This window comes from Mustela putorius, unplaced genomic scaffold (genome assembly GCF_011764305.1).
Source record: "Mustela putorius furo isolate JIRA1106 unplaced genomic scaffold, ASM1176430v1.1 tig00004033_pilon_pilon_pilon, whole genome shotgun sequence".
NCBI classification, from domain to species: domain Eukaryota; kingdom Metazoa; phylum Chordata; class Mammalia; order Carnivora; family Mustelidae; genus Mustela; species Mustela putorius.
The window spans coordinates 6,157,350-6,218,297 of NW_025422169.1; the positions used below are offsets into that span (position 1 = coordinate 6,157,350).

The window sequence follows — 60,948 nt, forward strand, 5'->3', positions numbered from 1 at the left end:
AAAAAAAAGAAAGAAAGGAAATCTGCCATCACAGCTGTGCTCTGTCTGCGCGTGGAATAGAATTCAGTTTAGAAACAGGGGAGTGAACAAATTCATAGTCACATGGATTGCGGCAGAAGAGGTGATCTTGTCCTAAGGGTTTTGACTTTCATTTTTGAATTTGGAGGAATGCAGCTGAGGGAAGACGAGTCAGTAGTCAGGACGGGTTAACAAAAATTAGAAATGCTGTTAGAGACTCCATTTTCTATTGTAACAGAGATAAAACGTGAAGATGGAGATTGTCAGTCTTTTCGTGAATAGGGAGTCCTTGAGTACCAAAATGTTAACTCTATTGAGTCGTAATCACCTAATATTCAATTCTTGTTACAATCCTCCAAATCAGTCTCCCAGGAGAGACTTTTGCAAGTTTGATTTTGCAAAACAGTTCGCCGTTCACCAAAATAAATATATTCAGCACAAAATCCAACCGTATTAACACAAATGCCTGAAAAGAGCGACCAGCAACAAAGGGCGAAATGAGCCGAGAAATGAATCCCATCCCCTGAGCCAGGAACACGGGCACCGGGGCCACCTCCTGCCGGCCCGCGGGGGAGCCGCCGCCACCCGGTGAAGGCGTGCGGGCCTCACTTTTGCCTGCAGCCACGGCTCAACTCCTGGCCAATGTTCCATCCTTGTGTGAGTTCCTGGCGGAATATTTTCTTCCAGAAGTGACTGCAGAAATGGCTAAAAGGAAATATGTCATATGATGTTAGAAAAGCCAGGATCTTTGTACAGGAATTTAGGGCTATTTTTTTAGTATTCGGAGTCATAATGTGAATCTCCCATGAAGATGTTCGAAGAGATAAACGGATACTCAGCCTTTTTGACCACAGAACGGCAGGAGGGAGAGCAGGACAGGAAGAGACGCTCCTTGTGGAAGGAGCAGAGCGGAGCGAGCGGAGTGAGGGCAGGGGAGGGGCGCCCAGCCACGGAGAATCACGACGCAGAAGAGTGTTCGGGGGCAGAGAAGTGTCAGCAGGAAGGAGCCTGTCTCGGATCACAGCACCAAGTATGGCCGTATCTTTATAAACCAGTACACGGGGGAGAAACAGAAGTAAACCCACCAAATGTTGGTAGGGGAGGAGCAGGGGGTTCGAGGCTGAGGGAGTCCATCAGGGATGGCATCGCAGGTGAGCCGAGTCCCGTAAGAAGTGGGGCAGGAAGCATGGTCGTCTGGGACAAGGTCACCCTGCGCGAGGAGAACAGCATCGGGCGATGGGCGCCGTGCGCACCTGGCATGGCTACTGACCCGCCCGTGCGGTTCTCTGGAAGGCCCCGCCGCGAGAGGATGTCCTCGGGTCCGGAAGACCCCGCTGTGAGAAGACGTCGGGACAGACGGTGCCTTTCAGTTTGTCAAACGTTGGACAGAAACCACGAGCTCATTCAAAAAAGAGATGGGGCCCCAGAAAACGAGCTCCCCACAGGGGGAAGGGGCGCCGTCCGCTTCTCCTCCCGTTTCCCGGATTTCCCCCCACGTCCAGGGTGTCAGGCTGTTAGGCTGACGTGGGGGCAGGTGCACGGATAAGCCCCAGACACGGCTCACCTCCGGCCGGGAAGATGGGCGCGCTCGGAGCCACGCCCGAAGTCCGCTGCGGAATTCTCGGGCCACCGGTGGTTACCCGACGGGTTGCCCACGGCACACGGGGGACCTCAAAGAGGCGAGGCGATCCCAGCAGAGGACGGCCGCATTTCCAGGAACAAGGCCGGTGGTCCAAGACTACGGCGAAAAAGCCGCCAGGTCAGAAACCCGACACATGGATTTCGACCTTGTATCCCCAGGAGTCTGGGCTGTCAAGCTTACAGGGACAAAGACCCGGGAGCAGAGGGGGCCTCCGACACACGGAGCATGGGGTTCAGGAGTCCTGCTCTGCTCTCGACCGGCATCACCTGGAGGCCGAAGCCGAGAATGGAGGAGATTTCCTTAGAGTCCCCCAAAACGTTCTAGAAAAATGTTTTCAGGGACGTAGCTCATGGGGTCGTGTATTGTTTACCCCCGTCCGTGCAGCTGCGGGGACAGAACGCGGGGTGCAGGCCTGCAGCAGGTGACCACGAAGTCCACGGACACCAGCAGCGCGGCCTGCGGTGGAGGTGGGGGGTGGGGGGTGGGGGGTGGCCGGGGCGGCGGGGCTCACACCCAGAGCACGCGGGAGCGGGGAAGGGAGGCACGCGAGGAGCAGGTTCGGGCCCGGGTGCAGGGGTGCAGGGCTTCTCCGTCAGGAGACGGGCTCTGGGCGTGTGTGTGTATAGACTGTCCAGAACCAAAGCTCCTAGTGTTCGGGAAACTCCTGCTTGTGGCTCATGGTCTCAGAGCAACAATTGCTTTGTTTCACGTTCCCTTTGGACGCGGCCGCCCAGGCAGCTCGAAGCGGTTGTGCATTGGAATAACAGTCATGAAAGCAACTTCTGTAAAAATAAATAATCTCACAAAACAAACTGAGGGTTGCCGGGGGGAGGGGGTTTGGGAGAAGGGGTGGGATTATGGACATTGGGGAGGGTATGTGATTTGGTGAGTGCTGTGAAGTGTGTAAACCTGGTGATTCACAGACCTGTACCCCTGGGGATAAAAATATATGTTTATAAAAAATAAAAATTAAAAATAAATAAATAAATAAATAAATAAATAAATAAATAAACAAACCGGGGAAGGAGGCCGTCGTCAGAGGCCGACTCCGGGCCAGGAAGGGCGGACGTTGGAGCAAGAGCCCCATCTAGTGGTTGCAGGTGCTCATGGTCGCCCCAGGTCTGACCCGGGGACCGGGGACGCAGCCGTCTATGGGATGATCACTGCTTTGTCAGCCAGGGGAAGGGGGAGTGGGTGTTGTTCTGTACCTTCGAATGTAAGCCGAGACCTAACGGCAAACAATGGGGGAATTCATCAACGGGTCAGCTGCCCAGAAACGACTTTCCTTCGTGCCATCATGCCTGGGAGGCCTGGAGCCCTGCTCCCGGCCGGCTGTGGACGCTGGAACCTCCCGCTCCCGCCTGCTGACGCAGGCACAACTGTGGTTCAGCGTTTCTGACAGGTGCGTCTCCGGTCAGGGTCACCGGACCCCTCACTGCCACCACGGGTTGGACTCCCCCAGCCAACCATGAAAGTCCTGGCAACCTAAGAGTAGGTAGAAAAGGGCAAGTCCCCCAAATGTATTGTTTTATGATGTGCTATGACAGATCATATCATGCAGGTTAAAATCCACTACCAAGGGGCGCCTGGGGGGCTCAGTCGGTGAAGCCTCTGCCTTCGGCTCAGGGTCCTGGGATCGCGCCCCACGTCAGGCTCTCTGCTCAGCGGGGAGTCTCCTTCTCCCTCTCCCTCTGCCCTCCCCTTCTTGTGCTGCTCTCACACTATATCAAATAAATAAATAAAATAATTTTTAAAAATCCACTACCCTAAGAAAGACGTATATTCCAGAATGACATGCAGATATAAAAAGGGTGAGAAGTAAAGTAAGGGAATGCTTTCTTGGGTTGGAGGGGAGGGACTACTGTCTAGGTACAGACTTGCTCTTGTCACATTTTAAAATATTACAAAACACACGAGTACACATTATGATGGGTGGGTGTTTGTACAAGAGAGGTCTGCTCATCCAGTCCAGTCCTCAGCAGAATTTTTGTTCTGTCTGATGTGAAACCAGGTCTGAGCTGCTTCAGGAGACAAGGGGACAGAGGTCTGTTTTGTCTGATGTTCACACGGCTGAAGAAAAGGGTGATACTTGTTTAAAAGTTGGAGTTCTCCCCTCATATCATTGCTGGCCAACTAATTCCTCAGATAATAAAAGGTTAGAAGAGAAAGAGACCTTGGAGCTCTGCTGGAACCTCTTTATTTGGTAGAAAATGAATCTGAAGCCCAAAGAGGTTATGTGCGTTTCCCAAAGCCACAGAGCTAAGCAGGAAACAGCCTTCAACTCCTGGCTCAGTGCCCGCTGAAGCACACTTAGCTGCCACCTTCCAAATACGAATAAAGATCGGTACCATGTCCATGACCTTGTTCTGCGTGACTTTATCGGCCTTCCGTCCACGCTTGCAAAACACCTTTCCAAAAGCCTAAGAAAGAACAGTTTACCCTTGAAATCAGAGACAGGACAGACGCTGTTCATGGAGCAGCTTCATTTTGTCCAGGAACCAAACGGAGCTGACGGTGCACAGAAAAGACTTCTTTTCCTGATGAAATGTCCCATTAAATTATTTCCACCCACAGATCCGGTGAAGTCCGATCGCTGCTATTAGAGTTTGATGTAAAGCGTCTTCAATTACAATCGCAAGAAGTCCTTCAATATTCATTATTGAACCGTGATGAAAATCCCACTTCAGGAAACAGGAAATACAGTCTATCCTACTCAGTATTCATGGAAAATAAAATAAAATGATACTGAATGTGAAGAACCAGGTAATATGTGGTCCATCTAGACCCGCCATTTACATTTTTAAAAACATCGGGCTTAACATTTTCTTGTTAAAGGCATGCAAAGGTTTCCTCAAGGAGAAAGAATGAGTGATTCGCATTGCCCGTTTTTTCAAAAACCTTCAACTTTCATTCAAAGGGAGGATGATCTAAGCTCCTTGTGTCCTTGACTGACTCAGCACTGACCTTTGATAATCGCTTCAACGTGCCTCTGTCGCTCTTAAGGACTAGATGCACTCAGCCTTGATTAGGAGTATGTGTGAGAGGCAATAAAGAGATTGAAACTCAGAGGAATTTTTTTTTTAATTTAAAGATGTTATTTATTTATCTGACAGAGAACGAGCGCACGAGCAGGGGGAGGAGCAGGCTCCCCGCTGAGCAGGGAGCCCACCTCGGGGCTGGATTATGACCTGAGCCGAAGGCAGACACTTAACTGAACCATCTGAGTCACCCAGGCGCCTCTTTCAGAGGAACTGTTAAAAATCGTAAGAGGGAATCAACTGCATTATCATCCAGGATCCCACAAGGGGGGACCCTGGGACCTCACTCCCCATCAATGTGATTCAACTACTCTGTGTTCTACACACTCCTCTCATTTCCTACTGGCCTAACTGTTCTTCGATGTCCAGTATAACTTTAGGTGAGGGCTTCCGGTAGGCTCTGCTGATAATGTCAGTAAATCACATCTGAACGGAGACTTTGGCATTGAATCATGCCGCAGCCCCGAGACCAGCTGGTGAACGGACCGTCATTGCCTGCGGGGCCCATTTCTAAGTCAGGCTGGGCCAAAGGATCTGGTCCTAGGACTCATACTGTCTCTGACAAACACTGGCCACCCCAGGAATGGCGGCCGTTTTCTTGAGGGGCTGTGGCTACGTCAGGCACTGTGACTGATTTGTCTCCTATGTGTGCTAATTTAAGGAAATACATTGCACATTCTTTCTGCAAACGCAAGGATAAGAGTCACTGAACAGCATTGTGTAAAGGGTGTGGCTTCCCTGGTCTGTCCGCGGAACACCAGCTGGGGACCTGTGTCTCTTAAGTTCAAAAGTATTTTTATAGTAATATGTTCAAGGGTGTGTAGTCAACAACTAACCAAACCTGGAGAGCACCAGCCTTTGCCCCTGCCCCCTGGACGGTCATCTCTAAGCCTCTGGAGCATCCTGCTTGATGAGAGTATCTGTTTACCTGTAGACTGATCGTCTATAATGGAATTTCTGGAAGGGTCTGTGGGACACATGCTATTAGCTCAAGGTCAAGAGGGTCTGGAGGCTAAAGGTCAGGCAGACGGGTAGTCAATTATGACAGAATCCTAATAAAAACTCCAAACACCAAGGCTCTGGAAGCTTCCCTGGTTGACGAAACTCCAAGTGTATTGCCACACGTAATTACCAGAAGAAGCCAGCGCTGCCCCCCCCCCGTTGCCCGGCACAGGACAACTGAAGGCTCTGTGCCTGGGTGTGTCCTGGTCACTGCTTCCCCACCGGCTCCTCTTCCCTTGGCTGACTTTTGTCCCTATCCCTCTGCTGTAACAAACAACAACTGTGAGTAGAACAGCTTTCTGTGATCCTGTGAGTCCTTCTGGTGCATTATCAAATCCAAGAGTGCCTTGGGAACTTCCGAACTCTGCAAAGCATGATTATCCTTTGTTGAACTTCAATTATTTAAACAGGTAACTAAAAAATCATCAAGTAATATGCATGTGTGATTTAGAAGGACAGACATACACAAATAAGCCACGGCTGGTGCATCTCGGGAGTTAACATTCAGCCTCGCTGGGGGAAGCGCCTTCATCAGATGTTGGCCAAGGGCTAAGAGAAACATCTTTGGCCTTGTCAGTTTTTCTCAGGGTCCTAGTCCCAGGTCATGGCGAGACCTCTTCTCCAATCCGTGTTGTTCTGTATGGACAGTGTTACTTCCTTATGTGCAGCTGCCCTGACGTCGTCAGGGTAGGTAGTGGGGCTCCCAGGGCTGTGCTGGAGCTGGCTTGGGCCATCATTAGCATCTCTGCCCGCAGACCCCCATGCTGGTCCCTTGGGGTCACCCGCAACAGGTGTATTTCCTACCAGGGTATCTGCAGAGGCTATAGATTCCGGCTTCCCTCCCCTGCCCTCCAAGGCCATTGTTCAACGCTGATCTGCCTGCAAAACATGAGTCTTTAATAACCCATTTCCACCTCGATTTGCTGCATTTCACCACCCACTCTAAACCACCAGGCAGGACCCTCATCTAGACTAGAATCCCAACCTCAGCCCAGCACACCCCAACCTGGGTGTTTGTATGTTTCTGTTCCAAGCTGCATCTCATAGAGCACACTGTTGGGAAGGGGGTCTGTAGGTCCTTCGAGGTGGTGGAGAGACCCCAGGCTAAGTGTCTACCATTGCAGAGAAAGTGTTCCTCCTTGTGAGAACTTGCCAAGCCACACTTGGCACAGGACCGGTTTTGTGTTTCTTTAATTTCCAATTCTGATGGATTGATTCTTCTATTAAAAAAAAAAAAAGAGTGCTTAGAAAGATTAAAAGAAAAATATAGGAACCCTACATTTTTAATAGGAGATTTAAAGAAGTAACAGCTCCGTTGGAATGTTACAAAAGTTTCTAAACTTTCTAAACTCAATTTCTACACTTAAGTTTTTCTGTTTCTAACCTCCTAATTTCATACTCTGCCCTCTAAATGCTCTGGTTTGGGACTTAACTTGCTGTAGGCCAGAGACAGAGTATCCGTGCGTGGACCGGCCCGAGCCGCAGAGAATACCCTCTCCACAGCGACCTGATGGCTGCCCCAGCAGGCCAGCATTCATTCGTTCACGCTGCCACGCGCCTTCCTGAAGGTCATACGTCATTTGCATTTTCCACTGTTAGAGACCAGGCCTCGTGAGTAAAAATAAATCACGAGTTTGAAACTCAGTTTCATTTCACATAATAATTGATCATGGACAAGCAATTGAATCCTAACTAAGTTGTTCCAATTAAGTAAATTTTCTATAAACCCAGTGAGTACTGATCTGGAGGCTCCGTCTTTAGGAAGCCATGAATTAATTCTATTGGAATTCATTGAGGTAATCATAAGGCAATTGATCAGATCACCAATTAGTTGGTTCAAATCATTTATAATGACAACAAAGACAGCTCACCAGACCCACCGAACACATACGTATTTTCTCTGAATTGTAGCTTTATGTTCCTCTTACAGCATCCCAAGAATATGAAGATTCAGAAGGTCTCCTAAAAGCCAGAATCTGTGTTGAAATTGTTCATGCCTAACTTGTGTTGAGAAGAGAAAGCCCTACATGAGACATGTTAATTTGGGGTTAGATTACCTGATACAAATGCTGAAGTGAAAGCATGAGGACCCATTTAATGGGAATCAGTAGAAGGTGTGGCAATGGGCTCCATCTTCATTCCTACTGGGGGAATATTCATTAAATCGGGATGATTTAACTCAGAAGCCTTGAAATGCACTTGCAAAGTGGCCGCCCTCCAGAGCCACTGAAGCTCTGGAAGATGGGTGAGAACAGCAGACTGTTCTCAGACACATTCCGCTTGTTAGGAAGCAAATATACTATGGGATATAGGAAGCATATATACTCTGACTACAAGAGCAATTTGTGGGACAATGTGACTGACACTTTGGGTCTGTTATTTCCTTAACTTTCAGCAAAATCCTATGAGTTCTATTACGACTAGACCCTTTTATCTTACAGAGGAGGGTAGAGGTTTTTTGTTGTTTTCTTTGGTGGATTTTGTTTTGTTTTGCTTTGCTTTGTTTTCAGAGGAGGGTAGTTTTACACAACGAATCACATGTCTGGAAAAGTTTACCGTGATCTGTTCCTTGGTTAATTGCACCTATCTCTAAAATAACAATTTCAAATTTAAATATTTTCAAGAGAGGAAAAATTTTTTAGCACTTACCAAGACTGTGAAGGAGCAAAAAATTATAAGCAGTTGTGTTCTGTGTATATGTACTTTAAAGTGACGTTTCTTAACCAGAAGTAGACCCTGTAAAAATCATGTTTGGGATAATTTAGGTTACTAGAAAGCCAGTTATCATTATAGCAGTAGTAATTGGTGATAGCAGCTCTAAAGCTTTTATTTTTTTTTAAAGATTTTATTTATCTGTCAGACAGAGAGAGAGAGAGCAAGCGAGCACACAAGCACGGGGAACAGCAGGCAGAGGGAGAAGCAGGCTCCCCTCCGAGCAACAAGCCTGATGCAGGACTCGATCCCAGGGTGTGGGATCATGACCGTAACCGACGGAGCCACCCAGGCATCCCACTCCAAAGCTTTTAAAATACCGTCTATCCTTCTACGTAAAAGAGACAATGCCAAATACTTTATATTTTCTATGAGATAGGTACCATTGTCTCTTTTGCATGGGAAACTGAAATTTTAAGAACTTAGGTGATGTGCTGAAGCTCAAATTGTTCATCACTGGAGGAACTTTTCCAACTGGAAAACTGTATCCCGTACAACAGTGTCCTCTCAATGTAAAGGGTAATCCTAAGACATTGGGTGGAATTAAATTTTATGCATTCTCATCAAAAACAGCAGAGCTGAATGAAGAAATGTTACAGGAATGAAGGCAGTGTTGAAATTGCGCATGAAAACACCTAGTATCTCAAAGCCTCTACTCTTTCCCAAAGGAAACAAGAGATGCTATATGGGGAGGAAGAAGAGAAAAGAGAGAGACTGAAAAGTCATCATCTCTTCTGAAAAGCAAAGGGCATGGAGGTGAGAAATTGCTCTCAGTTTACTTTTGTATTTTCAGGGATGAGCAAAACTAGTCAACAACAGAAACCCCTGAGTACTCTCTACATGCTAGAGAGTAAAAATTATATTTTTGTAATATAAAACTATTTTATAATATAAAACAAATATTTTATATTTCTATAAAACAAATATTTTATATTTATATAAATACTCCAAATATTAATATTTTGTTAAATGTTTCATAAAGAGATTATTTTATAAATTATTTTATAGATTATATAAATAAATTGTATCCACATTTTCTAAATAAAATTATAAAAATTATACCCGGTCCCTGCTTTCAAGGGCGACTCAGAAGAACGGAGGAATATACTTTCTTCCCAGGAAAACTCATGCGGAAAAGCAAAAGTTGTGAGCAGCACACTTTACATTCACACAGGAAAGGAGCAGCATAGAAGCCCAAGGCTTTTCTAAGTAATGGTTTCTATGTATCTGTTGGAGAGGTATCCATAGACATGGTACACATTCCTACTGGAGGTAACTATCGAAGTCCTTACTTGTGAGTTGGACAGCCTTTCTTCCTTTTTCTTTCCTTCTTTTTTAATTGGTCATCTGTAATTCTAGTTCGGAAACAACTTGTTTGTAAAAATTGTTTGTGTGCTAAGGCCTTTTCCTGCCATGTGATTTGCAGGTTTTTTGGAGTTTTGTTTTTGTTTTTGTTTTTTTTTGGTTTGTTGGTCTTTTACTTTTAATGATACTTTTGCTGTGCCCATATTTTTAAATTTTATAATGACAAATAAACCAGGTTTTTTAAAAAAAATACTTATTTATTTATTTATGTGTGAGAGAGAGAGTGCAGGGGGTGGGGGGTGGCAGGAGAGAGACAACCCAACTCTACCCTCAGCAAAAGCCCAATACAATAGGGCCTCCATCCCATGACCCTGAAATCATCACCTGAGCTAAAATCAAGAGTGGGATGCCCAAACAACTGAGCCACCCCAAACCGGTTTTGGTGCCCCAAACCGGTATGTTTTGTTTTTTTTTAAAGGATTCTAGATTTTTATGTCATACATATAAGTAATTCCTAAATTGTGTGTTAAATTTATCCACCATTCTTTTATGTTTTTATGCACTCATTTTATATTAAACTCATTGATCTGTCTGGAATCTCTTTTGGTCTAAAGAATAGGTCTGTACTGAACTTATTTACTGCAACATCATTTCTTAAGTAATGGCCATTTACCCGGTGATTTAAAATGCTTCCTTTATCATGGATGAAAATTCCGTATGTTCTGTCGTCTGTTTCTGACACAGTGTCTGGGGTCCTTGTGACCAGTTCCCTCCTCATAGCCATCCCTGCTGGTTTCCTGGGGCCACCAGACCAAGCACCACAGACCAGGGCTCAAACAACAGAACTTTGTTGTTGCCCAGACCTGGACGCCCAGAGTCTAAGATCCAGGCGTGAGCAGGGCTAGTGTCTCCTGAAGCCTCTGTCTTGGGCGTCCGGACGCCGTCTTGTTCCCCCATGGCCCGTGTCCTCACATGCTCTCCCTTCTGTGTGAGTCTGTGTTCTCATTTCCCTCCTTAAAAGCATACCAGTAAGATTGGATTCAGACCTGTCCTAGTGACCTCATTTTACCTTAATCACCTCCATAAAAAACCCATCTCCGAAAGTAGTCCTATTCTGAAGAACTGAGGGCCACTGGGGGTTAGGGCTTCAGCATAGGAGTTTGGTTGAGAAACGACTCAGTCATAACACCATCTTATAACCAGAGACAAAAGATGGTTTCAGGGGAAAGATAAAATCAGGAAGAAAATAAATCCTGTCTGTTTAAACCATAATGACTCAGATTATCCACCGTCTGCCTCCAAAGCTTTGCTAATGATCATGAATGAACATCCTAACACTTAATTTCTCTGGAAATATATCAGAAAGGTCCACAAATTTAGAAAGGAGTCTGTGAGGCAGAAGATGCAAAACCCAGACATCTGCTTCTGGCTTGTCCATTAAGCCCAGGTCTCTAAGTACCTTCCGCACACGTGTCAGGGTGGGGGGTGGGGGGAGCAGGATAGAAATGAGTCCTAACCAAGTACTAACATGGGATGTGTGAGGTCCCTTAGGAACCCATGCCTTTCTCTCATCCAATTCCTGATTCTTAGTTCTGTCTCCCCTTGGATTCAGACTTAATATTCAAGTTGAGACCTTCCCATCCTTGTTTTTTCAAACTCAGTTCCCCCTAAAAACACTTCCATGAGAAAACACTGCCCTGGAACAGGACCAGTCCTGCGCTCCCCACCACACACTAGCTGTGGGGGTAGAAGAGCCACTTCTTACCCAGTTTTATTTTTCAGTTTTGTCTGGCTCCTGACCCAACAGATCCTCTTTGTTTCCCTAAGAAGTGTATTTCAACAAGGAGAGGACTCCTTTATTATCAGTATTATCAATAAAGGAGTAATTTTCATGATTGATATGTTGAAAAATGTGTTGAAAGGAACCTACTTTAAAGATATGTTCTCTGAATTTAGAAAAGAACCAATTCAGAAGTAACAAAAACAGCTTTTCTCCCATTGAGCTTTAGGCTGTATAAATATGCTGTCGCCTCTGGCTTGTTTCCACTAAAAAGACATTTCACTAATGAATATTTATTTCCCTGCCACTGATAATAATGCATAAAAATGCTAAATAAATGCTATCCTGGGCTTTCTTTCCCTGCCTCCCTCCTCTGATAGTACCCATTTGTTCTTTCTCTAACTGACAGTTATTTGTTTCAAAGCTCCAAAAAGTGATGTTTGGAAATTCAATTATAATATATAATACCTTCTATTTCTGGCATGTCAAAATTCCTCCTTCAAACAAATAAGCTAGAATATGGCAGCATGTTTTGCTGAAAAGACCAACAATTTGCCATAAAACTTCACATTTGTTCTGTGAAATAGTGATTTTGATCAGTCAGCGGAACTCAAGGAAGACGCTTAGAGGGGAAGCCCAAGGGGTGTGTGGGGGAAGGGAATGGCTTTCCATAGACTTCCCCTTTTTAGGATATAAACCTGACAATTGTGTTCTAAAGAATCGATATCAGATTAGTAAGATACTAATTTTAACAGTGTAGCGCAAACACTAACATTTTATTTTGAAAGATCTTTCTAGCCTTTCATCATACAGGAAGCTGACTTATTGTAACATGGAGGTAGGGTAACATAATGGTTCCCAAGTATGTCCCCGTCCTAAACCCTGGAACCTGAGAGTGTGTTAGGGTACATGGCAGAGAGGATGTAAGGTAACAAATGCAGTTAAGGTTGCCAATCAGATGATTTTTTTTTTTAAGATTTATTTATTTGACACAGAGAGAGTGAGAGAGGGAACACAAGCAGGGGGAGTGGGAGCAGGAGAAGCAGGCTCTCCACCGAGCAGGGAGCCTGATGCGCGCTCGATCCCAGAACCCTGGGATCATGACCTGAGCCAAAGGCAGAGGCTTAATGAGTGAGCCACCCAGGCACCACCACCCCCAATCAATCAGATGATCTTAAAGAGATTATCTTGGATGATCTGGGTGGGACCAACATAATTACAAGGGTCCTTAACTAGGGCAGCGGAAGACAGAAGCATCAGAGACCGAGAAATGGCATTGGGAGAAAGACTGGGCCAGCCATTGCTGGCTTTGAAGATAGAAGACACGATCATGAGTCAAGGAATGTGGGTGGCCTCCCCAAGCTCAAAAAGGCAACAGACATTCTTCCTGGAGTCTGCCCGGGAAGGGCAGCCCCTTCACGTTTCTTTTAGCCCAGGGAGACCGGTACTTCTGACCTCCGGAACTGTGAGATAATTAACTTGTGCTGTTGTAAGTCAAAAAATGGGTGGTAATTTTTTGTAGCATCAATGGGAAATAAATACAAACACATCACATTGTTTATTAATTCCCTGTTTGGGGGAAGTCTGATGTGTCCCCTTCCCCAGAAAGCCTTCTCTGAGCCAACATTTGCCAGTAGAATTTTCGCCTTTGCCCGCTCAGTCATTTCCCACTTATTTGTTTGCAACCGGTGCAAGACCAGAAGTTCCACAAAGTGGGAACTATGTCTTTAGTCTCTGCCTGAAGAACTAGTTTCTAAACTTTTTTTTTTTAAGATTTTATTTATTTATTTGACAGACATCACAAGTAGGTGGAGACATCACAGGCAGAGAGAGAGAGAGGGGAGGAGGAGGAGGAGGAAGCAGGCTCCCCGCAGAGCAGAGAGCCCGATGGGGGGCTCGATCCCAGGACCCTGCGATCATGACCTGAGCCGAAGACAGAGGCTTTAACCCACTGAGCCACCCAGGCACCCGAGTTTCTAAACTTTTACCCAAGTTTAGTAAAAGCTTAGTCGCTTTTGGCTGCAGCTTAGTCGCTTATCCTAGGAGTCCAGTAAATATTTATCCAACCAGAGTGATTATGGACCCATTGCATTCCTCCCTGGAAACCATTTAGAAACATATCATAAAGTGTTTTCAGTTTTATAAAATGACTTGTCCTATGAAAAGAGGTAACCCATGACCACAGAACAGATAACAGGTCAAACACAGAGCCCGGACCTGAATATTGCAACCAGCCAGCCGAGCTGTGGGTGAGTCACAATAGTCATTCACAAGGAAAGAGTAGCATTTGGGTAGCAGATAAGACATCAGAAACAGACAAAATGATTAGAACATGCGCAATGACTAGCCTTGACAAAGAAACATTTGAGGAAAATAAACTTGGACTTTGGAAGTCCCCAGAGTTTTGTTTTCCCTCTTCATTTTATCCTTTCTACCTGGTGATGACACCCTGTCCGCATGGCCTTCCCCCAACTACTCAGTATAAGCCATTCCGTCCTGGTGTGAGTTTCAGTGAATGAGCATTTGCATTTTAAGCATTTTGCTCAATTTGGAATACAAGTCTGGTCTCCTTCTAAAGTATTTCAGGCAACAGTAAAGATGTGCTAAGGGCACGATGCAGGTGGAGGTCCTTTCTCTGCCTGGGTTCCAACCCTAATTTGCATCTTGGGGGATGGGGGTCCAGATTTATTCCGCAATCATTTTAATCTCGAGGATTTCTCTGCTATGGAAGCAGAAACAAAATTCAAGATCATGTGTATTAAAAGCTTAAGTGAGAAAAGTCAAACTTCTAACTCCTTTGAAGAAACATGATATCACTATGGCCTTGGGGTAGGTGCAGACTGATTTGAACGAGCAATTGACTTTTTCCCATATAAATTATAAGATTCATTGAGTCTGTTCTCCGTGACCTACTTCTAGGTGCCTATTCCTGGCTCTCTTTATATTCCTTTAGACTCTTTGACTCTCTCAGTGCTAATATTAACACACTGTCTTATTTCTTATAGTTTTTTATAGACTTATAAAAGTCCTTAATAATAGGACTTGTCTTAATATCTGCTAAAATAAGTTTCCCACATTGTCCTTCAAAACTCCTTTGCCTGTTCTTGAATCTTTTCTTCTTCATCTGTATTTTAGGATCATTTTGTGCTCCTAATCTATTGGGATTTTTATTGAAATTGCATTGCAATCTTTTTAACAAAGAAATGACATCTTTATCACACTGTGTTTCCTATCTATGAATATAGACTGTCTTGCCCTCTATTTAGTCTTCAAAAATTTCCTTTCATTAAAATGTTATGTTAGATCCATAATTAAAATCTCCTTTCAATTTGTTCAACTCAAATGGGAGTATATGTTTCCCACTCTATGAGAATTTCAGTCTACATCTAGCTTTCTTTCCCTTACTAATCTGTGCTATACACAGATGAAAGATAATGCATGTCCCTATTTTTATCATCTGTGTAGTATTCAGTTATATACTGTGTGTGTGCGTATATATATATATATATATATATAATATATACTGTGGTACTTAGTTATATAATGTGTTATATTTTATTTAAGAAAACTCTTCTTGGTAGACTTTAATGTTATTCAATATTTGCCATAGTTGAAAATCCTGCAGAGAACCTTATTACTTATAGATCATTGTGCCTTCATGAGAATAGAGCTGTGGGGTAATTCTCACAAAGTGTGATTTCTGCTAAAAGAGTACACTCACTTAAATTTTGCATAAATTGTACCAAAGTGCTTTCCAAAAGGTAAATAGAGAGGCAGAGTAGCACTTAGTCCTAGAACATAAAAGTACCTGATCTCCATAACTTCACTAGTCTCACTGGTCTTAGATTTTATTCAACCATTACGTCTGATAGATAAAATAATATTTCATTGTTATTTTGATGTTCTTTTCTTCAATTATGATTAATCCTGGATTTCTTTCACATACAAATATATAAATTCATAAGGTCTTTGAAAAATTATTATTATTAATATTAGAGGCATTAGGCAAGTGAGATCACAACATCCTAGATTTTCTGAACCAACTGTTCAAAACATCTGAAGTCAAAGTACATTCAAGCGGAGAGCTTCTCTCTGTCAACGGTAGCTATCAGATAGCATACCCAGAAGCAGAAATGGACCCCAAATCTGTCAAATTAATGTGAATTTCTTAATGGGTCATTGTAGAAAAAAATAAAGCTGAAGTCTGGAGTTGATGCTATACCAACGTCACAATTAAGACCCGAGATAACACAACTATGGGATCTTAGCATTGAAAGTTAATGTGCAGAAAATCACAGGCTTGTTTTGATGAGTTCAGCAGAAAAGATGAAAGGCTTGTATGTAACTCAAGGTGGCAGAGTTCAGGTTGGTAAGTAGGTGACGCACAATTTATTTCTGTTGAATGAAAAACAGTGAAAATGAAATGAAAATGAAATGAAAAACAGGGCTAGGTTTCAGTATGGGGACTTCTCCTTTCTCCATGTCATTAGCGGTTTTCGTTGACATTTTATACATTTCTATAATTTCATAATTTTAAGGTTGAAGGCGCTGAGGTAATCCCTTATCTTTACCAACAGTCATCACTTGGGGATTATGATAGACTCAGGAGAAAGGATTTCCAGAAAGTATGCATTGTGTCAGTGACATGCAACCCTGAACAGCACATTTTGTATTTTCCTTCGGGAGGTGGAAGAACCTTAGCTTCTCTGCATTAGTTGGCTGGGGCGGCCATCACGAAGTACCACACACCGCATGGTTTAGAACACCAAGTTCATTGTTCATCAGTAGACAAATTCCTTGTCTCTTTGGTCTGGAAGCCAGAAGTCTGAGATTGAGCTGTGGGCAGATCAGTTCGGGGAATCTTCTCCATGCTTCTGGTGTATAAGCAATCCTCGATGCTCTTTGGTGTATAAAAGTATCATCCTGATCCTTGCCTTCATCGTCACATGGCCTCCTGTACATGCCAGAGTGTCCAAATATCCCCTTTCGAGAAGGACACCGCTCATATTCTAATGGCTTCATTCTCATTTCATCACCTCTATAAAGACCCTACTTTTTAATGAGGTCACAGCTTTCTGGGGAGACGTAATCTAATCCGTAACCCTCAAATATTCACTCGATTGCTTTTCTACATCCCAGAGAGCAGCCATTCTGATTGGTGCTCATCTTACTAAAACAGTGTTTCATTATGACACTGGATGTGTTTTTGAACATGGGATATTGCACAGAGAATTTTTTATTTTTAACTTCATCATTTGAAATGATTTTTAATATATGTCAAGATTACATACAAGTGTTAAAATTATACTGGGTGCTGTTCAAACAATTATTTATAAACTCTTAGTATGTGTGTGTAGGTGGCCATCAATGAGGTTGTACGCTGTGGGAACATGGCAGTAAGTGGCAATTACCAGATTTACACAGCATCTATCCCTTCAGAGAGATCAAAATACTCTAACTTCCGGTGCTTATTTCCCTAAACACTCAGTTGGGCTAATCACACCCAGCTGTGTCTGCAGGATCACAGGCCTGCGATGGTGACTCTGTAACACTGATCACTCAGATTCCCCCAGGAAGGAAGAAGGTTCATGCAGGGAGTGTGTTTGTATTAGTGGCTTCTTATCATCACCTCTCTTTGTGCTGGTTCAGCTGGCTTCTCCTCTGGATGAAGAGGTACTCAGTTACCTGCAGAATCCATGGTGCCGTGGAGAGTTTTTTGGAGACTTTTGGAGGCTTTTCAATGCGACATCACCCTCTGCATCGCTGCCCCAGCACTTATATATTCAGACAGAAGGCACCTGTCTACTTAGAAGCCTTTCTTTAGAGCCCAGAAGTTGGGGCAGGCAGGGGTTTGAGTCTGTCTGCACTAGAGGGCCTGGGGGATGAAAGAGGGAGAAAGAAAAGAGAGGCCCTGAGACTCTGCAGACAGACGTGGGACCAGGCTTCTCCCCACTGCTGCAGTGCCCAGGGGTGGTTAATCCCAGATGCCCTTCGACCCCACAGTCTCAGTGCGGGCCCACCCGCATGACCTGCCCTCCTGGAGCCTGTCTTTGCGGTTCAAGAAGGGCATGTGGGTACTGTGGACAGCTTAGAAGTGTGCAGTCTTCCCAGACACGAGAAGCAGGCGGGGAAAGCGGTGAGTCAAAACACCCCTGCAGGTGCTTGGAGACGTCCTGCGTTTCCCTGGGGATATTCTGAGCGGGACCATTCGTAAGGAGGGTGATATCAGGGTATCCTGCCGACCCTGGAAACCACACCAAGCCCCAGAGCCAGGGGCTGAGGAACCTGGCGTGCCCGCACCCCCGACCGACGTCCTTCGCTGTCACTCAAGCATCCGAGACCTGCAGGCATTGCCGCGAGCACGCACAGGTGCAGGCTCAGGATCTCCTCCAGGAGAGCGACAGGCAGCTCACCTGGCCAGCCTGAGTCCGCCCCATCGCCAGGGAAACCCACTTCACCTGAGTTGGCCCGCCCCTCGCCCGCGCAGGCCCCGCCCCTCGCCCGCGCAGCCCCGCCCCTGCACAGTCTCCGCCCCTCGCCTTCACAGTCCTCGCCCCTTCCCTGCGCAGGCCCGCCCCCTACAGCGCACGCCCCACCCCATGCACGCCCCGGACTCCGCCCTCAGCGGCGCCCCGCCTCGGGCTCCGCCCCTCTCCGTGTCTGCCGGGGCTCCGCACGCAAGCCCCGCCCCTACCCTGCTCCTACGCTCCGAGGCGCGGACGCTCCGCCCCCATCGCCCCGCCCACCCCGTGCCCAGCGGCCTTCGAGTTCCGCCCGGCCGCCTCAGGAGCCCACCCTTTTTCCCGCCAGCCTATTAGAGAGAGCGTCGCCGTCCGCGCTGACCAATGAGAGTCGCGGCCGGTGCGTCACGCCCCCCCGCGCCCCCGCGCGTGTGTCTGGGTACGTAAAGCGGCGACCTCCGGCTGCGGTGGTCACACGCCATGTGGCGCTGCGGCGGCTGGCTCCCTGGCTTCGTGAGGCGGCTGAGCGGCGGGTGAGACGCGCGGGAGCGGGACGGGCGCAGAGGAGGGAGCGCGGCGAAAGGCGTTACGGGCGGCCTCGGCGGCGGGGGGAGCCCGGAGGCTTCGGGGTCGTGTCCCGGCCCGGCGGTGCCGCGCCGCGGCCCCCTGCTCTGGACGCCCTCGCCCGGGGACCCCCGACGCCCCCGCCCGGGAACCCCGACGCCCCCGCCCGGGGACCCCGACGCCCCCGCCCGGGAACCCCGACGCCCTCGCCCGGGGACCCCCGACGCCCTCGCCCGGGGAGCCCCGACGTCCCCGCCCGGGGACCCCGACGCCCCCGCCCGGGGACCCCCGACGCCCCCGCCCGGGGACCCCCGACGACCTCGCCCGGGGACCCCGACGCCCCCGCCCGGGGAGCCCGACGCCCCCGCCAGGGGAGCCCCGACGTCCCCGCCCGGGGAGCCCGGGCTCGCGGCCGCCCCTCCCGCAGCCCAGCCCGGGAGCCTTGCGGACGGGTCCCGTGCCACCGCGTCCCCGCCCCAGGAAAGGAGCCCCTGTCCGGGGCTCCGGGCTGGCGACTGCGGCCCGGAAAGCCCGTGGGCGGGCGGGTCCCGGCCCAGGGAGCCCCGCGGCGCCGCGGCCTCAGCGATCCCGGAGTGGGTGGCCCCGTGTGCGGTCGTCGGAGGTGGACTCCGGTCCGTGTCGTTGAAGGAGTCGCCGCGGTCGCGGTCCGCGCAGCCCGTGCGGTGGCCGCGGGCCTCGGACGCCCGAGGCGCTGTCGGGCCGCGGCGTTGGTCACGGCCCCGGGAGGCGTCGCGGCGGCGGCTGCCGCGGCCCCGACCGAATCCGGGCGGCCAGGAGCGCGCGAGCTTCTGCGTGACGAGGTTCCCGGAAACAGACCCGGCCCAGCCGGGAAGGGTCGCACGCGGGGGCTGCGGGGAAGCTCGTTCCCGGCCGATGCACGGAGCCGAGCCCGGGTCACGGGGCGTGGGGTCGCAGCCCGCGGAGGAGCCGCGGTGCCCTGGCGGGGCCGGAGCTCCGCAGCGGGGCCCCCGGGGTGCGGCCGGCGCCCGAGGCGCTGTGGGGACCGTCTTCCCGCGCGGCCGGCCCGAGCCCTGCCGGGGGGTGAGCTCGGAGCGCGCGGTCCCGGCGGCCCGCAGGTGCCGGGTCGGCGCGCATCTTCCTCCGAAGCCGTGTGTGTGACGCGCAGCCGCCTAGACACTCGTTCAGGCGCGTCCCACAGCTGGGGGAGTGTGTCACCACGTGTCGCCGGCTCCCCTCGGTGGCCGGACCGTCCCTGAGTGCACGTCCTCCTGCGCGTCTCCCGCGTTCTCCGGAGACCCGTGCGCGTGGGCGATCGGCTCCAGCGCGGAGCCCGCGGCGTCCCCGCACCGCGCCGCAGGGCCCGCATCAGCCCCTTCTCTGCACCGAGTCTGGTCCCGACTCTCTCTCCCTCCTTTGCGCGTTTGTTTCTTATTCCGCGCGCGCCACGTCCCGTGGCCGCGGTCTCGCTCGTGTCACTCGGCCCCGGCCGTGCCGTCGGGTTTCTTTCTGTTCTGCCGTCTACGTGCGGTCCGACAGCCCCGTTCCCGATCTGGGACCGGACCGGGCCTGTCGTGCGTCTTGTTCCGGTTTCTGTGCGGCGTTACGGGACCCACCTGCTTGCCTCGCGCGCTCCTCGTCCGGCCAGGTTTCCGGAGTCCCGCGTTATCGGTCTGAGGTCGGTCGCCCTGGTTGCTGGAGGTCGGGACTCCCCGGACGCCAGCATAAAGGCTGTGTGCTGGCTAAGGCTGCGTGCACGTTCCCCAGGGCGCACACGTGTGCAGGTGAATCGTTGCTGATGTAAAGGACGCCACGTGTTATTCCACAGTTACTGTTTGCACCAAGTGCAGTTTAGGCTTTCCTGGCAATGACAGATTTCTTACTTTTTACCGGTTTGGTAGAAGTGTAATGGGAGTTCACTGTGACACTGTACGGAGACAAAAAATCATTTTAACATGAGAGTTTGTATATGGGTAAGGAAAATCGGTATCGTAATTAGAGTTCTTTATGAGCATTTACACATAACAGGCTTCGAATATGCAATTATTAGATGATATGAAGCTTTAGCTGAGTAGAGATAAAGATCATAAAATTGAAAGAACTTAACTAAAGAGTCCAGAAATCAGTTTTCTGGAATCTGTAAATGTAAGTTTTAATTTTTATTGGAAATGTCTTGATCATGTGAAAATGTTTTTGTGATGTTGCTCAATCACGTTAGCCCTGCAGAGGTCCTGCGGCAGCATCTAACCTCCGTTCCTTTCCTCCCGTGCAGCAGTGCCAGCCCGCGAGCGCGGAAGACCAGGGACGCCACCGCCTGTGAGAGGGCACAGCAGTATGAGGTGGGCGAGCGGATCCATGGGTTCACCGTGAGCCAGGTGAGCGTGGCCCACCTGGTTGCCCAGCCCAGAGCCCAGGGGAGTTGGCATCTCTGTCCCAGGGCTTGGCCCGCCCATAGTTCACAGCGTGGGCTCTACTGAGCGGAGTTTGCAAGTGAAAGAATTTCCTGATTCTTAAATAAGGGATTCCAAGAACTGAACCCCTTAAAGCCTATTGTCTCTAGATTTTAGAAAGTAAGTCACACACATTGAGGTTTGTGCGTCCACACACGTGGCTGTTCACTGCGCTAAGACGGCCCCCATCTGTGCGGGTCACGTTTTGCCTAGCACCTGAGTTTGCACCACACACAGAAACTTGGTTTGTGAGCTGAGTAAGGAGCTTGTGAGCCTGTACATTCACAATGTTGTTTCTTTTTCTTTTAATGCAGTAATTGAAATATATGTATTTCACATCACTGACTAGCTGTTAGCTTCAATGCTGTAGATAACACTCTTTTGCTATAGATAACACTCTTTTTTTTTTAATATTTTATTTATTTATTTGACAGAGATCACAAGTAGTCAGAGCCGCAGGCAGAGAGAAAGGGGCAAGCAGGCTCCCCGCAGAGCAAAGAGCCCGATGCGGGGCTCGATCCCAGGACTCTGGGATCATGACCTGGACCGAAGGCAGAGGCTTTAACCCATTGAGCCACCCAGGTGCCCCTGTAGATAACACTCTTAGCAGATTCAGAAGACAGGCGGCTCACAGTCCAGAAGATACAAGTGCACCTCCAGTACGAGGGGGGACATGAGGAACGTCTCTGTCTCTGGGGAAGCTCCGAGACCAAGAGAAAGACAGGAGGAGAGGGTGCTCTGCTGGGTGGGGAGGTCTAGGGTCAGGTTCGTGGAGAACGGAGGGGTGTGTAAGTGGAAGACGGAGGCCTGGATGTGCCCGTGGCAGCAGTCTGTGCTGGGCTTCCGGAGGGCCGGTTAGCTTGAGATGGGGGACTCAGGACACTGGGTGAAAGCACGTGAGCACGTGTGAAGTCCCTAAAGGCCAAGCAGGGGAGCTTGGCTGTAGAACAGTGACTGTCAGGGAGGACCTCAGAGCTGTGTTTCTGTGTTTTCGCAGCGTTACAGAAACTTCCGATAAAGCATGGTCCTTGTTTGACCAGTAGTTCCCGTGCAAGAGGTTAGGAGGTGGACGTTCACTGTGTGAACTGATTTTAAATACAATTGATCATCTCTTGCAAAGTCAACTCTTAGCTATAGATAATTTAACACTTGTAAACTAAGCAGGCATTGCAGCCCTCTTTAAGCAATGTCATTTGCATAGAAGGCCCCCACAAGACGGTCGGACACCGAGTTCTAATGTTGCCCCGCTGGTAGCTTGCTGTGTAAGCACAGACGAGATACCTTCGCAGCCTCTGAAGAGTGGGGTTTGATAAACAGTGTGGCTGTCGCAGTGACGCACTTTTGTGATTGAAGGGGAGAGGACCCTGGCGTAGTGGGACGATACGGCACTTTCTAAGGGCCAACAACCCCACAAGGTCTCGGGAGGCTTGCATAGCTAGGAGACCACTGTCCAGGGGTCAGGATGCTTTGTTTGTACTGGAGGTGATTTGGACCCTCCCAGTAGGAGCAGGTAAGGTGATACCCCGGCACACCCCGGGGCATTCCTCGGAACTGCAGCAGCCAGGTGAGGCACAGTCTGTCCCAGGCCGTGGGCCCGCTCCAGCGCCTGCCGGCATCCCGAGCTTCCGTGCCGTGACGTGCGGAAAAGGAGGCCGGCTGCAGGCCTGGCAGCTGAGAGCAGGGCTCCTCTGGCGCAGCCTGATGTGAGAGCTGGGGTCTGTGCCCTGTCTCACCGTTCCTCCGAGCCTCAGCCTTTCCGTCTGCAGATGGGAGTGAGGCTCCCCTGCCCCCGGGTTCCCCAGGAACCACTCACAGACTGTGTAGCCGATAACAGGTGTGCAGAAGACTAAGGCACCCAGGATGGTCATGTACATGGGTCTTACTTGGCCCGTTTGTGAGATTCAAGGTTTAAACAAGGTAGTTTCTGCTGACCTGTCGGCTCCCTGCTGTCACCAGATGCACAGGCCAGGGCCTGCGGTGTGACCATACCTGTGTCGAAGGCCTTCCCATCTGAGTTCAGCTGCTTGCGTGTTTCTTGTTCATGCAGGTAACGGCCATCCCTGAGCTGTCCCTGACCGCAGTGAAGCTCCACCATGATGGCACAGGAGCGAAGTACTTGCACTTGGCCAGAGAAGACACCAACAACTTGTTCAGGTGTGTGGGCATCGCGAGACGCGTCCCGGACTGGCTCCACCTAGAATGTCTGCCAGACGTTAGGCAGCTTAAGATCCCTGTTTGCACGCATTTTAGTTTTACTGACCACATCCCGGAAAACAAAGGAAAAGGCGAAATGAGTTTATGTCCTCAGCTGCCTAGAGTAAGAGCTGAGTCTGAATTAGTGATTTTCTGCGTTGTGGGGGGAGGCTGTGGCCGTGAGCGGCAGGGCGGGCGGGGCCGGACTCGGGCGTCCGCCTGAGCCTTCACCTGCTTCTCCCGTGTGGCCGCAGCGTGCAGTTCCGCACCACCCCCACGGACAGCACTGGCGTCCCGCACGTGCTGGAGCACACTGTCCTGTGTGGCTCTCAGAAGTACCCGTGCAGAGACCCCTTCTTCAAGATGCTCAATCGGTCGCTGTCCACCTTCATGAACGCCTTCACAGGTAAGCGGGTGTGCGCGGCGCCCGGCCTCCTAGAGGCCAGAGCAGGCGCCCTGTCCTCGGGTCTGCTGCAGAGCTGCTGGAAGTGGAATCCTGCTCGCGTTGTAAAAACCAGTTTTAGGGAAGAGGTCTCTGATCTTTTTCTGGGCAAGATCAAATTAATAATCCTTTGGAAATCTTGGTATGAAATTTGAGTTGGGCACCACATGTGAACATGGTGGCCGTGGTGTTTGAGTTGATTTCCAGGAGCTCGGGCAGTGTGGGGGCTGCTGCTGGATGTAGAGAAGTGCCCAGGCCTCTAGGTAACTGGTGCACTCTGGCCGCACCCGCGGGTCAGGCCCGCTGTGTAGGTGTGTGAGGTCATGGCTGGCTGGGGCCCTTCCACGTACGCCGAGCCAGGCCTGCCCAGGACAGTAAGGGTTCAGGGTGGGGGCCTGGCATGGGACTGGATGTGGCTCATTCCTTTGGGAATCTGTTGAATTTTTAAAATCTTTTCATTTATACCCAGCTAGCGATTATACTCTGTACCCATTTTCCACACAAAATCCCAAGGACTTCCAGAATCTCCTGTCTGTGTATTTGGATGCAACCTTTTTCCCATGCTTACGGGAACTGGATTTCTGGTGCGTAATGATTAATTGATTTGGACATTAGTATTAGAGTTATTATCATTCTGTAATTACTTATCATTATTTAGGCAGGAAGGATGGCGACTAGAACATGAGAATCCGAAAGACCCCCAGACACCCTTGACCTTTAAAGGAGTCGTCTTTAATGAAATGAAGGGAGTGTTTGTGAGTTTGTTTGTTTTTCTTCCTTTTTAAAACTGTTACAAAGATCTTCGTAAAATATCGGGATGTAAATTGGTCTGGGAGACAGCGGATATTGTTTTATGTCATTTGATAAGCTTCTCATGTCGGAATTGTTGAGCTAGCCCGAGACAGTGCAGTGAGCACCAGCTATTGGACAGTAAGAGGGCCACAGTCTCATGGCAGGTGGCAGCTCTGGAGCTGTGGGGAGGGATGCTGGGCATGTGGTCCGTGGAGGTCTGTGAGATGAAACTGTTAACATGACAGTGATAAGACCTTGTCTTTTTTTCTCATTCAGGGCTTTCCCCAAGCCTGTGTTACATGTTTTGTAATACTTTATAGGATACAGTAGCAGATAGTGTACCGCGCTCGTTCCTTAAGCCAGACATTAAGGAGATTTGCAAAATGTGCAAAGCAGTGCTGTTCTGCTCAGTAATATTTCTGATTTGTTCTGAGAAAGTTTCCAAAAAAATATTTGTTAACATTGATGGGTTAAGATAATGAGTGCATAAGTAATGTTTTATAAGGTCTCAGCTTTAACTTCTAATGTGGAAAAATTACGTGTACGCACACACCTGTGTAATCAGGAAACCCACGTCATCCAAAGCTCTTTGGGGGCCTCGCTGACATTTCAGAGTCGGAAGGATCTTGAGACCCGGCAGTTTGAGAACCTGTCCGCTGGGCCCATCCGCCCGGCTCCTCTGACTTTGGAGTCCTGCCCTGACATACGGGGCCTCGGTTGGGGTCTCCTTTCTTCCGGCACCTTCTGGAAACTCAAGCTGGAGTGACCGCTCTTGCTGCGGGAGACCGTGGGACCCTCCCTGCGCTCACGGACGGGGACCCTTGTGCCTGTTTCCTTGGTCTGCGCGTTCCCTCCCCCGCCCTCAGCTGCGTTTTGGCTGGTGGCCCACGCTCACCGCACAGAGTTTTTCCTTCTCCTGCGAGCCCCCGGGTCTCTGGGCCCCGCGGAGACAGTGAAGGAGCGGCGCGCTCTGTTCGGCAGGATCCACAAGGACCTTGCTTTCCACCGCGCAGTTGGAACACAGGGTGTCACGGGTGTGCGTCCACAATGTGAGTAACTTGTTGCACCGTAACGTAGCAGGGGGCCTTGTTTTTCATACGCGTGTATATTTGTTTATCTTTGAAGACGGACAACGAGAGGATATTCTCGCAGCACCTTCAGAACCGCCTCCTGCCCGACCACACGTACTCCGTGGTCTCCGGGGGTCACCCGCTGTGCATCCCAGACCTCACGTGGGAGCAGCTCAAGCAGTTCCATGCTACCCATTACCACCCCAGTAACGCCAGGTAACACTTCCTCAGGGTGGGTTGATTGAGAGCAGGCTCGTTTGCACACACCGAAGGGCACGGCTTCCCTCATGTGCGGCAAAGAATTGTTTGCAAAGATCTGTGTGAATTTAGAGCATTCTCGGCCTGGCGGATTGCCTCTCTCCTGTGGGTGCTCTTTCTGAGCATCTGCAGCGGGAACTTCTGTCCCTGATGGGGACGCCGCCTCCCGAAGGAGGAGCCGTGCGCTCCCTCCCTGCGCCTCCACTTTCTCGTGTCTAACACGGAGCGCGGGCTGCTGTCCCCTCCTGAGGCTGCCCCGGGACCCGGAGAGCTCCGGAAAGGGCGGTTGCCCTTCACTGAACCTGGGATACTTGCCTGGTGACCGGTTCCTTGTTGCAGGTATTACTAGTAGTAAAACAGCAGTGTGTGTATTTATAGGTCAAACACTGATGGAAAATCAGCTTTTCAGGATTATTTTAAATGTAAAAGAACTCAACTATTGGTTATGAAAACTTTGAAGCATACAGAAAAATACAGGGCCTAGAATAATGAGCTTCATACCCACACCACATAGTATCCGTCGTCAACATATTTTAAAGGAAATTACCGTCATCATGGTGGTTTACCTCTAATATTTAAATTCGTGGCCCTGAGGCATATTTTGTGACAGGATACCATATTCACATTAAACAGACACGTGCGTGAAAGCACCTACTCCTTATTGCAAATACAGATTTTCCGTAGTCCCCAAAGTATGTTTGATCCGTGTGAGGCCCATATATTCTATAAACTCTGTTTTTCTCCCTGTAGACACAGGCCATCACTGGGTTGGTATTCTGGCAACTTTGGTTGATTTTTTTTTTTTTTTTCTTTCTTTAATGCTCAGATTATTTTAGCTGTGTCCCAAGGGAATTCCTTTAAGCTCCTCTTATCTTCTGTTGTCTTAGTTTTCAGTGACTGGTTTCTGTGCCTCCAGCCCCAAATCCAGGCTCCTCCTGCTCTAGGTCGGTAGCTGCTTCCTTCTCCAAGGAGTCCTGTGACCACGTACAGAGGCATTTAGAGACCAGTGTCTGCCCGGATGCCAGGGCTGCTACTTGTTATGGGAGCGCCACTCTCTAAACCATCGAGTGGACATTTTTAAAGGATCCTTAAGATAATAGCTCCCGAGGTCAGGTGTGTTTATTTTATTGGGATATCACTGATATACAGCATTGCTAGTTTAGGGGTACAATAAAATGATTTGGGTCGTGTATACACTGTGAAGTGCTCACCACAATAAATCCAGGTAACCCTGTCACTGCACATAGTTAGAAATGGTTTTTTCCTTACGATGAGAACTGTTAAGATCTGTTCTCTTCGTAACTTTTAAATATATGATCGCTGTTGTTAACTACAGTCACCGTGCTGTCCGTGCTGTCCCCGTGACTTACTCAGCTTGCAGCTGGGGGCTTGCAGCCTTTCTACCCATTTCGCCCACCCCTGCCGTGGCAGCCACCAGTCTGTTTCCTTATCTTGTGTCTCAGCTCCAACAACAGCGTATTAAAAGGAAAAAAAAAAATCAACTGTGTTGTATCCTCTTTCCCCTGGGTGGATAACTGTGTTGTCTCAAAAATGTGTGATTTGAAATTTGTAGCCTAAGATTGCACCCCTGTCAAGAGTTTTATAGTTTTCAGAGTACAGGTCTTTCACCTCTTTGGTTGTGTTTGTTCCTAGGTTGGATGTTTTTGGGTTTTTTTGGTGCAGTTATGATTAGAATTGTTTTCTTTCCTTTCCTTTTTTTTTTTTTTTTTTTAAAGATTTTATTTACTGGGGCACCTGGGTGGCTCAGTGGTTTAAAGCCGCTGCCTTCTGCTCAGGTCCTGATCCCAGGGTCTTGGGATCGAGCCCCACGTCGGGCTCTCTGCTTGGCAGGGAGCCTGCTTCCCCCTTTCTCTGCCTGCCTCTCTGCCTGCTTGTCATCTCTGTCTGTCAAATAAGTAAATAAAATCTTTTTTTTGATTTATTTACTTATTTGACAGAGGGAGACATGGCGAGAAGGGGAACACAAGCAGAGGGAGTGAGTGAGAGAGAAGCAGGCTTCCCGCTGAGCAGGGAGCTGGATGTGGGGCTCGATCTCAGGACCCTGGGATCATGACCTGAGCTGAAGGAAGATGCTTAACAACTGAGCCCCCAGGGGCCCTGGGATTGTTTACTTCATTTCTCCTTCTGCTGCTTCATTATTAACACATAGAAATGCAACCGCTTTCTGCGTGTTGATTTGTATCCTGCAGTCTTACAAATTAATTCAGTTCTAGTAGTTTTTTGGTGGAGTCTTTAGGGTTTTTTGTACATAATATGTCATCTACAGTGAAAGTTTAAATTCTTCCTTCCCAATTTGGATGCCTGGTACTCGTTTTGCTTGTCTGCTTGCTGTGGCTGGGACTTGCCGTGCTGCAGTGAGTAACAGTGACGAGAGTGTCGTGTTCCCGACCCGTAGGAAAAGCTCTCCGGTTTTCCCAGTTGAGTATCATGTTAGCTGTGGGTTTTTCATAGATGGCTCTTACTACCTTGAGTTGTTTCCTTTAAATCTGCATTGCTGAGGGTTTTTATCATGAATGGATGTTGTACTTTGTCAGATGTTTTCTCTGCCTCTTTTGAAAGGATCATAAGGTTTTTATCCTTCCTCGTACCGATGCAGTGTGGCATGTGGGTTGACTGGTGAGTGTTGAACCCTTTGCATCCTGGGAATAAATCCCACTTTATGGCTTCGAATGACTATTTTAAATAAATTGTAAGATTCAGATTGTTAATGTTTTATTGAGGATTTTTGTATCTATGTTCATCAGAGATGATGGCTGTGGTTCTGTGTGTGTGTGTGTGTGTGTGGTGTCTTTATCTGGTTTTGGTATCATGGTAATGCTGACCTCATAGAATGAATTTGGAAGTTTTCCTTCCTCTTCTGTTTTTTGGAAAAGTTTGAGAAGAATAGGAGTTAACTCTGCTGTGAATGTTTCATAGAATTCACCTGTGAGGGGCCCCTGGGTGGCTCAGTGGGTTAAAGCATCTGCCTTTGGCTCAGGTCCTGATCCCAGGGTCCTGGGATAGAGCCCCACGTCGGGCTCTCTGCTCGGTGGGGAGCCTGCTTCCCTGTCTCTCTGCCTGCCTCTCTGCCTACCTTTGATCCCTCTCTGTCAAATAAATAAATAAAATCTTTAAAAAAGAAAAAAGAATTCACTTGTGAGGTTGATTGGTCCTGGACTTTTATTTATGGGGGTTGATTACTGATTCAATTTTGTTTCTACTTATAGGTCAGTTCAAATTTTCTATTTCTTGCTGATTCAGTTTTGTTGGTTAATATTTTTCTTGGAATTTATTCATCTTTTCTAGGTTGTCCAATTTGTTGGCATATAGTTTTTCATGATATCCTTTTATAGATGTTTGTATTTCTGTGATGTTGGTTGTTAGTTCTCCTGTTTCACTAGTGTTTTTGTTTATTTGGATCCTCTTTTTGCCAGCCCCAACCCTTTTTTTTTCCCCCCATGAGCCTGGCTAGAAGTTTTATCAATTTTATTGATGTTTTGAAAGAACCAGCTCCTGGTTTCATCTGTCCTACTATTTTTTTTCTAGTTTCTCTATTATTCATCTGTGCTCTCGTCTTTAATATTTCCATCCTGCTGCTGGTTTGGGGTTTTCCTTGTTCTTTTTCTAGCTCCTGTTAGGTGTAAGATTAGGTTGTTTGAGATTTTTCTTGCTTGTTGAAGTAGGCCTGTATTTTAGTAAAATTCCCTCTTAAAAACAATTTTGCTGAGGGCGCCTAGGTGGCTCAGTTGGTTGAGTGACTGCCTTCAGCTCAGATCACGATCCCAGACTCCCAGGATCGAGTCCTGCATCAGGCTCTCAGCTCCAAGGGGAGTCTGCTTCTCCCTCTGACCTTCTCCCCTCTCGTGTTCTCTCTCTTCCAAATAAAGAAATAAGATCTTTAAAAAACAAACAAACAAAAACAAAACCCAAAAAAAACAACACTTTTGCTGCATCCCAGAGATTTTGGACTGTTGTGTTTTCATTTCCATTTGTTTCCATGTATTTTTTAATTTCCTCTTTGATTTCTTGGTTGACCCATTGATTGTGTAGTAGCATGTTACTTAACCTCCATTTATTTGTGGTCTTTCCAGATTTTTTTCTTATAGTTGATTTCCGGTTTCATAGTTGTGATCAGAAAAGATGCCTGGTATGACCTTTTTGAATTTGTAGAGACTCGTTTTGTGGCCTAATATGTAATCTCTTCTGGAGAATATCTATGTGCACTTAATGAGAATGTGTATTCTGTTTTAGGGTGGAATGTTCTGGATCTCTGTGTTAAGTCCATTTGATCCAGTGTGTCATTCAACACCATTGTTTCTTTATTGATCTCCTGTTTAGGTGATCTGTCCAGTGATGTCAATGGGGTGTTAAAATCCCTTATTATTGTTGTATTTTTGGTTAGTTCCCTTGTATTATGAACTGTGTTGTGTATTTGGGCGCTCCTGTGTTGGGTGCCTAAGTATTTGTGATCACATCTTCCTGTTGGCTCCTTCCCTTCGTGATTATGTATGTCCTTTGTTTCTTGTTGCGGTCTTCGCTTTCAGGTTTATTTCATCCGGTGTAAATATTGCTACCCCAGCTTTCTTTTCGCTTCTGTTTGCATGAGAACTGTTTTCCGTCCCTTTCAGTCTGCAGCCCTCTTTAGGTCTGAGGATGGATCGGTCTTGTGTTTTTAGTCCGTCACCCTGTATCTTTTTTTTTTTTTTTTTAAAGATTTTATTTATTTATTTGACAGAGAGAGATCACAAGTAGGCAGAGAGGCAGGCAGAGAGAGAGAGAGAGGAGGAAGCAGGCTCCCCGCTGAGCAGAGAGCCCGATGCGGGACTCGATCCCAGGACCCTGAGATCATGACCTGAGCCGAAGGCAGCGGCTCAACCCACTGAGCCACCGAGGCGCCCCACCCTGTATCTTTTTGATTGGACCATTTAGTCCATTTATATTCAAAGTAGTTATTGACAGGTATGGACTTAGTGCTATTTTGTTCCTTGCTTTATGGTTATTTTTCTGGTTTTTCTCTCTTTTCCCTACTCTCTCCTCACACCGTAAGTTGTTGTTTTAGTGCCACACTTAAATTCTTTTCTGTCTTTGTTTTTTATATCTGTTACTGGGTTTTGGTGTGTGGTTACCATCCGGTCCGCACGGGCTGTCTTCTGCGCGTGGCGGTGTCTGGTTAGCTGACAGTTGCTGGTTTGCCCCCATTCCCCGCCGCCAGGGTTCAGGTTACGGTGTCACACTTTACATCCTTTTATGTTGAGAGACCCGTGAGTAATTTTTACAGACACTTACTGCTTTGTGTTTCCTGCCTTTTTCCTCTTACTAATGGTCTTCTCTTAACATTCAGAGTCCCCATGCACATTTCTTGTAGGGCTTATTGAGTGGTTATGAACTTCTCAAACTCTTGTTTGTCTGGGAAGCTCTTCGTCTCCTATTCTGAGTGGCGGCCTTGCTGGATACAGTGTTCTTGGCTGTAAATTTTTTCCATTCAGCTCTTTGCTCTGTCATGTCACCCCCTTCGGGGCCTACAGTGTTTCCGTTGAAAAACCCACTAATAGCCTCATTGGGTTTCTCTTTTACCTAACTTTCTTTTGCTGCTTTTATAATTCTCTTTATCACTGTTTTTTTGCCATTTTAGTTACTCTATCTTGATATGGACCTCACTGGATTGGCTGCTTGTGGGGGGTCAGACTCTTTGCCTCCTGAATCTGGATGTCTGTCAGCTTGCTTGCATTAGGGAAGTTTTCAGCTATCAATTCTTCACACAAATTTTCTGCCTTCTTTTCTCTCTTTGCTTCTGGAATCCCTATAAGGCAAGTGTTCCTGCGCAAGTGTTGGCATTTTGCGTGGGTCTTCTGCTCTTTTCCCGAGTCCAGCGAGTATCTTTATGGCCATCACTTTAAATTCTCTGTCAGGCATGTGACTTAGCTCTGTCGTGCTTAAGTCTCTTGCGATTTTGTCCTGTTCTTTCATTTGGACCTTATTTCTCTGTCCCCTCATTGTGGCTCGCTCTCAGCGTCTGTTTCCGTGCATCAGGAAAGTCTGCTGTGTCCCCTGTTCTTGACTGTAGGGGTCAGTGTTTACAAGGTGGCGCTGGTTCTCTGCCAGAGGAGAAGCAAGGCCACTGGGGAGACCGAGTTGGGTGGGGCGGCCTGCAAAGCGCCCGTGCACAGGGTTTCAACAAGGTGTGTGCACGTCCCCCTGCTGGAGGTGACCAGCCGCCACCCACCGGGACCGAGCCCCTACAGGATGTGTTTTGGGAGACGCGGTGTTGGCCAGGAGGGCCCTGGTCCTCTGTGGGAGGGGACCCGCTGCACTAGGCTAGGGCAAGCCTGGGTGCAGGGGTGGGACACGTAAGCAGGTTAGCTGGTGAGCGCTGGTGCCCGGCTGGTTCCGGCAGGTGGCTGTCTTTATGCTGCGGAGCAGGTTGGGAAATGGTGTCATTCGGCTCCTTTGTTCCTGGAGGAGTCTCCCATCATCTCTGTCCCTGTGGGAAACTCTGCGATAGGAACCCACTCTCCCTCCTGTGTGCCCCTGCCTTTTTCAGACTGCTGCTTCTGCGGCGTATGTCCCTGGGGTGGTTGCTGTGCTGTCTCTTTCAGGGAAGAAACTCCATTTCCTGTCCCCCTCCAGGTTCTCCCGGAACAGAGCCTGCTGATCTTTATTTTATTTTTTAAAGATTTTTATTCATTCAGGAGAGACAGAGACAGAGGGAGGTAGAGGCAGAGGGAGAAGCCTGAATCAGGACTTGATCCCAGGACCCTGGGATCATGACCTGAGCTGAAGGCAGAGGCTTAACCGAATGAGCCACCCAGGTGCCCGAGCCTGCTGATTTCTAAAGTTCGAGGTTTAAATACCACTGGTTGTAAGAACTCATGAAATTTGGCCCCTCTGGTTTTCAAAGCCAATGTTACGGGGATTTATGTTCCTATGTGGGCTCCCTGGTGTGACCCGCTGCTTCTCTCTCCCTACCCACGGGTCCCTTCGTCCAGCAGACAGCGCCGTGGTGCAGTTAGCCCTCAGCCACTCTGACCTTCCCACCCTCTCCAGGGCGGTCTCTTGTGCACATTTAGTTGTGGGGTTTGTTCTGCCGGAGTTTGGGTTGTTGTCTGGGTTATTTACCCCGATGGAGCTGTTACCTGGTTGTACGTGTGGGAGGAGGTGAGTTTACTCTCCTGCCCTGCACATCCTCCATTTCATACAGAAAGCCATCCGCACTGATTTCTCATTTTGTGAAACTAAGATCGACTAACAACTTCTCTGAACGTTTCAGGTTCTTCACTTACGGCAATTTTCCATTAGAGCAGCATCTGAAACAAATTCACGAAGAAGCACTGAGTAAATTTGAGAAAATTGAGCCAAATACTGCGGTGCCAGCTCAGAAGCCTTGGGATAAGCCAGTGAGTTCCCCATCTGGAGAATAAGCAGTGTTTTTACTTACTAAATCCATTGAGATGAAGACTCGAACTGTGTATTAGTGATAAGATTTTCAGATGTGGCCTCTGACTTGAATGTAAAAGCTTCTTACCCCTAAGGAATGGTTACTTATTTGAAAAGAAACTTTAGTGGAAAGCATCTCTTGGACCACTTTGTGCCTGTGTGGGTAACTCACTGTGGGGCAAACCCAGTCGTTCGTACTGTGCACTGACTTAATAAAGTATCATGTCCTTGCACAGAGGGAGTTCCATATCACATGTGGCCCGGACTCCCTGGCTGCGGGTTCCTCTGGACACACAACCGTCGGGGTCAGCTTCCTCTTACCAGAGTAAGTGTCCGTTGTGAAGGGGGGAAAAGTGTCTTTGCTGGGTTGGAGGTGAATTCTCCACACTTAACGGCTCGGTGGTTAGGGTGTAGGAGCTGAGCAGCTGCTGGGCGGCAGGGAACATGTTAACATCTGGGATGATTTGGGGTAATTGCCTTTAGTAGCTACCCAGGAAAAAAAGTAACTTCTTACTTCTTAAAGCTTATTTCTGTGGAGAAAATGGGACAGCTGTTGATACTTATGGGCGTGGGATGCCCCTAAGCGCGAGAAGAGCACAATGAACACGGGTTTCAAAACAGCGTACGACCACGGAGCTCTGTCGCCAGAGCGCTGTGCACACCTGCGGGCGCGTGGGCGGGCGGGCATCCTCGGCCGGTGTGCGGCAGACTTGGCTGCCTCAGTGGCCCTGCGGCTCCACCGACTTCCCCATCTCCTCACTGCTCTTGTCCATGTGTGGACAGTGCCCTGTGACTGGGGTGACCCGGGTCAGAGTGCTCGGCACCCTATGATGGGTTGACATTCGACATGCTGCCAAGTCAACTTGATGCTTCGGATCCCCAAAGTAATCTAGCGTATGAGAGCTTTGCAAACCAAAAGCAAAACTAACAAACACCAAAAAACAGTTTACTCTCTTTTTTCCACATACCTTAAAACAAAGGTTAAAAAGCAAGCATTTGCAGAACATCTGTTTCTTTGGAAATAAATGTGTCGATTTGGTAGTGATTTTAATGATTTTGAAAACACAAGGCCAACGGTTTTCATTTTTCTCTCCCCACCGGCCCCTGCCACGGTTTTAAATGAAGCATCACTGATACGTTTGAAGCCTTCACGTTAAACCTTCTGTCTTCACTCTTGATCAGTGGACCCAACTCCCCCTTCTACAAAGCATTAATTGAATCTGGACTTGGCACAGACTTTTCTCCTGATGTTGGGTAAGTTTCATTAGTCGAACAGATCAGTGGTGTTTGCAGTTGGGGCCAGTTTTGACGTCGACAGTATGTGGCTACACCTGGGGAGGGTTATTGGCCTCTGCTAGGTGGGGTTAGGGATGGAGAATGCTCGGAGACCCCACAGTCACGGGATAGGTCCCCTGCTGCCCCAGCACAGAACTGTGCCCGAGAGTACTGGTCCAGTAAAGCTGTTTTTGATCCCTTGGAGGGCACATTTGGGAAAAGAAAGAAGAAAGATAGCTTGTCCACGATCTGAGGATGGCATACAGCTGCCTGCTTGAAAAGCCGGGTTGTTAAATATTCTTTCAAATCTTAAGATTTTGTAAAGCTCAGCAGTTTTGTTTCTAGATTTAATTTTGCCATAACTCTAAACTGCACTGATTTTTAGAAACGTGAGAAGGACAGAACGTAATTGTGCCCAGTTATGTCTGAGGACTCGGCCTCTGTGGCTTTCTCCTGGAAGACTTGCGAGGCTGGAGTGTCCGTAGCTCTGCTCTCTACAGTATTGAGTCTCTGAGTGAAGCATGTGCTGATGATGGAAGTTGCTGGAATTCTGCCGTGTGACCCATTTGTGTATTGTAGATACAACGGCTACACGCGGGAGGCCTACTTCAGCGTGGGCCTGCAGGGGATCGCGGAGCAGGACACCCAGGCCGTCCGGGACATCATCGACAGGACGATCGAGGAAGTCATCGAGTGCGTGTGGCTTGCGCTCTGCAATCTTGACGCTGTGCTGACACTGTCCTCGCACTGTCCTCGCACTGTCCTGACACTGCCCAGGGAGGCGCCCACTTCCCGTGTTTGGCTGTCTCTTTACCTCATAAAACACACGTTGTTCGCTTAGACCTATTTAAAGATTATCTCTGCTGCCTCGTTGCACGGGGACTGGTTTCCTTTTTAACATCTGTGTACTCTGTTCCTTTAGGAAGGGGTTTGAAGAGGACCGCATTGAGGCTCTCCTTCATAAAATCGAAATACAGATGAAGCATCAGTCTGTCAGCTTCGGACTCAGCCTGACGTCTGTATGTAATTTCTCCTCTGTCTTCTTCCGTTTGTCCTTTGCTTTCTGCTGTGATCGTTGGGTCCTTGATAGCACTGAAAACACAGGTGGGCATTCATAGTGCCTTTCATTTGAACCTTGAAATTTGTGCTGTTTTGGGTCTGATACAAATTTACTTTTAATTTAATTTTATAATACATCTTGTCTTTTTACCAGCGCAGTTGGCTTTCCGATATCCTTTTTTTTTTTTTTTTTTTTAAAGACTCATTTATTTCAGGGAGAGTACACGCAGGGGGGACGGACAGTGGGAGAGAGACCCCGAGACGGCTCCGCAGGGTGCAGTCTGACGGGGCTGCGTCTCCTGAGCCTGAGATCATGACCCGAGTCAAAGCCGGGAGTCGGACGCTCAGCTGAGACCCTGGGCCCCCTGATATCTTGTGTTTTTATATGGGACACATTCCTGCAGAGTATGCATGGGTAGAGATTTGTAACTATAGATATGTTGGTAATTATATTTCCTAAAAAAAAAATTTTTAATAATTTTTCTTTTTAAAGATTTTATGTATTGATTTGAGAGCGAGAGAGACAGAGATAGCAAGAGAGCGCACAAGCAGGAGGAGAGGGAGACGCAGGCTCCCCGCTGAGCAGGGGGCCCGATGGATACAGGACCCAGTCCCAGGACCCTGAGAGCATGGCCGGAGCCGCAGGCAGACGCTTCATGGACTGAAGCAGCGAGGCGTCCCTCCTTAAAATGATTTGAAAACCTGTGCTTCACTTTGTCAGAGAAAAAACAGACTTAAAATTCCCTAACCAAAATATGACTTAATTTTTGTTACAGTCGTCATGGTACTTTTAAATACAGAAACAGATGGGCGCCTGGGTGGCTCAGTGGGTTAAGCTGCTGCCTTCAGCTCAGGTCATGATCTCAGGGTCCTGGGATCGATCCTCACATCGGGCTCTCTGCTCAGCAGGGAGCCTGCTTCCTCCTCTCTCTCTGCCTGCCTCTCTGCCTACTTGTGATCTCTGTCAAATAAATAAATAAAATCTTTAAAAATAAATAAATAAATAAATGCGGAAACAGAGATCTTAATACAATGTTAGGTTTGAGGTCCAGGCTCTGGTGTAATGTGCGCGGCGTGACGTTCTCGCTTTGCAGTACATCGCCTCCTGCTGGAACCATGACGGGGACCCCGTGGAGCTCCTGCAGCTGGGGGGTCAGGTGGCTCGGCTCCGGCAGTGCCTCAAGGAGAACCCACACTTCCTGCAAGAAAAAGTAAAACAGTACTTTAAGGTAAGGAGATGGGAGAATTTATATGAATAAGTGACGTGTTTCTTAATGATTGATTAATGTATTAACAAATTTAGCTCATTCTGATGCAGTTTGGCTTTTTATGTGAATATGTGAGTCGTCTTTTATATATGAAGGTATCATGCGTGTGTATTAACAGAGACATCTGTAGGCGTTTTTATTCTGTTTTGTTGAAAGAAAGATTACATCGTCCACCCCTCAGTTTTCGGAAGGTTTCGACAAGAATTGTCCACTTGTCGTTACATGATTGGTGGGACTCCCCCATGAAGAAATACATTCCTGGGATTTCTTCACTGGGAGTGTTTCGCTTTCCTTTTCCGCGGCTGGGTCAGTGCCTCCCTGAGTCCCTGGTCTCTCCGGAGTCTGCTGCGTCCTGGCCCCTCAGCCTCGGGAGGTGCCGCAGCTGTGCGCGTCTGTTCGTCCACGTCGTGCCGGTTGCCGTCGGCTCTTCCGAGAACTCCCTCGTGTTCGTTGCTGTACTGTCCGCGCTCCTGTGCCCTGGTCCACGGCCTCGTTTACTCGAGTCTCCCTTTTGTCTTGCTGTATGAGGAGGGTTGGCACTTTGGTCCATCTGTTTGAGAAAGTCTGATCTGTGATGTGATTTGTAGGTGCTCTTTGTTCCGCGAGCTCTGGGTTTGGCTTGATCTCACTTCTCCTTAGTGAGGGTGTGAAGACCGGCTACTCACGGGTCTTTGTTTTTGATACAGGAGTTCACAGTGTACGTGTCACTCTTCACGCTGGTCTTGTGGGGTCCTGTAGTTTTCAGTGTGTTCTGTTTGCAGCTTCATTTGTCTCGAGGTATTTTCTAGGATCCCGTTACTTACTCTTTAACCTGCTGGTTGTTTAAGAATGTGTCACTTCCAGCGGGTGCCTGGGTGGCTCAGTGGCTTAAAGCCTCTGCCTTCGGCTCAGGTCATGTTCCCAGGGTCCTGGGATCGAGCCCCGTATCGGGCTTTCTGCTCATCAGGGATCCTGCTTCCTCCTCTCTCTCTCTGCCTGCCTCTCTGCTTGTCATCTCTGTCTGTCAAATAAATAAACAAATCTTAAAAAAAAAAAAAAAATGAATGTGTCACTTCCATACGTTTGTTGATTTCTGGCTTTCCTTCTGCAGGCCTGCCTTGGAGATGGCACACGCGTGGTTGCTGAGCCCCGCGATAAAGCAAATACTGCAATAAAGCAAGTCAGATGAATATTCCGGTTTCCCTGTGCAGATGAAAGTTGTGTTTACACTATACTGTAGTGTGTTAAACGTGCAATAGTATGAGGTCTAAAAGAAAAAAGTACACATCTTAGTTAAAAAATACTGCTAAGGGGCGCCTGGGTGGCTCAGTGGATAAGCTGCTGCCTTCGGCTCCGGTCATGATCTCAGGGTCCTGGGATCGAGCCCCGCATCGGGCTCTCTGCTCAGCAGGGAGCCTGCTTCCTCCTCTCTCTCTGCCTGCCTCTGCCTACTTGTAATCTCTCTGTCAGATAAATAAATAAAATCTTTAAAAAAAATAAAAATAAAAAAAAAAATACTGCTAAAAAGTGCCAATCATCTGAGCTTTCAGTGAGTCCTAATCTTTGCTGGTGGGGCGTCTTGCCTCGATGTCGGTGGCCGCTGCCTGATGCGGGTGGTGGCCGCTGAAACGGGGGCGGCTGCCGCAGTTCCTTAAAATAAGACACTGGTGCACTTTGTGCAGCGACTGACTCTGCCTTTCACAAATGCTCTGTGGAGCAGGTGGTGCTGTTTGATAGCGTTTCACCCCCAGCGGGCCTTCTCTCGGGGCTGGAGTCCGTCCTCTTAGACCCTGTCCCTGCTTTATCACCTGAGCTCATGTGACATCCTAAAGATTTTTATTTATTTTAGAGAGAGAGAGAGAGCATGTGTGAGAGCAGGAGGGAGGGGCAGAGGGAGAGTGAGAGAGAGAACCCCGAGCAGACAGCATGGAGCCCCAGCATGGCGCTTGATCCCACAACCCGGTCACTAGATCAAAAGTAAGATTGTGCTAGGTGTTTGTTTGTTTGTTTTATTTGAAAGAGCGAGCACAAGCAGTGGGAAGGGCGGAGGGAGAGGGAGAAGCAGGCTCGCCGCTGAGCAGGGAGCCCAATACAGGGTTGGATCCCAGGACCCCGAGACCATGACCTAAGCTGAGGGTAGATGCTTAACGGACTGAGCCACCCAAGCACCCCTGTTTTTAATTTTTGAGGACCCTCCACACTGTTTCCCAGAGTGGCTGCACCAGTGTTCACTCTCTCCACATCCTCGCCACACATGTTCTTTCCTGTGTTGTTGGTTTTAGCCGTCCTGGAGGTGCGGGCGGCATCTCACGGTGGCTATGATCTGCATCTCCTGACGCCGAGCGATGCTGGACATCTCCTGTGTGTTGGCCATGAGACGTCTTTGGACAAATGTCTGTTCGAGGTCGTTATGCCAGTACCAAACTGTTTTAGTTACCACGGCTTGGAGTTGTGACGCCTCCTGTTCTGTTTCTCAAGACCGCGTTGGTAATAGGGTCTTCTGCGGTTCCGCACACATTATAGTGTTGTTTGTTCTGCTGCTCTGAAAAATGCCTTTGGTATTTTGACAGGGATTGTATTTAAGCGGATTGCTTTAAGTAGTATACACATTTTAACAATATTTATTTTTCCAATCCGTGACCAAGCCTTGTGTTTCCATTTTTTGCATCATCTTGAAATTTTTTTAAATCAGTGTTTATAGTTTTCAGAGTATAGGTCTTTCATCTCTAGTTTATTCCTAGATAGTTTACTGGTTTTGCTTCATTTGTAAGTGGGATTGTTTTCCTCATTTCAGTTTCTGCGGCTTCACTATAAATGTGTAGGAATACGCAGATTTCTTGACATTGATCTTGTATCCTGCGACTTTGCTGGATTCATTTGTCTGCTCTGGTTGTTTCTTGGTGATCTTTAGGGTTGTCTGTTCATGGTACCGTGTCCTCTGCAGATAAAATTTTACTTCTTCCTTTTACTTCATCCCCTTTGGATGCCTTTTATTTCTTTCCGTTGTCTAATGGCTAGGACTTCCCGTACTGGGTTGAATAAAAGCAGTGAGAGCCAACATCTCTGTCTTACTTCTGACCTTAGGGGGAAAGCTCTCGATTTTTCACCATTGAGTATGATGATGTTGGCTGTAGGTTTTTCGTGTAAGCCTGCGTTATGTTGAGGTATGTTTCCTCCTACTCTGCTTTGCAGAGGGTATTATCATGAATGGATGTTGTGCTTTGTCGAGTGCTTTTTTTACATCTATTGTAATGATCGTGTAGATTTTATCCTTTTTTAAAAAGATTTATTTATTTTCTTAACTGATGTGACATATCATGTTTATAGTTTGGCAAATATGAACCACCGTTGCTTAGGAATAATCTTGGGAATAAATTCCACTTGACTATACTGTGTGATGTTTTTAATGTGTTGTTGGATTTGGTTTGCTAATAATTTGAGATTTTGTGCACCTAAATTCATCAGAGATATTGGTCTACAGTTCTCTTTTGTTTTGATGTCTTTTTTATCTGATTTGGTATCACGGTGATATTGACTTTATGGAATGAATTTGGAAATTTTCATTCCTCGTCTGTTTGTTGGAATAGTTTGAAAAGAACAGGTATTTACCGTTCCTTTAATGTTTGGTAGAATTGGCCCGTGAGGCAATCTGGTCTTGGACTTTAGCTTTTTCGGATATTTTTTTTTTTTTAAGATTTTATTTATTTATTTGACAGAGAGAGATCACAAGGAGGCAGAGAGGCAGGCAGAGAGAGAGAGGAGGAAGCAGGCTCCCCGCTGAGCAGAGAGCCCGATGCAGGGCTCGATCCCAGGACCCTGAGATCATGACCTGAGCCGAAGGCAGCGGCTTAACCCACTGAGCCACCCAGGCGCCCTCAGATATTTTTGATTACTGATTCTATTGCATTGCTAGTAATTGGCCTGTTACAATTTTCTGTTTTCTTCCTGCTTTAGTTCTGGGAGGTTATGTGCTTCCGGGAATGCATCCATTCCTCCTAAGTTGTTGGATTTGTTGGTGTGTAGGTATTCATAATATTCCGTGACATTTGTTGGTATTTGTGTGGTGATGTTTGTTATTTCTCCTCTCTCATGAGTGATTTTGTTTATTTGGGTCCTCTTTCTTTATTTTATTTTTTTTTCCCCCAATGAGCCTGACTAGAGGTTTATCAATTTTGCTGATCTTTTCAAAGAACTAGCTTCTGGTTTCATTGATCTTTTTTAGTTTCTGTAGCATTTATTTCTGGCCTAATCTTTACTATCTCCTTTCTTCTGCTGATTTGGGGTTTTGTTCTTTTCCTAGCTCCTTTAGGTGTAAGGTTGGGTTGTTTATTTGTGATTTCTCTTACTTGAGGTAGGCCATTATTGCTAGAAACTTCCCTTTTAGAATTGCTTTCCGTGTCTCCCAAGGATTCTGGACCATTGTGTTTTCATTTTCATTTGTTTCCGCGCGTCTTTTTATTCTTTCCTCTCCTGGTTGACCCGTTCATTACGGAGTTGCAGATCACTTAACCTCCAGTGTTTGTGCTCCTCCTGGATGTTTTCTTGTGATTGATTTCTAGTTTCTTAGGGGTATGGTCAGAAAACATGCATGTCTCGTGCTTTTTCTGCATCTTTCAAATTAATCGTATGATTTTTATTCTTTCTGTCATTGATGTGATCTATCACTTTGATTGCTTTGCAAATACTGAGCCACCCTTGCATTCCTGGAGTAAATCCCACTTGATTGTGGTGTATTTTGTTTTGTTTTGTTTTGTTCTGGTTTGTTTTTTTAGCTTGTTGAGGCTTGTTTTATGCCCTAATATGTGATCTATTCTGGAGAACCTTCCTTGTGCTCTTGAAAAGAGTATGTGTGCTGCTGTTTTAGGATGGACTGTCTGAATATGTTAAATCTGTCTGATCCAGTGAGTCATTCAAAGCCACTATTTCCTTGTTGATTTTGTGTTTTGATGATCTGTTCATAGGTGGATGCAGGATATTAACACCGCCTACTATTGTTTGCCATCAGTTCCTTTATGTTATTAACTGTGTTACGGATTTGGGTGTCCCACATTGGGTGTGTAAATATTTACAATACTATGACTTCTTTTTATTATGATTTTTGCCCTTCTTTGCCTCTTGTTACAGTCTTTTTTTTTTAATGTTTTATCTAATGTAAGTATTGCTTACCTTGGTTTTGTTTTCACTCAGTTTACATAATTGGTTTTCCATCCTTCACTCTGAATTTGCAGGGATCTTTAAGTCTGAAGAGGAGTATAGGTGGGTCTTGTTTCTTTATCCATTTTGTCAAAATACCCTGTGTGTTTTGATTGGAGCCTTTAGTCCATTTATATTTAAAGTAATTATTGATAGGTATGTAGGCACTGCCATTTTGTTTCTTGTTTAGTGATGGTTCAGATTTTCTCTTCTCCTTTCTTCTTGCTCTCATAGTTTGTTGGCTTTCTTTAGTGATACAATTGGATTCCTTTCTCTTCATATTTTGCATATCTATTCCTGGTGTTTGATTTGTGGTTACCCTTAGGCTTATGTATAACGTCTGTACATAACAGTCTCCGTTAAGTCCAGTGAATATTTTTATGATTATTATTTTAAATTCTCAATCAGGCGTACTACTTAAATCGTTTCACTTTAACTTTCTTGCCATGGTTTTGTCCTTCCGTTCGGGACACACTCCTCCATTTCTTCATTTTGTCAGCTCTCTGTGTGTTTCTTTATGTTAAGAAAGTCAGCTATTTCTCTTGCTCTTAACAGTAGTGGCCTTATGAAGAAGAGGTCCTGATGTGCCCTGCAGTGCAGTGTCCCCTGTTCCCCAGGGCCTGGAGCTTCACGGAATGTCCTGCTGTGTGTGTTGTGTATGCCTTGTTGTTGAGTCCTGGCCTCTTTTTTTCTTTTAGTCAGGTTTTCTCGTGAGGCTCTCTTTGCCTCTGGGCAGTGTTGTTTCCCATCTGGGAGAGGGCACGTTTTAACAAGGTGGCCCGTGCTCTGCTTGTGAAATGAGCCTTGCCCCCACTGCCACCAGAACTGAGTCCTCCTCAAAACACATGGGTTGGAGATGTGGTATTGGCAGGATTTGTGCCAGCCTTTGCGGGGAGGGAGCCCGCAGCTCCAAGGCTAAGGCGAGTGCTACTGGGAAGGACAGATCCACCAAAGTATGGTGAAGGTAAGGCTCGGTGCCAGTTGATTGAGGAGTGTCCATGTGGTCCTGGTTCCCACAGAGGCCATTGTTTATGTGTGGGGTGGGAGAGGAAAGTGGTGCCTACTAGCTCCCTTGTTCCTACAGGAACTCCCCTTGATCTGTGTCTCTCTGGGCCACGCTCTGAGATGAGCAAATCACTGTCCCTCCTGTCTGGCCCTGGCAGTTCTATGCTGGATCTGCACAGCTGTTTGATGTGCTGTCTCTTTAAGGGCGGGACTCCACTTCCAAACACCCTCTGGTACTGATGTTTTAGATTGCAGGCTCTGTTTCCTACTTGGTGTAAGAACTCACGACATTCGGCCCCTCTCATTTCCAGAGTCATGTTATGGGGATTCTTGCTCCCCAGTGGTGGGCTCCCTAGCGTGTCTGTTTTTCACCCTTCTCTGCATCACCTGCTTCCTCCCTGCCCTGGACAGCGCTGGTTTGTTTCTCTCCCAAACTGCGTCTTGGCTCTTACCTTTTCTGATGTGACCTCTTCTCTACTAGCGAGGAGTCTGTTCTGCCAGTCTTGAGGTAGTTCGCTGGGTTATTGATGTTGATGGGACTGTTTCTAGTTGTATCTGTGGGACGAGGTGAGCCGATGGGCTGCCATCTTTCCGGCCAGCCAGTTCCATACTGTTCTGATGACTGCAGCTTGGTAGCTCAGCTTGAGATCTGGGATTAGGATATGTCCAGCTTTGTTTTTCCTTTTCAAGATTGCTTTGGGTATTCTGGGTGTTTTATGATTCCTTATGAATTTTAGGATGATTTGTTCTTGCTCTGAGAAAAATGCTTTTGGTATTTTTTTTTTTCTCAAATTTTTTTTTAATTTTTTTATTTTTTATTTTATTTTTTTTTATAAACATGTATTTTTATCCCCAGGGGTACAGGTCTGTGAATCGCCAGGTTTACACACTTCACAGCACTCACCAAAGCACATTACCCTCCCCAGTGTCCATAACCCCACCCCCCCCTTCTCCCAACCCCCGTCCCCCCAGCAACCCTCAGTTTGTTATGTAAGATTAAGAGTCACTTATGGTTTGTCTCCCTCCCAATCCCATGCTTTTGGTATTTTGATAGGGATTGCATTGACTCTGTGGATTGCTTTGTAGTATAGACTTGTAACAATCTGAATTCTTCCAGTCCATGAACATGGTAGGTCCTTCCATTTATGTCATCTTTCGTTTCCTCCATCAGCGTTTCATAGTTTCCAGAGCACAAGTCTTTTGCCTTTTTGGTTATATATTCCTGGGTATTTTATTATTTTTGATGCAATTGAATATGAAACTGGTTTCTTAATTTCTTTTTCTGCCACTTTCTTATTGCTGTATAGAAACAGCCAATTTCTATAAATTTTACTGACTTCATTTTTTCTAGTATTTTTTTTGGTGGAGTCGGGGGTTTTCTGTGTTTAGTATCAGGTCATCTACAAATAGTGAAGCCTTCCTTCTTCCTCACCAATTTAGAAGCCTTTTTATTTCTTGTCTGACGGCTACAGCTAGGACTGTCAGGACTATGCTGAACAGAAGTGGCGGGAGTGGACATCCCACTCTCATTCTTGATCTTAGAGCAAAAGCTCTCAGGTTTTCACCATTGAGTATGGCGTCAGCTTTTGCTTTGCCTTATGTGGCCTTTGTTATGTCCAGGTGTGTTCCCTCTAATCCCACTTTGTTGAGAGTTTTTATCGTGAACAGATGCTGAGTTTTGCAAATGCTTTTTCTGCATTTTTTTGGCAAATGATCATTTTAATGCTACTGCTGAGTGTGGTTTGCTGATGATAATGTGTTGACGATTTTTGCATCTTTGTTTATCAGGGCTATAGGCCTGTCATTTTCTTTTTCTGTAGCATCTTCGGTTTTGGTATCAAGGTAATGCTGACCTCGTAGGATGTATTTGGAGTACTTTGAGGAACTTTAGGTGTTAAACTCTTTAAATGTTTGGTAGAATTCCCCTGAGAAGCCATCTGGTACCTTGACTTTTATTTGTTAAGAATACAAAAAAGGTCACCTGAATGTGTGGATATTTTGTTTTATGATGGATTCGTATGATGCTTGCTCCTTTGTTTCTCATTTGTTTGCGTTTGCTTCAGGGCATCTGTAGTCTGCTATGCTCTGGTAGACTGTCAAGAATGTGGTCGAACCTAGTAAGCTTTACCGTGGGGGTTGGACTGTCGTATCTGTGAAGAGCCTCTCTGTCGTGCTGTGTGCCAGTAGGGACATGGGGCATAGGTTTGGCGCTTGACCTGCCATTGCTCTGTTACTCCAGGTCACTTGGTATAAAGTTTATACTGTAGTCCGCTGTTCCTTCCTTCCTGTAGTATTAAAAACAGATGAGTAGTGTGTGTGTGTTGAAATGAAACACATTAAATCCTCTAACATTTTTATAGTAGGTGGACATCTAATTCGTCCTCATTTTTAAAAAATGATGAATGCAGAATTTCAAAATCTTTAAGAAGTTAATACTCTGAAGAAGATTAAAGATTACATTGCTTTATTGGTTTTTTTGCCTTAGAATAAAGTCAGAGATTTATAATGTTAAAACACGTACAAAGAAAATGTTGAATGTTGGTATGTTTTGAGTTTAGACGCAGTGGCCAGGGTGCCCTGTGCCTTCTTTTTTTTTTTTAAGATTTTCCTTATTCATTTGACAGACAGAGGTCACAAGTAGGCAGAGAGGCAGGCAGAGAGAGAGGAAGGGAAGCAGACTTCCTGCTGAGCAGAGAGCCAGATGTGGGGCTCGATCCCAGGACCCCGGGATCATGACCTGAGCCGAAGGCAAAGGCCTTAACCCACTGAGCCACCCAGGCGCCCCTGCCCCGTGCCTTCTGCGCTTTCTCCAGGACCGCGTTTGAGGGCTGCTTTGTTATCACTGCCCCAAACAGGCAGGCACCTCTTGCCGCAGAGCACCACGCTGCAGACTGGTCAGTGCGCTGGGCTCCAGTGACACCGTATTTCAAATTGGCCTTTGTTTCTGTGCCTGTTGCAGAACAACCCGCACAAGCTGACTTTGTCGATGACGCCCGATAACAAGTACCCTGAGAAACAAGCGCAGATGGAGACAGAAAAACTCAAGGAAAAGGTCGACTCTCTTTCCCCGAAAGACAAGCAGCAGATCTATGAAAAAGGTCAGATGTTTGATTTTGTTCTAACTCCCTCGCCTTCTCCCGAGCCCAGTGAACTTTGTAAAATGAATGGATAGTTGGAAGCAAGTATCATTTCAACTAACAAGTATTTATTAGGCACCACCAAAGGTCAGTGTTGGATGGGATGGCTTCATCCCCAGTAGGACTGCCCTTACTCTCAGGAGACTGACCCTGTAGTTCAGTAGGAAAGGCAGGAGTCGTAGGGAAGAAGCACACTGATCCCCCCCATCGGCCCTGTCCGGGTCCCTGGTTCTAGTCACCTGGTCAGGCATGGTCTCTGGAAGATGGCGCTGCTTCTGATCTGTCGTCCGGCCAGCAGTAGCCTGCTGCTGCGCCGCGGGGCCTGCACGCCCGCCTCACTGCATCTCCCCGTGGAGGCATTCTCTCACCTCCCATCACCACAACAAGAGAGTTTTTTTTAAGATTTTATTTATTTGAGAGATTGAGAGAACACAAGCTGCGGGAGAGGCAGAGGGAATAGCAGGCTCCCCTCTGAGCAGGGAGCCTGACTCGGGGCTCAGTCCCTGGACGCTGAGATCATGGCCTGAGCCAAAGGCAGACGAGTACTGGACTGAACACCCCAGGCGTCCTACAACAAGAGATTCTGAGAGTGAGACAGACCTCATTCAACGTAACTTTGTGACGGTTTATTGTTGTCAGTGTTCTGTGTTATCATTAGTTGTTCTCTTGCTGTGCAGAATTTATAAGTTGAGCTTGATTATAAGTAAGTACGTATAGGGTTAGGTACTATCCATGGTTTCAGGCGTTCTCTGGGGTGTGGGGAACTTGCTCCCCACAAGTAAGGGGGGACTACTGTAGCTTTATTTATAAAATAAATAAGTTTATTTATTTTACAAATTGTATAAGTACTTGCTGTTTGCCAGGGGCTGTAATAAGCCACTAAAATATATGTTATGTTCGATCTGTCATTAATTGCCAAGTGAGCACTGCATACAGTGTGATTTTGCATTCAGAAGAGGCAGATCTTTGTGAAGGGTGAAGGCCTTGTGCTGGTCATGAGGCCCTGCTTGGGTCCCGGGGATGCAGGCGCAGGTGAAGACCGAGTCCGTTATGTAATTCCTCACTGTCTAAACTCACACCGACTATTAGGCCCAGTGGTCTATTCCAGAGGATGTGCCCGAGAGAAACAAAAGTGCATGTCCACACACACTTGCAAGAACCCACATTTCCATCAACATGGTATATCCGTACTGTGAACTACTACCCAGCCACAGAGAGGAGCAAAATACCGATGCTCTCACATTGGTGAATCTCAGAAGCACTGTGCTAAGTGAAATGAGCACAAAAATACCTGCTCTGTGAGTCCATTTTTATGCAACTGTAGAAATGGTTAAACTATAGTAACAGAAGGCAAGTGAGGGCAGGGGATTGCCTGCAGGGAGCCAGGAGGGAACCTTCTGGAGGATGGAAATGCTCTGTGTCACTATGTGATGATTACATTACTTTTTGCATTTGTCAGAACTCATTGAGTTAGATCCTTAGAATGATGGATTTTGTGATATGTAAATTCTGTATTAACAAAATGTACCAAAAGAGGTATACAAGACACACAGCACCTGCCCCCCCAGAGTGGGAGCTGGCTGGAGCTACATGAAGGATTTGTCAGGCGATAAAGTTGGCTTTTTTTTTCTTTTTCTTTTTAAAGATTTTATTAATTTTTTGAGAGAGAGCATGAGAGAGAAGAAGGTCAGAGGGAGAAGCAGACTCCCCATGGAGCCAGGAACCCGATGCGGGACTCAATTGAGGACTCCGAGATTATGACCTGAGCAGAGGGCAGTTGCTTAACCAACTGTGCCCCCAGGCGCCCTAGAGTTGGCTTTAGATAGGAAGTAAGTAATGCTAAGTTTCAGCTGATTTCATGTAGTTGAGGCAGAGTTAATTCCAGCGTGGAACCTCTTACTCTCTGTCTCCTAGTTCCTGTCTGCATACAGCTGTGTAAGCTCTTCCTGCTTTCAGTAGCTCACCATGAGTAATGTGGTCACGGAAGGATCACTTCTGTTGCGAGCGTGCCGGTTGGCAAGTCCCGTCTTCACTTTTCATTCTTTTATTTTTTTAAAAGATTTTATTTATTTGTTTGACAGAGAGATCACAAGTAGGCAGAGAGGCAGGCAAGAGAGAGGAGGAAGCAGGTTCCCCGCTGAGCAGAGAGCCCGATGCGGGGCTCGATCCCAGGACCCTGAGACCATGACCTGAGCCGAAGGCAGAGGCTTTAACCCACTGAGCCACCCAGGCACCCCATCCATCTTCCTTTTTTAAACTGAGATACTGATTGCTTGCCAAAAGGCCAAGATCAACTGTAGTGTCTGTTCTGTTGTGTTTAACATCTGACGCGCTCTCTCGGAGCACGGTCCCCGAGCGGCCTGAAGTCGGCAGGTAGAGGTATCAGTGGTGCACTATGTGAGCCTCAGGTGTGTAGCACCACGAGTGGACAGTTTGCGCTGAGTGCAGTGATCACAACGGACCACGCTGACCTCTGTCACCAGCCAGTTTATTTTTCTTGTGCTGGAACCCATGAGATCTACTCTCTTGTGTGCAGCGCGGCACTATCACCCGAAGTCACCCATGTCGTGCGTTGCGTCCCGTGACGTCCGTAAGTTTGTACCTTTTGACGCCTTCACCCATTCCTCCCACCGCAGCCACCAGCCTCTGGCGCGCGCCGATCTGCTGTTCATGTCTGTGAGCCTGGTGTTTAGTTTTTTGGGTGCCACATATGCACGAGATCGTATGATGTTTGTCTTTCTCCATCTGACTCATTGCACTTGGCTTAATGCCCTCTGTATTGCCATAAATGGCAAGATGTCATTCCTTTTCTGTGGCTGAATAATAACCCGTTGTGTGTGTACCAAGTCTTTGACCGTCAGTGGACACGTAGGGTGTTCCCGCGTCTTGGCTTCTGTGGGCAACTCCGTAATGAACATGGAGGCACAGACACCTTTGCAAGTTAGAGTTTTATTTTCTTTGAATAAACACCCAGGGGCAGAATTGCTGGGTCATGTAGTAGTTCTGTGTGTGAGTGTTATTGGAGGAGCCTCAGCAGCTGCCCCGGTGTGCCTTCCCACCAGAGTGCACGAGGTTCCCCGTTCTCTGCATCCTTCCACACTGTTTCTTGTCTTTTTGACTGACGCGGTTCCGATGGGTGTGACGTGACCTCTCATCATGGTTTTGATTTGCATTTCCCTCTCGATGAGTGACGTGGGGCACTTTTTCATATTCCTGTTGGCCCTCTGCATGTCTTCTCTAGGAAAATGACTATTCACGTCCTATGCCCATTTTTAATCAGAGTATTTGGGCTTTTTCTTGGTGTTTAGTTATTATATAGGTCCGTTTGTATCTTCAGATATCAGCTGCTTATCAGATGTGGCCTGCCAGGACCTTCTCCCATTCTGTAGATTGCCTTTCATTTTGTTGATGGCTCCCTTTGCTGTGCAGAAGCTTTTAGTTTGATGTAGTCCTGTGTGTTTTCCATTTTTGATAAAGCCCTTTATAGCACAGAATGTAATTCTAGGCCTAAGCAACAGATTGTACATTCCTGGGTTGTCAGATTCTTGCCCTGGCCAGGAAGGTGTGTATGGTTCTAAGAAAACCCATGTGCTCTGGTCCACACTCACATGTGAGTGGATGGAGGCCCGTGTTACATAAACGTGTGTTTATTTTGCAGATCACCCCAGAGTTCCCTTAGGTAGGAGACAGTGCTGGCGCATTTCAGGGGTATTTCAGGTCAGTCTCGGTTGTGGACTTCTGGGAGCAGTCTGCGATCTGTAGCTAACCACCAGTGAAAGCAGGGGCAGTTGGAAGTCAATTTACGAAGAGCTTTAAACAAGCCTCCAGTTTGGGTTATTGCTGTGTAACTGGCCCGGTGCTGTTGCAAAGGGTGATAGCCCCTGCCACTGGGAGCTTGTTACCTGGCGGAGGAGAAGGTGCTAGAGATTGCCCCGCTGCCCCGGGGTATAGGGAGAGGAGCGGCAGGGGTCAAGGTCAGGGGACTGCATGGAGGGGGTGGACCCTGGAGCTGCTCTTGGAACTGGATGCGGGCAGAGGCAGGGGGCAGGCTTCTCAGATCCCGCACACAGACCCAGGAGGTGTCCAGGGGCAGAGGGCAGCCAATCGTTGAGGGCAGGCCTGGGAAGTCTCTGGAAATTCGCAGAGAGCCCACTCCTTGTGTCTGCCAGAACTAGTGCTGTGGGCCCGCGCCCCGCCGGGCGGGTGCGGAGGGAAGATGGCCAGCAGCAGTCCCTGTGCCGGTGCAGGGCGGCCCTGAAGGTTCCCCAAGGGGACAGGTGCTGGGGACCTCAGGGAGGAGGGAGGTGAGTCCAGCCCAGCTCCTCAGACTGCCATGGGGAATGAAGCTGCCACCCGTTTGTTTGAGGGAACTCTCAGCTGGCGTCATCCCTCGTTCAGTGCTGTCATCGGGCACAAGGGCTGAACATTTGGGGTTCCCTCCCTGATGGGCTGGGTGCTTCTGTGACTCCAGGAAGGAGGCGTCTCTTCCCTCTTCTTACCAGACGGGTGAGGGCCCGGCCCAGAAAAGCTGTGCTTGAGCATTTCTAGGATTTGGGAAATTTACATGATGACACAAGCATGGAGTGGAGCTTAGTGCGGATGAAGTAAGAATAGAGAAGTGTGAAAATCACTAACTTTCAGTCCATGTTGTGTTGAAAACCCTGAAAACAGTGGACTCAGTATAAAGTGCGGGGCGAAGGGGAAACTACTTGAGCCAGCTACCCCCCTCCAACCTAGCAAAGTAGTTCTTTCATGGCATGAAGAGGAGAGAGCAGGCTTCCAGGCTCCGGAAGGGCTTGCTGGGGACAGCGGGACTGTGAAACCACGGTGGGCGCGCCTGGGCTGGCCGCCCACGCTGGTCCCCTGGCGCTGTTGCGAGCAGGTTCAGTGGCAGAGACGCACCTCTCCGCGGCTGGGGTGTCCTCACGCTCACCACCTGCCTTGTCTCTAGGCCTAGAGTTACAGACCCAGCAGAGCCAGCCGCAGGACGCCTCCTGTCTGCCAGCCCTGAAGGTGTCGGACATCGAGCCCACCATGCCGCTCACGGAGCTGGAGGTGGCCCTGGCAGGTGTGTCTGCAGGAGAGGGCGCCGTGTGGGAGTGTTTTCTGGGAAGTGTCTCGCCACCCTCTTCATGGGCTCACTACCCCCATGGCGTGTGGGTGGGTTTCCCATGCTGGGACCAAGGACTTCCCTGCCCAGAGACCTCGGTGCTTCCTTGGCGGGGGCGCTCCCAGGACACTGTGGTGCCCTGCTCCCAAGGTCACGGGAGGATCCGGCTCGGGTGGGGGCTCATCTGAGTGCAGCCGCCGGGCAAGCCTTGCCTGGGGGGTCCAGACCACCCGCCACACTCCAGGGCCGTCTCGCATCCCCTTTCCCAGGCTCCTTCGTTCACCAGGGCCAGTGCATGGGGGCACAACGCACGGATGAGGTCTTCGTCTCTGGACGAGGCTTCTGGGAAAAGTAGGCTTAGCGTCCAGCTTGTGTTTTAGTCTCCCCCAGCCTTGGTTTAACAGTGAGGTTCGTTGAGTGTTGACAAAGAGAGCGAGTGAGGGTGAGTGACAGGTTGTGAGTCTGTGCCCGCTCCCTCTGCCGGTTTGCGGCGCCGCGCTGGTGCTGGAAGGACCGGAGCACACAGCATGTGCCCCCGAGGGACTTGGGATCCTGGATGATCATGAGATCTGAGGTGGGGGGGGTTGAGATGGGTGAGAGAGGAGTGTGGGGTGTTGCAGGTGGGAGCTCTCAGTCCCGTGACAGCATGGAGGGCTGCATGGAGGAGGTGTAGAGATGGGGAGAGGCGGGCTCCGCCAGCTCAAGCACCAGGGCAGCCTCAGAGCCCAGGGAATGCTGCTCCTGTTCCCGCCCTCCTGAAGGCATGGGTTATTTTAGTACTGAAGGTTGTTTCAGTGTTTACCATTGACGGGTAGTCTTTGCTGATGTAATGTTTAAACACTCTTGAAAAGCAGCAGCATTTTAAAGGCCCTAAACGAAAAGAGCTTCCTTGTGCTTCCGCAGCCGGCCAGACCCCTGTGCAGATCTGCGCGCAGCCCACCAACGGCCTGGTGTACTTCCGGGCGTTCGTCAGCCTCCACACCCTCCCCGAGGAGCTCAGGCCCTACGTCCCGCTCTTCTGCAGGGTGCTCACCAAGTAAGTAAGACGCAGGGCGCCTGGGTGACTCAGTGGGTTAAGCCTCTGCCTTCGGCTCAGGCCATGATCTCAGGGTCCTGGGATGGAGCCCCGCATCGGGCTCTCTGCCCAGCAGGGAGCCTGCTCCCCCCCCCCCCGCCTGCCTCTCTGCCTACTTGTGATCTCAGTCTATCAAATAAATAAATAAAATCTTTAAAAAAAAAAAAAAAAGACACGTATTTTGGGATCAGGGCATCTTTGCATATTTTGGCCCTGCGTTTTTCTGTATATATAGTTGTTTTAGTGCATCAACAATCATTTTTTAGCATATCATTTTAATTTTAAAAACCCATCGTGTTGTTATTTAAGTGTATAAGTAAAATTTGTAAGCTATTTGTTAAGAATTTTTCCTATAAAAGCCATATTTTCGTTTTAAAATGTAGGACTTAAAGCCTAGAGTATAAGGTGATACAGATACAACTATCTCCGCATCTTAGTTTCTTATAAAATTGTGACAATGCTGGTTTCTCATCAGACAATGTAAGTAATTGACTCTGACACATAGGCATCTTGAGAGGCCGTGTCGTGTGCCCTGCTCTGAGCTAACTGAAACCACACTTGACTCCTGCAGATCTGGTGTCCAGGTCGATGTGAGAACACGGCCGCAGCTCGCCGTTCCTCTGCTGAGGGTCGGTGGCCGAGGGGGCCGGGCTGAGTGGCAGGCAGAGCACTGAGGTTTCCCTTTCCGTGTGCTGGGACAGTGAACGGGATGGCGAGGGGACCGTGAGGGGAGGAGCCTCTTAGGGCGTGGGCCGGCCGCCCCCAGGCCACACGCATAGCCTTCCCAGTGAGGAGCCGGAGGATGGGTCCCGCACACGCTGGCAGGCGTCAGGGGAGGCATCAGGGGAGGACCGCTTGGACCTTCTCCACGTTCTCCGCCCTCGGGGCTCCCCTTGCCGGCCCTTCTGCAGCACAGCCGTTTCAGGGCGACCTCAAGAGCATTGCTGTGACCTGAGTTACACTGGGAACAGGATGTGTCTTGGAAAAGCATCACCCCCCTGAGATGACTTCTGCTTTTCGTAAAAGCTCTAAAAGATCTCCTTTGGGAGCGTGAATGTTTGGGCAGACGCCCTCTGTGCCAGGACCTTTTAGAGCAGAGGCAAGCCCAGGGGCACTCGGAGGCCCGGCAGGCTTGGGCCCGCAGGAGCCGAGCGTGGTGTTCTGTCGTTCACGCCGGGCAGCGGCCGCCTCTGCGCGCACAGCCGGGCGCCGCTCGGTGACCTCCCCAACGTGTCGGGTCTGCCTGGGGCGTTGCACGGCCGCACTCCGTAGTGTCGTTGGCGGGGGTGGAGGCTGTGGCAGCTCACGGTGACCAGGGACGCGCCAAGATCACGCCGGCAGTTGGGGAACCCTCCTTTGCTGTTGATAGGCTGGGCTGCGGCCTCCTGGGCTACAGGGAGCTGGCGCAGCTGATGGAGCTGAAGACGGGGGGCATGGCCGCGTCTCCCCACGTGCTGCCCGACGAGACGCATCTGGACACCTACGAGCAGGTAGTGCGGTGCTTCCGCATCCCAGGCGCTCCGGAGCGCGTCTCCGCCCCTCTTCCCTCTGAAATAATTTTTTCTTTTGTTTCTTTCATGACTCAGGGTGTGCTTTTCTCATCTTTCTGCCTCGAGAGGAACCTGCCCGACATGATGCATCTCTGGAGCGAAATATTCAGCAGGTGACCGCTCGCAGAGCCCTCCTCCGGGGGCTGGGTCCCAGGGCGCGCCTGAGAGCGGTTGGTTTCTGAGCTTGGTTTTGGTCGTGGCCCTGAGCGTCTCTACATTATCTGACGACTTGGGTCTCATTCTCCCCAGTACTGAAAAGGGCGTGGGTGCGTCTCCAGAACTGAGGACGGTTTTCTTTTCCCACAGCCCGTGCTTTGAGGAAGAGGAGCACTTCAGGGTGCTGGTGAAGATGTCCGCTCAGGAGCTCGCCAACGGGGTCCCCGACTCGGGCCATCTCTACGCGTCCCTTAGGGCGAGCAGGACCCTGACGCCCGTGGGGGACCTGCAGGAGACCTTCAGTGGGATGGATCAGGTGACAAGCTGCGTCTTCCAGAGTTGGTGACAGACTGTTTCTATCTCAGAAAAGCTAACCTTGACCCCACTGATGAGTCTCTCCCACCTCCCCAGCCCACCGGTCCCTGGCCAGGCAGCCGCATCCCACACCCCGCCCGGCCGGATTCCCGAGTCCGGGCTGTCTGGTTCCCAGACCGGGAAAGCGCGCCTGTGGTCACCCTCTGCCTGCAGGTCCGTCTCTAGATCTCGGTTTCTCTGGCTCAGGTGAGGCTGATGAAGAGGATCGCGGAAATGACAGACGTCAGACCGGTGCTGAGAAAGCTCCCACAGATCCAGGAACACGTGCTGCACCGCGACAACATGAGGTACCCGCCCGCCGCATGCCCAGGCTGTTTCCGCACACGCATCATCTCGTTCTTCCCGTGTCCCTAGGTGTGGCTTTTACGGTCTAATCACTTGAAGCTGTAGTTGCACACACTTTAGTTCAGGGAGAGCATTGGGGGCAGGTCATAGAATTCATTCTAGTCCTCAGATGTTCTTGTCATCAAGAAGTCCTTTTTTTTTTCCAGCAGTCATTTTTTATGGGAAAAAGTTTAATAAGCATGAAAGGTGGGAAAGCGCGCGAGCTACTTCAACCCAGACCCGCCAAGTTGCTTCTTACCCATGTCCCGTTATGGTGGCTCCAGAAGTGAATTGCAACACAGGTCAGGTTAGCTTGCTTAAGAACAGAATGAAAATGCAGTTTCTCATGAGAACAGTTCCGTGAGGATAAGGGGGGGACATCTGACACCAACAGCGCGAACGGAACGGTCAGCGACAGATGGCGCATTCTCGGGTCTCACCAATAAGGACACAGGTTTAGATTACCTGTAGTGCCTTGTCGAGACCCCCACCATCTTCCTGGGCTGGTTCTCAGGAATCCGCGACCCTCTGGGATGGCAGCATTGGCTTTCGCTGCTGGGCCACCACCCGCTCTGCACCATGGTGTCCTGGGCAACGAAACCACTCGGACCCTCTATTTCCTTCTCCGTAAAACACTGTTGCATAGACTTATGCGAGGAATAAATGAGCTTCTAAAGCAGTTGGTGTAGTGCCTGGAATGTAGTTCACATTGATACGATGGTACTTGCTATTAATTAGACGAAATTCAGGAGTGAGGGCAGTGTCAGAAAAAGAGACACCACACCGTCAGCAGTCTGCACCGTCAAGTAGCTTGCATGTGACGGCGGCGTTTGTGACTGTGGCAGGCAGAGGACTTACGTACAGGCGTGTTCTGGAGAGCACAGAATTCTTTGGCAACTTAACTCCACTTGATCGACCAGTTCACATCTTCAAATTATTGATTTGTCTTCTAGAAAATAATGTCGGTTTTTCTGCCTTCAGATAACGAAAGTCGCAGGCACGGTTGTCAGATTGTGTTCTGTGTTTCCATGGGGCCGAGCGTCAGAAGTGCGCTCCTGGCATCCGGCCCGGACCCACGGGCAAAGCCTTTTTGGTAACTTGGAAGTGCTGTGGAGACGGCTGTATTGTTTGCTACCATTTGTTTTTAATTGTTTTGAACATGATTTGATTCAAAATGGGTGTAGTAGTCCCTTCTTTGTATTATTCATGCAGAATATCAAATTAGTAAAACTCTCATTTCTCTAAAGGTTTCCTCCACATTTGTGGTGTTTTGCACAGGTGCTCTGTGAACGCTACGCCTCAGCAGATGCCTCTGGCAGAAAAAGCAGTAGAAAAGTTCATTAGAAACCTCGGTCGGAGTAAACCGGAACGGAAGCCGGTGTGCCCGTACGTGGTTGAGGTGAGGGCCGCGGGCATGGGTCCCTGTGGGTCCAATAACCCCGATGCCCCCATGGCACGTGAGGAACCAGAGCCGGGCAGGAGGCAGTAGCTTTTGCCTAGTGTTAGTTCAGCCGGGTCAGAAATGAATCCACACCCTTCCATCCCGCTTCCCTTGTCGGCGCTGTAACCTCGGCACTGAACGCTCTCCTGCCGGGAGGAAAGGCCGGATCGAGGTCCACTGTGCTAGCATGAGAACAGGCCAAAACTGACCCAGGAAAGCCGGGACCCGAACACCCCAGCGCACGGCCGTTCTCTAGGTCGCACCTAGTACGGGCTGCCTGGTTCCATGACCGTACAGAGCGGGTTTCATGGAGCTTACCAGAACAGGCCAGAACATTCTCGTGGAGAAGGTGGGCAGTCCATAGATGGGGCAGAGAGACCGTTCCTGCTCTCTTCTCCGTGACGTTCACGTGCCTGTGACCCTGCCGGATAGACCAGGCCTGTCTTCCCAGTGAGCAGAGCCCCTGGCAAGGTGGCCTGCTGCTGCTTCTCCCTGACCGTCTGGAAATCGCACAGAAATCCCACTTGTTTCAAACAGGGCTGCTGGGAACACGTAAGCGTGTATGCCCCAGCACTTGTATTTGGCCGTGAGTTTTCTAGACCATTCCTTAGCTGTATAAGGTGTATTTGGGATTTTTCTCATGTTGGGAACGTTTTATTTTCAGAAACCTGCACCCAGCGGGTCCAGTGGAAGCGCCCACATTAGCGGCCCCCAGGTCATAAGGAAGCTGATCACAGTGAGTGGACACAGCCCCTGTCCCCTTAGGAAGAGCAGCTTTCCATCTTTGCCCTGTCTGGGATGGGGTGGCCGGTGCCCCGGGGGCTTCTCCCCTACAGGGGTGCAGCAGGCCCTTGTGTCGCCTGTGTCACCCTCGCGCTATCCGCCTTCACTCAGGCACAGCAGGCTGCAGCGCTGGCGGGGTCACTGTCGGCGGGGCCTCCTGTACCCTTCTCCCTGCTCGGCTTTAATGGTGACGGGTTTGGGTTTGGTTCATCAGACAATGTTGATTTAACATATTTCTGAGGAAGAACGCAAAGGTGAGGTCAGTCACTTATGGATGGAAACCACGTAGGAGGAAATGTTTCTCACTGAGGAACTACATTTCGAAGCCCTGAGTTAGGGTTTGAATGTTTTTTGGTAAAGCAGCCGCTTATGTGGACCGACCTGACCGGCATGATTGCCAGTGCCTTGCCCGTAGCCGTGAGCTCGTGGCAGGGGGTGGCGGGGGGAGACAGCACGGCCTGCCTGTCCTCCGCAGGCTCCCACCTTCAAGCCGTGCCAGACGAAGACGCACTTCCTGCTCCCGTTCCCAGTGAACTACGTGGGCGAATGCATCAGGACTGCCCCCTACGCAGACCCAGACCACGCCAGGTACAGGGCCAGGGGAGGGCAGAGATCGCTGGTGCGTACACAGGGCCCCGGCACGCAAGGCGGGTGCTGGGTTCGAGGGGAAGTGCGTGTCCACGAGGGGAATAGAATCATGGGATGATGTCCAGCTGGGTGGCTGGACTGGGCGGCCGGTTTGTTTCCGTGTTTCTGGGAAACACACGTGTTCTCTACGCTGAGCCCCACAGACCGGAGATATGTACTGTATTAGACAGACTTAAAGCACAAACAGGTTATGAGAAGTACCCTGGGTAGTATCGATTTCTTTCCCCCCTTTCTTTGTATTTTATAATTTTCCAGCAATGACCTTATATGTTCCTTGTGTAGTACAGCATGTTCACAGCTGGGGCGGGTAAGCCTCCCAGGGCCTGCTGGCGAGGGGGAGCCTGTCTGCCCAGGTCTGGCACCGTGAACCCATGCTATGAGCGGCTCCCCCTCCCCCATCTTCTGGGGGGGGGAACACCTGTTTGCTTCTCTAGTTGGCGTCTGGACTTAGACCAGTCAGTGGGGGCCAGTAGGACCCCGCTTCCTGTCCTGTGAAGGTATTTGGCAGAACATTCCGTTTCTCTTCCGGGGCATCTGCTGTAACTGCACTTCCGTTGTGAGTGTCGGACTCGGCTCGGTCTGTTGCAGTGTGTTCTCAGGGAGGGCACCTACGGAAATCCGTTCGAGAGCTTCCTGGGTTTAGAGAGCCGCGCGCACACCAGCGGGGAACTTGGAGAAGGGACGGTTTGCACATTTGCCTGCACAGTAGATTTATGACCTGTTCCCTCGGTCGGATTGTCCGTGTCCCTGTGTGCTGTGGCCCGGGGGAGCTGGACGTGTCTGAGGGACCTTCCTGTCCCTCCCCACCACTCCCCACAGCCCTGGTTTGAAAATTCATCTCACGTGTTCCTCCTTCTAGTTGTCCTGCTCCATCAGGAAAGGGAGACTGTAGCGTTCCGTGCTGTGTCTTGTTTTCACCTAATCCAGAAGGACAGCGAATACGAGTACATCACATCGGGTACTACCCTGCCGGGCCTACGGTTTTTAACTTGCGTTTTTTAATCATTCATTTCAGCCTTAAGATCCTTGCACGTTTGATGACTGCCAAATTCCTGCACACAGAAATTCGAGAGAAGGGCGGTGCTTATGGTGGCGGCGCCAGACTCAGCCGCGACGGCGTGTTCACACTGTACTCGTACCGGTGAGTGCGAGCGCCATCTCCCAGCTCCGCTAAGCACCGCGGGCCGCTGTCTTACGCGTGGGGATCAGCCTCTGAAGAAGAGCTTGCCCTTGCTTCTCGCTTCTTTGGTGCATCAATCAGCACACCCGGCAACGTCCTCGGTTGTCCATGCCAGGGGCGGCAGTGCCTACTGGGCAGCTTTGGCTTAATTAAATACGCCGGTTACCCAACACCCAGACTGAGTTAGAGGCAACAAGTCGAGAGCTTTCTGGGCTCACTTCCTGCCCAGAGGTCCGGCATGGGTGCTGGGCGCTTCGTGGTCACGGCCCCTGACTCTTCTCTCCCCTCTTGGTTAGAAAGTTTCCGAGGACGTAGGGAATTTAGGAATTCGGGAATTCAGAATACCCTGCAGGCAGGATGAGTTTGCTGCCCCCAGTGCAGTCTCTCCCTGCCCGCGCCTCGCCGCGTGCCGGGACCCTTGGAGGACGTGTGCACGCCCGCGGGAGCTGCACTTGCGGAGGACAGCAGTGCCGCTGTGACCCCCTCGGTGTCTGCTGCCAGGACGTGCTGCTGCGCAGAGCCGGGAGCCAGGGCGTCCAAGCTCTCTGGCCCCTTTGGGGCGGAGTGTGGAGCGTTCGTCTGTCCCGGGTGTGTCTTAAAGTGTGGACGTGAGTTGTCTTCCCTGTGCACCTGATCTCTCTCCGCGACATCAGAGAGGGGTATTTAATGATCTGGTGGTGGAGCAGGCCAGCATGTGTCTCTTTGGTCTCCTAGGGATCCACGTTCCGCAGAGACGCTGCAGTCTTTCTCGAAGGCTATGGACTGGGCTAAGGCTGGGAGGTTCACAGAGCAAGACATTGACGAAGCAAAGCTTTCCGTTTTCTCCGCCGTGGACGCCCCCGTGGCTCCTTCGGACAGAGGTATGTGCAGTAAACCATGCAGTGCACCCGATATGAGGTGTCGCCATGGTTCCCCTCGCCCGTCCGCCCCTGTGGTGCGCAGACGTCCCCCTAGAGCTGCCGCTTCTCAGTGTGGGCCACTCGCAGAGGGTGGCATCCTGTCATCCCAGAGCTTGAGCCATCCAAGGCCCCCGGACTTGGCCTCCACTCCGAGGGGAGAGGCTTGGTGGGCATGTGGAGGTCAACAGAGTGACCTCCGGTGGAAGTATGTCCCACGGGTGCCCTTAGAACAGGGTCCATGCCCCGGGCTGCTGCCCCGAGTTAACTGTGCTCACGGTCAGGGCTGGACCACTTCCTGTGCGGCCTCTCGGACGAGATGAAGCAGGTGCACCGGGAGCAGCTCTTCGCCGTCCGCCATGAGGATCTCATCCATGTGAGCAACAAGTATGTCCCCGGGGCCGGGTGTCGAGAGCCCTCCCGCGGCCACCCCAGGCTCCTCCTGTGGGAAGCAGCCCTGACGGATCCCCGCCTGTTTTCCAGGTACCTTGACACTGGGAAGAGCACGCACGGGTTGGCTCTGCTGGGACCAGAGAACACAGAAATCGCTAAGGACCCGTCGTGGGTGACGGGCGAGTAGTTCTGACCGCCCGGGAGTCTGACTGCTCGGATGAACCTACAGGCATGTGGGGCTCCTCAGCATGAAGCCCGAGTGGATTTCGTTTGCAAGGAGAGAAACAGTACTGTTTGCCCCACATTTTGCTCATGCCTGGCTCTTATGTGGCCGGTCCGCTCAAGCTGCTCTGTCTCGGAAGAGACGACCACGAAGAACTTGAAATAATCACGTATTAAATGCTAGAGTCACACAGACTATAACTAAAGTTGACATAAATGCCATTTATCTTATGAATTCTGGAGCATTTATTTTAAAAACTTGGAAATAAAAGACCACTCTGACCTAACCTACCTGTGCTTTCGTCATTATTTTAAGTGACATTTTGCTAGAGTAGTTCTCAAGGCCTTTATTAAAAAATAAGTGAACAAAGGCCCCCGAGGTCCCTTGATTTGTGGAACCAGTGTGGTCACACCACACACCCGTGGAACAGTCTGGAACAGATGGGCGGCCTGGCGGATTAAAAGCGCATTGAGCTTCTCCCATGGGCTTTACGGGATGGAGCTTCTGTCACCCTACGTATCTCCCACAGAAAACACAGTCCGCACTGGTTCTTCCTTGGCCGCGCCGCCGCGGCTCCTGACCAGACTTGGTGGGGGCCCTCCAGCTCTCGGACCTCTCAGACGACAGAAGAGGCAGAAACGCCGCTTGCTGAGCACCGGCGCAGGTAAGCAAGCGCCCTTCCTCGGCGAAGCCGGGCTGTGCCCGGGCTCCTGGCTGGGCCCCTCCCAGCAGACACCA

General features: G+C 49.1%; 1 protein-coding gene across 2 annotated transcripts; it reads left to right on the forward strand.

The window, feature by feature from the left end:
• Nucleotides 1–18,380: 18,380 nt before the first annotated feature.
• On the forward strand, nucleotides 18,381–60,496 carry PITRM1 (pitrilysin metallopeptidase 1). 2 transcript variants are annotated; one of them, XM_004757911.2, is made up of 27 exons: nucleotides 18,381–18,491; nucleotides 20,774–20,876; nucleotides 22,999–23,105; nucleotides 23,399–23,550; nucleotides 24,056–24,170; nucleotides 24,245–24,341; nucleotides 25,504–25,664; nucleotides 32,974–33,100; nucleotides 33,377–33,465; nucleotides 34,266–34,394; nucleotides 34,995–35,108; nucleotides 35,338–35,434; nucleotides 36,569–36,703; nucleotides 45,879–46,017; nucleotides 51,008–51,124; nucleotides 52,070–52,202; nucleotides 53,611–53,731; nucleotides 53,828–53,904; nucleotides 54,098–54,263; nucleotides 54,509–54,609; nucleotides 55,925–56,045; nucleotides 56,752–56,823; nucleotides 57,346–57,458; nucleotides 58,534–58,659; nucleotides 59,413–59,558; nucleotides 59,879–59,981; nucleotides 60,078–60,496. In XM_004757911.2, the coding sequence occupies exons 1-27, from the start codon at nucleotides 18,439–18,441 to the stop codon at nucleotides 60,172–60,174; spliced, it is 3,111 nt and encodes a 1,036-aa protein (XP_004757968.1). In that variant the 5' UTR covers nucleotides 18,381–18,438; the 3' UTR covers nucleotides 60,175–60,496. The 2 variants fall into 2 exon arrangements, with proteins under 2 accessions (XP_004757968.1, XP_044928302.1); XM_045072367.1 differs by lacking the exons at nucleotides 18,381–18,491; nucleotides 20,774–20,876; nucleotides 22,999–23,105; nucleotides 24,056–24,170 and having other exon boundaries at nucleotides 23,424–23,550.
• Nucleotides 60,497–60,948: the final 452 nt, after the last annotated feature.

What these genes read in the sequence shown, in the direction of transcription:
- PITRM1 (XM_004757911.2), top strand. Translation starts at nt 18,439, where the DNA reads ATGTGGCGCTGCGGCGGCTGGCTCCCTGGCTTCGTGAGGCGGCTGAGC. An exon ending in TACCACCCCAGTAACGCCAG is followed by an intron (nt 25,665 to 32,973) that starts GTAACACTTCCT and finishes TGAACGTTTCAG; the next exon opens with GTTCTTCACTTACGGCAATT. An exon ending in TGGAGCGAAATATTCAGCAG is followed by an intron (nt 53,905 to 54,097) that starts GTGACCGCTCGC and finishes CTTTTCCCACAG; the next exon opens with CCCGTGCTTTGAGGAAGAGG.